Raw genomic sequence first — 66,714 nt, forward strand, 5'->3', positions numbered from 1 at the left:
TATTATAGAACAATTTTTAATGAGTTTAACTATATTATTATTATTATTGTGTAGGAGTTGTTAATGTATTATCTGTTGATTTTAATATCCAAATTGAATATAATTCTTCTTCTACACAGCCATCGGTAATGGTTTTTATCATCTCTGAAAATAATTAAAATTGTAAAATTTAAGCTGATATTTCCAAAGATACATATATTAGTTAGCCGGGTAAGTCGGTGAACATATGGTTTATAACATTGTTCAAACAATATAAACTTGTTTATATGAGATCATTNATAACATTGTTCAAACAATATAAACATGTTTATATGAGATCATTAAAAAAAAATGATAACTTAATGTTAAACAACAAATTATCTATAGAAAATTAGTAAAAAATTATTAAATTTTATCATGCAATTACAAAAAAAAAGTTCATCGAATAAAAAACATCGTAGAAATAATAATTGCTTAATTTTTTTTACAATCACATCATTAAACTAAACAAATGGCTTTTGATTAAAGAAATTTAACTTTTAGATTTTTTAACTATGAATAGATAAAAAAAATATTTTACTACATATTACTTTCGAATTTTTTAAATTTAACAATTTTTTCCCTTACAAAAATTTGTAATTATCAATAGTTTTCATGGAAATGAGTGTCTTCTCCCAAAGTGTCTCACCCTATATAATGATAATGATTCATATTTATTATAATCCTTAAACAAATTAATGATATTTTTAATGTGCACAATAAAAATTACCGTATGAAATTCTAATATGATTATCAAAAAAATAAAATAGTTTATTTGAGAATTTCAATTGTATTTTATCAAACAGTGTCTAAAATTAAATAAATATATTGTATAGAGTAACATCACCAATTAATGAACATTACAAGTGAACAAATACCTCCAATATTTTACCTAAACTTTTTCTAAAGTGGTTGGAACAAATTTCAGGTAGTAATTTTTATAGCAAAAAATATCTAAATTAAGTTCTGACAAGTTTTCATAATTTTTGATACAATAACATTAACTATTCATTCGCTAGAAAATTCCAACATAAAATAATAAATTAAAAATTTTATCTTGATTAATTATAAATAATTTTACATTTAATTTTAGATAATTTTTCAGAGAACAAACATTTATTAAATAAATGAATGTAGAATCAAAATGAAAAGTAATTAAGATCTTTATCCAATGAAAAACTCGTAATTGATCATTCACTGATGAAGTCACTCTACTTATTGTACTTAAAAAAAAATAATCTAACGGTATAGAAAAAAGGCGAATTTTGACCCTTGTAATTGTTGCATAATGTAGAAATAATTTTATACTTTTAAAGAAGTTATGGTGAATACCTTTGTAACTGATGTTATCATTCTCAACTTTACATTTTTTGATTATTTTATCTAAGGCCTCCTCAGTTAATTTACCACGAAACAAATTGCTCTTTGAAAACTCGTCTTTTGCATATTGTAATTTGACGATGCCATCATTATTATTATCATTATTAATATTATCATTATTATTATCATTATTAATATCATTATTATTATTATCATTATTATTAATATTATTATTATTATCATTATTATTATTATCATTATTATTATCATTATTATTATTATCATTCTTATTATCATTATTATTTGTAATTTTTCGTGAAAGATTTTCTTTAAGAATATCTTCATCTTTTTTCAATAACATATACTGATCATTAAAAAGTCCATTTACCGATAATTCGTCATCATCTAAAGAAATACCAAAAAATAATTATAGAGCATAAAAACATTTTCTTTTATGTAATTTCGCATCTCAGCAAATCTAAAAATAAATATACTAAAAAATCAAAACTTGATTTTTTAATCATCTTGTTGAGAGCGAACTAATTTCTGAATTATTTTTCTAATTTTAATCTAATTCACGGAGTAACACAATTTTTTTTTAAAAATAACATAATCATTAATAAAATATATTATATTATAACTAGACGACTTATTTAGAAATTGATACAGTTAAACATTTTTCTGCTTAATATTCATCGAATATCTGAAAATAATTCTAAGATTTTTCTTAATCTACAAATGACTTCCTAAAAACCATCCTATAAAAAAATTTTCACACACTTTAATTGATATTATCATGTTGCATCAAAATAAAGACAACTTTCTTTGTATATTTAATAATATACATGTATTAAATATACAAGAACGTTATAATTATAATCATTTATAATGATTATAACATTCCAGTATTATTAGCATGAATTGATATTATTTATTACGTGTTATTTATAATTTGAAACGTTTTCAAAAATTATCACTTTAATACCCTCTGTAAACAGGTAAAGGGTTGGATAATCAAAAATATTTACCAAAAAAAAGGAAACACCTATTTATAAAAAAAAAATGTTTTGATTGAATTTTGGAAATTTATTATATTTTATTATTTTGCTCAAAGTATAATTGATATATGAAAAATTTTATTAATACCTCTTTTATAATAATAATTTCTATATATTTTAATGTTAAGTGTAATACTTATCTAGTTAAACTCAAATAAGAAAAAATTAAACTCAATTGTCATATTTCAACTCCAATANAGTTAAACTCAAATAAGAAAAAATTAAACTCAATTGTCATATTTCAACTCCGCATCAAAATGAGGTTGAGTAAACCATATTTATTATACAAAAACAAAAAAAAATTACAGCGAGATGTTAACTGTATCATATTTTATAATAATAATTGCCAATTAGATCTGTTGTACCTTGTACAGATGCAAAATGAAAATAATTAAATCTTAATTACTTTCATAGAAATTCTCAATTTGGACGTAATTAAAAAGATGAGAATCCATATGTTCCGTTTCTATAACATGTTTCATTGCGCCAAATGTCAATGCTCCAGTAAAATTTCTAAATTTACTTCTTGCTATATCTACAATATAATTTGCTATGGGATATTTTTCCTAAAAAAATCAATGGTATGTAATTTATTGGTCTATGAGAATTATTAAAATAAATAATAAATACAAAAATTTATAAAATTAAAAATGAATATAAAACATTTATGTACCTATATAGTTCAATGATCTACTTTTAAATATAATGATATAGGGGTTTCAACATTAATTTTTTAAATGGTAACGTACATAACTAATTAGCTTTAAAAAAAACGGTAGCATAGTGATGTCGCAGCACATTATGGATGTAGCATAGTTAGAACATGTATAAATGATAATTGACAGTGAAAAATCACTATCATAAGAACTGGTTTAATGCAAATCTGTATAAGTATAATATATGTGTATATAATTATTATAAAAATTAAATTTAGTATAAATGTAATAATACATCGGACTACAAGGATTTGTCATCAGACAGGAAAATATTTTTTCACGCTGATTTCAAATTTGCAATTTGATTTAATCTATCACCTCTAATTTTTGATATTATTACCAGTTAATTAAAAACGAGTATTAACATACAAGAAAATAATTTAGGTTAAAATAAAATTTGACAACACGTCAACTGACGAAATCATAAATGAAACTAGTGAAAATATTTCTGAATATTAGTATATTATAGAATATTTAAAGATAAAATTATAAAAAATATAGATTTGAATATTTCAATTTTAGAATCTAATTAAACACCAAGAGTTACATTGAAATGATTATTATGATTTTTATTGAAATCATTTATTTCGATGTACAAAAAAAAATAGTAAAAAATTATTTTAACGAAATTTTAAGCTTTTCTAATAAATTTACTGTTAATAGTAATTATATAAGTTCCTGAAAACGTATCAATCTCTACAATACGAATTTTTAAATTCTCATAAATAATTCTTTTTAATGATATCAATTTCATACTTGCAAGTTGAACTAAAAAAAAGTTATGAAATTTCATAAAAGTAAACTTAAAAGGACCACAAAAATAGCTTTAGTTTTGAAAAATATATTATATGGTCTATGATTAGTAAAAAATGTTTCATTTTAGTGATATGATTTTTCTGCGTAATTTAGTATGAAATTGAATTCTATACCACCATTATTTGAGAAGTTATTTAATTTAAAAAATACTTATTTTAAATCGTTTAATTTTATTAAAAACAATTGTGAATTTGTTTGCTTAGACTAATTTTTCATCGCCAAACATTTTTTTGTGATTTTGACACTTCTTGCACATGAATATAGCTATTTTAATTAACAAAAAAGGGATGTAAAAGGGACCAAAACAGGTTAAAATAAGGCTCATTCTTCATAGATCCATGAATGATCTCAGTTCTATCAATTTGACCCAGTCCATTAATCTCAATTGTTTAATTCATGTGTAAGAAAAGAACAGACACGTTTAGATTTATTTAAAGTAAACGAGACGACTTGAGTCATTCTCTAGACATCCTCCGGAGACATCAAAGTAGATACTAGTTAATTAAATTAATAAGGTTTAAAAATTTACTTCTTTAAAGTTCATAGTTAACGTAGGAATAAAAAAAGAATGAGTGATCACTAAAAAAATCACTGTGTCTTTCTATTACCTATTCGTTATTCTTATAAACCCTCGAACTCAAACCCGAAAACTTTTATTATTAAAAACAAATAGTAACTCCTCTTCCACTATTATAATCTTACTTATTTCTTTTATTTTTGAGTTACCATAGAAATTTATAAATAATAAAGTAAAATTATTTAACTGGGTAATTGAAATATCATATCAAACCTATTTCGAAGTGTTAAATATATATTTAAAACTTCATTTTATACTTAAAAAAAATTAAGATTAAAGTGAGAAAAGAGTCATTGTGGCGGGCGGGTTCGAACCTCGTACCACAAACGTGTTAGACTGACGCGGTTATTGTACATCGCGCATTTGTAGGCAGATAAAACCCTTTAGCAGGCGCGTACCTATTTTTAACGTTCATAGTCGCGTGGGGGTCTATCAGACCCCATTTCTAAAAAACTATAAGATATGTATAAAAAGTTCATTTTTTTTCAATTCAAAGACATTATTTGTTATCATATGATATATAAATATGGAGGAATATTCAAAAATTCAAATTAAAAAATTAATAAATTACAAAATTATGCGCATTACTAAAAATTATATTACAAAAAAAAACTTCAAAATTTCATTAAAAAATTTTTGTTTGTAAAAAAATTATTTTACCTGCAAAATCTTATTTTTAAGACTGTAAACAAGAGCTTTTACTATTACAAAATGTATTTTAATTAATTTTTCTTGTATTTCTTTGAGCTCAAACATGACTTATATTTTTATGTGTATTTACATTTATATAATAATTTTTCTAAATTGAATTTTTTTATTATTAATATTACAATACATTTAATTATTATGATACGAGTAGGGTCAGGAGGGGTAATTGAGAATAGTGATAATTGTAAATGAGGCACCGATAATCAATGTGTCCACATTGCGACGCGATGTATTTATTACATGTTTAGTTCGTATTTGTTCCGTATCGTCGAGTAGTGGAAATTCCAATTAGATTATTTATTTTTAAAACTTAATTGCACAGTCTGTGGCAGATTCACATAATTCCAATTCCACAATATTATATCGATTATAACATTGCATTTACGATAAAACGATATTTGGAAAAAATACAAGTCCAGAAAAAAATTTTAACGTTACAAGTCGTGTGGGGATAAATATGATCAATTTCAATCTTAATGGATATTTTAAGTCATACATTTTTTTTTTGAAGGTATTTATTTATGTAAATCAATTCAATATTACAATAAAAACCATCTTCTAAATTTATATCTATGTACACCTTTTATGCAATATAATACATACGTTTTTATTTATGTGGGGATATGCTAGACCCCCACGCGACTGTTAAAGGGTTAAGCTAGTTCAAAATTTCAAAGTCGTTTTTCTTAACTTAAAAAAAGCAAACAAATTAAAATAAGTATAACGTTTTTTAAAAATAATAATGCTGACCAAATATCATTTTAGCTTTGTTATTCCAACTGTGTTTCATTCCCCCTATGCTGGTTATTTTTTTTATAAAAAAAATTTCATAAAATTAAATAAAAATTGGAAATTTTTTTTTTGTTTTCCAGTGACTTAAAATTACTATTAGCTTTTTCAAAGACATTGTATCAATTTGATATAGTGAATACTATGAACATTCAATGTTTTATAGATACACTATCTTTGAAAATCTAACAAAAAACTGATCTATAAATGGGTTATGAATACAACTAATTTTTTTTTCCTTTTCAATTAAAAAAAATAATAAAATCAAACATATGTCCTTATAATTTAAATTTTGAAAAAGTGAAATTTCAGTATTATTAAAAATATTTGCCATTTTTAATGGTACAAAATATACAAGTCATTTTCATAGTACAGATCTGTTTAAAACATGTTTTATAAGTAAATTATCAATAGTTATCATGGTATAAAAGAAGGCACCCGAGCCAATAAATAATAATAAATACGTATAATATAATAATAGTGATTATAATTACTCTTTCAAGGGCATTGTCTTTGTAATAACTACTGAAGACGACGCTGGACGCAATTTGTACACACGTCAAACATAATATTACACAAAAAAAAACATAGAAACTCATTTTAATGTTGATTATAGTTGCAACAGTAATAGAAGTCCTGTACTGAAAATATAATTTCAATAGTAACAACTAAAAGTGTATTATAATTTTTATTATAAAATTAATTTCATTTATATAGTCAATTCAGTCTATTTTGAATAATCTAAAATATGGTAAAACAAAAAATATATTTAGTATGTAAACATTTCAAATAACATTTGTATTAATCAAATTTATTTCACATGTTTTCCAAAAAAAGTGCGTCAATAAAATTTATTCACATATTGTGGCAGGTTAATTTTATTTATTCATTATTAAATAAAATAAAGTATAATATAAAAATATCAATTGTTATTAATAGATAACAGAAAATAATTTAACAAAACGTACAATTTATCATTAAAATGTTTTTCAATTTTTATTAGCTTTGATGCGAAGCTGAGAAGGTATTAGTTTTACTATGATGTGTTTTTTTTTTTTTGTATGTGACTGTTAACACTTTTTCTCAGCTCTCACCGAATAGATTTCTTTCAACGATACATCAAAAGATCACAAAAAAACATTACCCTCAAATATTAAAAAAATTTCCCTCGTTCCCCGTAAATGGGGGAACCTCCAAAAAAATTACAAATTTAATAATCGCTAATTTTCGACATTTTTAAAATTTTTTTTGCTTAAAACTACCATAACTTTTTTAAAAATGACCAAATCAATATAAATTTTTTTAAAGATGCTTGATGTCTTTACCTATCATTTGATATATTTTTTTTTACAAATCTGACCCTTTACACCTGCTCACAGGGAGGATTTAAAATGACAACTTTTTCACAAAAAATTAACTTTTTCAACTTAACTTTTGAAAGTGTTCCGGAAGGTCTGACAATTATATATATATATATATATATTAAATTAAAGCTAATGTAATGTACTTTATTATGAAAAAAANTATATATATATATATATTGATATTTATTATATTGGATAAAAATAAAGAAAATTTTCATCTGTATATTTTTACGAAAAAATCATTATTTGTGAAATAATTTAGAATTTATTTAAATGTCTATAAAGTACATTAAATTATACAGAGTAATTACTTAACTATGCCTAGTAACTATGTTTAAAAATATTAGAGCTACCATTATTATTATTTATTTTATTATATATTATTCAATCATAATTATTTAAATTATTTTAATCATATTTTTTTTTAATAATAATAGATTTTTGTTGATCAATTTTACATGAAAATTTAATTTACATCTGTCATCCCTATATCAAAACTTTTATCAGCTCTTAATTTTCAAACGGGAAATCCAATTTTTTATTTTATCAACAGATTTATTCAATTGGAAAATTTTTTTTATTTTTATTTGATTTTTATTTATTTGATTAATATTTGATTTTCAATGAGTTACATCTGTTTAAACTTTAAGGTGCTATCAGAAAAAATGTACTTATTTTAAAATGCCGTACTTTAAAGTTTCTTATATAGATAAGCGTTACTGGTTTATAAAAATGCAATTAAATATAAATGTCACTTAGGTGAAAAAAACTATTAGGATTGAGCTTAGGACTAGGTATAAATATAAATTAAATAAATGTATGTATATATGTTTAATTATGATCTAACTAAGAAAATAACTGATTGATGATAATTTATTGATTAGTCCTTTGGGAGTTATGAGCATTTTAAAATATATACTGGTGATAAAACGTAAATACTGCTATTCATATTTTTATAATCTATAAAATAAAATCTAATTAAATGGCCTATTACAACTTTTAATCCATTATTTTAAAAGTTATTACCATTTTAAAATATAGACTGGAGCTGAATGCAGCTACTTTAATCATTAGACATTTTTCGATCTCACCTAACCTGCTGCCTAGGTATAAATATGTTAATAACTTTTGAAATATTGGTCTAAAAGTTGTTATCAACCGGTTATTTTCTTAATTACTTAATTATGTGTGTTGTCATTTGAAAAATTAAAGTTGACACACTTATAAGGCAGAAGGGACGAACTTAAAAATACTTCATAGTTTATAAATTGTGAAAAAACATGGAACTAAAAAAAAACAAAAAATAAAATTATCTATATTATTTATATTTTTCAATTAATTTAATGTTTCGTGATTAATGAATCCACCTGTATCAGTGACGCAACTACTTAAGGTGCTTAGGTGTACCTTCCCTAAATTTTAATATCTATAGTTTCAACTAGAGTGCTAGATAATATAATTATCTATGCTCTCTAGTTTGAACGAAGTAATTTTATTTGTAAAAATTTATTATAGTTTTTTCTTATCTTGCATTATGTTTACATTGTACTATTATTGTAGCAAACAGTATCGTTCTTTTATGAAAGGACCTAAATAATAAGATAAAGGCAATTTGATTTGATAGCAGTCAAATTTCGTCCAAACTTTTCCCGTTTTTTATATAATTCAAATATTTTATAAAAGAGGACATTTATGAATTTATTTATTTATTATTCGATGTCGAAAACTACAAGAATCAATTTTTTCATATGACGTTTTTAGTTTCTTGTTCTATCTATTATGTAAAATTAAATTTTGGTATGTTTGTTTGTTTCATTGCGTTTCTATTAAATACATCCGATAACGATGATACTTTAGTGGGGTTATGTATGCACGTTTGCTAAGGTTTCTGAATTACTATATTAATGAACTTTACATAAATTTATAAAAGGGTGAATGAGTGAAATATAAATATATATTTTACATTTCTATACAAAATGTTCACTAAATTGACTACTCTCTTATTATTTAGGCTCTCTAATTTTGAGTATACTTGGTCATCTCATTATTAAGCTACTGATCAGAGACAAACGTAGTTCGATTGTATAGCCATTTATAAACCGCTATCATTAATACAGCCATTATGCATTATATCATTATATAGCCATCTATACTCATTGTGTTGAACTTGGTAGTGTGAGGAGTAAGCCCTCAGTGTTTTGAGAGCCGTTACACAAATTTAGCACCACTTAAATTTTTTGTTCTAGCTGCGCCATTGTCCTGAATGATTATAAAGTTTTATGTAAAAGAAGAAAATTGTTTAAAAGTAACAAAATAGAAGAATAATTTATGACAAAATACATTTAAAACATTATAACGCATGATTCATTGTTATTTATTTATTGAAAATAATGCGCAATAAATTAATCAGATATATTTTTCAAATTGAAATTTATTTTAAAATCAATAAAACGTAAAATATAATAAGTTTGAATCTAGTAAATTATCAAAATAAAATATTAATTTCGCTAAAAATTAGAAAAAACATTTATAACAAATAAAAATACTTACTAAATTTTAACATGAAAATAAATGTACATATTGAATAAAAATGCAAATCAAAGAAATTTAATAATTGTTTAAATCGTTAAAATTATTTTAACGTAAAAATCTTAATATCTCTGCTATGTTAAAATGTTTAACTAAACTTATTAACTCGTTTACGCCTCAGCTATATGTCTTGTACATAAAATATATATTTCCGGTTCATGTCATATCTTATAATATTACATTGGGTGTAGTCAATTTTATATTTTTCAGAAGAATAAAATAAAATATTAAGAATATAATATAAGAATGAAAAATTCAAAAATAAAAAATTATTAACATTTTTAATTATATTTTAACAAATTAGTATTTCTATAATAACAGAATTTGTCAATAATTTATTTAAGGAAAAAATGTAATTGAAAAAAATAGTCTGTAAATAATATTTATAGATGTCACAAACATATTATTATGTTGATCCAATCAACCGTTTGTTTCAGAGACGTTTTTAGATGAAATTTCTATTGATATACTACTGTCTTATCTTTAACGAATCACCTGAATACATTTTTCAATTGATATCATTTAAATAAGTTTTTACTTCATAAAGTCATCGTGGCATTAGTGGCATCGGGTTGGTATTTTACTCAACCCAACCATCGGGTAAAATACCAACCAAACCCAACTAGTGTCCACCAATATAATTCAGAAGAGGGACATAGTTTTTTCCTCCTCATTAATGTTAGCGATAAAAAAACAATTTTGCTCGTTTATCTTATGAATTTAATATGTAATTCACTAATTTCTAGTATAGCAATACAAATTTTAAAAATTTAACTTTTTTAGCATTAAAAATAACAATATATTCCTAAAAATTATAAAAACTGATACATGATATTTCGCTCACTAAACTTGAAATATTTTTTATATCAAATTATTAGGTAAATAGTAAGAGAGACTGGGACACATACAAATGTGCCTCAGACTCCAACTTTGGTAAACGACTCGTCTTTTTTGATTTGCATGTCAATGAATCAACTAAGAATTTGTTCATTTAATAAAAATCATATTTTGAATATAATCAAACTTGATATATCGTGTTGTTTGTTTACACTAAATTTGAAACAACTCTTAATTTTTGCATTAAGTCAAAAAATTTGATTTTAGTAGCAAAAAACAATATTTTTTGGTAAAAATATTTATTTATTATTTTACTCATAAATTAAAAATGTAAACAAAAACCAGTAGTTAAAAATTTCTAGTATTTCTTATAAAAATTGATTTTAAAGAAATACGTTCTCTAAAACTTTCAAAATCAATCATAACATTATTAAAGAAGTGCTCTTTAAACATTTATTAATATTACTATAAATATACATCATAAAAAACCCAGCACAGGGGGGTCGCGGCACAGTGGTGACGTGGCATAGTTGGATCAAGTATAATGATATCTGACAGTGATTATAATCACTATCAAAAATAAACGCTTGGATGCAAATCTTTAAATAGTGTTTAATTTAAAAAAATTGGTGGATTATTCCAAAAGCTACATGATCTGCTAGTTCCTTATTAATATCCTGATTAAGATAAAGTATGTCGAATGAAAAAGGGATTATTAAAAAATATTATTTCTCATAAAAAAATTATGTTGATCCATACACTTTTAAATAAGTTATAGCATTATAATGTTAAAAATGTAAAAAATAAAATCGAGAATTTTCACACAAAAATAGCATTCGGTAGTCATATTCACCATGAAGAAAAGTCCAGAGGTCAATTTTTTTTTTTCATAATAAAGTACATTACATTAGCTTTAATTTAAGATGTATATAAAAGTGTCAGACCTTCTGGAACATTTTCAAAAGTTAAGTTGAAAAAGTTAATTTTTTGTAAAAAAGTTTTCATTTTAAATCCCCCCTTGTGGGGGCAGATAAAGGGTTAGATTTACAAAAAATATATACCAAATGATAAAGACATCAAGCATCTATAAAAAAAAAAAATTTTATTGATATGTTCATTTTTGAAAANAAAAAAAAAATTATATTGATATGTTCATTTTTGAAAAATTTCCGGCAGTTTATAGTAAAAAAAATTGAAAAAATTTCGAAAATTAGCGATTTTTAAATTTGTAATTTTTTTGGAGGTTTCCCCCATTAACGGGGAAAGAGTTAAATTTTTTCAATTTTTGAGGGTAATGTCTTTGACTAGATACAATTTGTGATCTGTTGACGTATCGTTGAAAGAAATCCGTTCAGTGAGAGCTGAAAAAAAGTGGTAACAGACACAAAAAAAAAAAATAAATAAATAAACACATATTAGTAAAACCAATACCTTCTCAGGTTCGCATCGAAGCTAAAAATGGTATATTTAATAACAAAAAAATATCAAGTTAGTATTTAGGCAGGTTTTTGAAGTATTAAATTCAAAACGAATATAATAAGTAAACTATCATTTGGTGTATATCTAAATAGTACTGCTAGATTTTGCACTTATGAACCGTTGATAAAATATACTACCGGAATAATAAATAAATTAAAGTATAAACTAAATATACTGGTAAATTGAAAGAATATCTTCAAAAATTAAAATTTATTATTACAATTAATTACTATGACATTTTAGAAGCCAAATTAAATACAGTGTAGAAAGTACTGAAGATATTTTTTTTATCTATTTTCTGAAATATTTGCCAATTCATTTCTCAAAGCTATCAACATACAATTTTACCTAACTACTCTATGTAAAATATGAATGATAAAGAAGACGTTATGAATATTATGTCAATTTTGGATGTTATATATTGTTAATATTAGAGCAAATGGAACAGCTTAGTTTTTTTAGTTGAGTAAAAAATAAATTAGCTGTTTAACATATTTATTTTAATTATATTAAATTTTTCATTACTATATTTGAGTTTTTAACTAATAATAATTAATAAAATTCTACTCTGTAATAAATTTTTCAACACTTTCTTTTAAATTATAATTATTCTGCAATTTAAAATTTACATTTAGAATTGTTCAATCATCAAGCAGTTTATTTCAATAAATAATAATATAGTGGGAGTCTGGGGAATTCCGGACACCTAGGCGGTATTTGTTATAATTTAAAGGCTTTTTTTCTTAATATTTTGTAATAATTTAAAATGATGCATTGACATACACAACTTGAAAATTATTCGGATAATAATGTTTATTAAAAATTTATTTTGGACAAATAATAATGATCCACTTGGTTGATTGTCGCGTGATAACAAAAATTCTCAAAAAAACATTTCAGTCAAAACTAACTCCATGGCTTCTTGAATTTTCTGTATTCCCATGGTTTCTCAATTTTTTTACATTTCTACGGTTTCATAATGTTTTATTTGTTGTTCAAAGACTAAAAATATTAACCCTTCAAAAAAAAATGTCAACTATATCTCTAGCTTCATCGTACTTGATCGTTTATCTGAAGTTAAATAGTTATACTTGAAAGTAACCGATTTTTACTTGTTAATTATTTTGGACCATTTTACAATAATGTAAAATATAAAACAAGTTAAAAAGAATATTTTCAAAAACATTCTAGAAAAATATTATTTTGGTAATTTTACATCACTAATTATGGCCGATATTACCCCTTGACATTGATTTGTATTATTTCTTTAGTATACTCAATTTACTCCATTTCAGTAAAATAATTTATCATTATTTTTAAAACAATTCATTTCAAAGTTTAGAACTATTTATAGTTATTTGCACATTTGTAAAAAAGGTGAAAATGATAGCAGCCGAAAAAAAATATACCAATATTTTGCTCTCATGGAAAGTTGGAAACGGTGAGATAAAAGGTGTTGCATCTCAAGCAACGATATAACTATTATTAGGTTTTTATATTACTAAATAATTTGTTATATAATTTTGTATTGTATCATTGATTAAGTTAAGAATGGATTATATTACTAAATAATTTGTTATATAATTTTGTATTGTATCATTGATTAAGTTAAGAATGGATTATTTAAATCATAAATTGATGATATAAAAAAACTATATTTCAAGTTTGCAATTTTAAGCAGGACTAGGAACCGAAATGATTTGAGTTTTTTTGAAATTTTTTACCAATATATCGAATTTTTTTAAGAATTTGTAAGAGTAATAATAGAAATCGCAAGTATTGTAAAAGCGCATTTAAAACCTTAACAAAACCTCAAATTTAAAATGATGTCATCATTTTTTCAAAATAACTAAATGTCAAAAAAAAAAAACATTTATCAAATATGTTTACAATTATATTTTAGTAATATTTAATTTATATCTTTTGTCAATGTTTTGCAGCACATTGTGACAATTTTTTAGTAATGTTTAGAAATTATGATGACAAATGGTTTTTAATATTTTTTAACATTAACATTAGGTCCAAAAATAATGTTTCAATAATAATATCCTATTATAATTTAGTGTGTTTCATATACATTGTTCTGGCCGATATTAATGTATTTTTTTTTGTTGTTTGTTATCTTTGTGATTGCGCTGCTTGGCCCTATCGCCGTTAGCAGTAGTTAGTTCACTGCAATCCGTCGTTATGGTCAGTGCGATACTTAGTGTTTTATGTTTTATAGTATAGCGTTGTTATCTTAAAATATAATTATAATTAATAAACAAATACTATTATTAATAAAAAAAAACGTAAATTATACAGTCCATTCAAACCAAGAACATGGTCCAATCGGCCCGGATCGTACTTAGTAAAATATAATCGTTTACGTATAGTGTATAGTGTTAAATTATTTAAGTGCTAAATTTAACTGGAGTTAAAAAAAAAATTTCCCGTCCGAAGAGAGGCGTATAACAAACGCAATGGCTGATAACATTGTTTCGCTAAAGGCAGCGCGTGGAGCACTTAAAGGTCAGCTCACAAGAACGTTAAATATACTCAAAACAACACCGGAGAGTTTAGACGCTAATCAGCTGTCGGTGAGAGTAGAGAGAGCTGAAGGAGTATTGTGTGAATTTAACAAGATTCAATTAGAGATAGAAATTGCACTCCCAGAAGAGGATAACGAAAAATATCGTTCTGATTTCGAAGATCTGTATTATGAGACGATAGCTGAGTGCAGAAATATTATTAATAAGCTAAATAAAAATGTAACTACGGATAATATGGAGATTAGAGTTTCTGATATCAATCTAAATAGTTCTAGTCCGAGTAACTTATCGGGTGTTTCAAACGGCAACAACAATGGAATTTATTCGTTTGCAAAACTAGCTCCGATAAATTTACCACAATTTTCGGGCGAGTACTCAGAATGGGCAGCGTTCCATGACATGTACATAGCGCTTATACATTCAAATTCAGCTCTTTCAAAAGTACAAAAATTCTTTTATTTAAAATCGTCATTAAACGGTATAGCAGCTAATGTGGTGAAATCAGTCGAATTAACTGAGGTCAATTACGACTATGCGTGGTCAGCCTTAATAAATAGATATAACAATAAAAAAATGCTCGTTCAAGCCCATACGAAGGCGCTGTATGACATTCAACCAATAACGAAAGAATCTTCGTCTAAATTAAGATGTTTAATAGATAAAATTATTAATAACATGAATGCTTTAGAGACCCTCGGGCAAGACCCTAAAGCTTGGGGTTCTTTACTCGTGCATTTGATAACGTCTAAGTTAGATCAAAAAACTTTAAAGGAGTGGGAAACTGAGGCGCCGAAAACAGTGGTACCCTCCGTATCAACATTAATGGATTTCTTGGAAACTAGATTTAAAATACTTGAGGCTGTAGAAAGTTCGTGCAGTTCAAATGACAAGTCTGAGAAAAGATCCTACGAAAATTATGGAAAAGGAAAGGCGCAAGAAAAAAAATGGCAAAATAAAACAGTTATGCACGTAGCGACAACGAAATTTAAATGTTACGTGTGTAATGAAGGTCATCCGATATACAGATGTACTAAATTTTTGTCGTTATCGGCGAACGAACGAAAAGAGCAAACAATCAAATTAAATTTATGTGAAAACTGTTTAACACGGCATACGAGTCCGTGTAAAGCGAAAGGTTGCCGTATATGCAATGATAAACACAATACATTACTACACCAAGATAAGGAAACAGTTCATAATTCTGCTACTGCATTGCACTCGTCAGGTCGTTACGAAAATCAAGTATTATTATCTACAGCTATTGTAAAGATAAAAGATAGAGCAAACAAAACATGGTACGTGCGAGCGTTATTAGACTCAGGGTCGCAAAGTAATTTTATTACAACTGATTTAGCGAACGGTTTGGGTCTATCTAAGCGCAAAGTCAAGGTAACCATAGAGGGTGTAAATAAATCAATCACACAGTCTCAATATTCAATAGTAGCCACTATAGAGGCTAACTGCACCAGTTACAATAAAACAATTGAGTTATTAACTTTGCCAAAAATAACCACTTTACTTCCAAGTGAAAACATTAATGTGATCCAGGAAGAATTGCCAGACAATATTAAACTTGCTGATCCATCATATGCTGTGCCTGGCAAAATAGATATTTTAATTGGAGCTGCATGTTTCTATGAAATATTGTTACCCGGTAAATACACCACTAATAATAGCAGTATTATTTATCAAGAAACTGAACTTGGGTGGATAGTAGCGGGATCATTATGCAAATTATCTACACCAATTACAAATTCATTTTTTGCTCAGTCGTTATCAATCGAGGATAAAATAGACAAGCAATTAACCAAATTTTGGGAAATCGAAGAAATAGGTGATAAAAGATCGTTAAGCGAAGAAGAAAAATTATGTGTTGATCATTTTAATCGGACAGTAAGAAGAAATGAAGCGGACGGTCGTTTCATAATTGAATTGCCTTTCCGAGAAAAAAGCATTCAGCTAGGTTGCTCCCGAGGAACGGCTTTTCGTCGTTTTTTGTCGACTGAAAAACGTCTAACTAACAATGCAGACTTAAAAAAGAGGTACGTGGAATTTATGAATGAATATGAGCAGTTAAATCATATGTCCATAATTAGTTCTGATCAGGATAAAATTGAAGAAAAGAATTCCTATTTTATGCCTCACCATGCTATATTGCGAGACGATAAATGCACAACAAAAACACGTATCGTGTTTGATGCATCCTGCATAACCACTAATGGTAAAAGCTTAAATGATATTTTGTTAAAAGGACCGGTGATACAGGACGATTTGATGTGCATTTTGGCGCGGTTTCGAACTTATAAGTACGCGTTTTCGTCGGACATTACAAAAATGTATCGACAAATAATCGTAGCCGAACAGGATCGTAAATGGCAAAAAATACTATGGCGATCTAAACCATCTGAAAAAATAGAGGAGTATCATCTCAACACATTAACGTATGGTACATCACATGCGTCTTACGTTGCAACAGCTTGTTTAGAAAAATTGGCCAACGAAAATGAAAATAAATACCCATTAGCAAGCCTAGCAATTAAAGAAGACTTTTACATGGACGACTACCTTGGTGGCGGTAATTCAATAGCTGAAGCTCTTATGTTGCGAAATGATATAATAAAAATAATGAATAGCGCTGGTTTTCAACTAAGAAAATGGATGTCAAATGAGCCGCTATTGCTATCAAATATTCCTAACGCCGATAATGACCCACTTATAGTTCTAAATCTAGACGGCAGTACTACAAAAACATTGGGCCTATGCTGGAACCCGGTAAATGATGTTTATCTATATAAAGTAAACATTGAACGCAACGATAATGAAGAGGCTAGTACAAAAAGAAACGTGTTGTCAACTATAGCCACTATCTTTGATCCACTCGGTTTAATAGGACCAGTTATTATTGCTGCTAAAATAATAATGCAAGAATTATGGAAACTCAATGTTAAGTGGGACGAAGTGTTGCCATCAGCGATAAAGGCGGAGTGGGAATTGTACAGAGCCAGTTTATCAAGTATTGAACACATGACAATACCTAGACTTGTAGTTGATTGTGATAATGTCGAGGCGATTCAAATTCATGGTTTTTCAGACGCTTCAGTTCGTGCTTACGGTGCGTGTTTGTATTTACGTGTTTATGACCGCTCCGGTTCGTGTGCGACGCGTTTAGTGACGGCTAAATCGCGCGTGGCTCCGCTAAAAGTTTTGTCTTTAGCACGTTTAGAATTATGCGCCGCCGTTTTATTAGTTCGTCTATTCAAAAAAATTGTTCCTCGTTTACGATTAAGTATAAATAAAAAATATTTTTGGACGGACTCGACCATAGTTTTATCATGGATAAATGCACCGTCTTCCAGATGGAAAACTTTCGTTGCTAACCGCGTAGGGGAAATACACGAAGCTACTTCTAAATCTGAATGGTATCACGTGAAATCAGAAGACAATCCAGCAGATATAATATCTCGTGGTTGCAATCCAGAGGATTTGAGAAAAAATCAATTGTGGTGGAACGGCCCACCCTGGATAAACTTAGAAGAAAATCAATGGCCGCTCGCTGAAGTTCCTAAACAGGACGAAGTTATTGAAGAAAGAAAGACATTTTTTACAAAAATCAATGACACCGAATTTTTTCTTTTTAAAAAATTTTCGTGTTTTTTAAAGTTATTGCGTGTTACCGCTTTTATATTGCGGTGGAAAATTAGAGTAATAAACAAGCAAAAACAGTTTGGTAACATTGATGTGGAAGAATTGAATAATTCAAAAACAACTCTAGTCAAAATGGTTCAAAATGTTTATTTTGGAGAGGAACTTAAAATCTTAAGACGAGGTGAAAATGTGAAGCCTAGCAGCCGTCTGTATATTTTAAGTCCACATTTAGATAACGATGGAGCGATCCGTGTAGGCGGCAGATTACTCAATTCTGTTTTTTCAAATGATAAAAAACATCCAATAGTGTTGCCCGAAAAATCCAACTTTACTCGTTTAATATTTCAATACGAACACAACCGTTTATTGCATGCTGGACCGCAGGCTCTATTAGCGTCGATAAGGGAAAAGTATTGGCCGCTTAATGGCAGAAATTTAGCAAGAAAAATAGTTCACAGTTGCGTAGTATGTTTTCGTCGGAAACCTGCTTTTCTTAGNAAAAAAAAAAAAAAAAAAGGGGGGGAGGATTAGGATGAATTTTTATAATTTAATTATATAATTATTTATTTATAAAAGATAATTGTGTAGTTTAAATTTGATGTTGACTAGATTAATTTGCTGTAATGTTAGTCATTTATTATTTATTATTTAATGAAAATTTTTATTATTTTGTTAATTTATTATAACTATTTAAAGTGTTTAATATTAATCTACTGGTTGTTTGTAATAATTTTTATATTTTTGTTTAAGTTGAATTTTATTGTATTGCATAAATTTTAGCAAAGCTCAAAATTGCCGGGCGGTATGTTCTGGCCGATATTAATGTATTTTTTTTTGTTGTTTGTTATCTTTGTGATTGCGCTGCTTGGCCCTATCGCCGTTAGCAGTAGTTAGTTCACTGCAATCCGTCGTTATGGTCAGTGCGATACTTAGTGTTTTATGTTTTATAGTATAGCGTTGTTATCTTAAAATATAATTATAATTAATAAACAAATACTATTATTAATAAAAAAAAACGTAAATTATACAGTCCATTCAAACCAAGAACATACATTGTCACACATTATAACAGCATTTTTAGAAACCTTCAAAGATATTTTTACATTAAAATTTGAATAATATAATTGTTGCGGCGTACGTTATTATATAGTTTTTTTCATTAGTATTATTGTAATAAGCTGACGATCGGTTTTACTAAGCGGAGAAAAACCAGTCTCCTAATAAAATTTCGTTTGTATTACTTTATAGTTAAGCGGCCTAAGTAGCCTTTNTATTACTTTATAGTTAAGCGGCCTAAGTAGCCTTTTTCTCGTAAAAAGAAAAATACAGTCCACATTCGTAACAATAATAATGTATGAAAATTATTCACATATTATCTTAATTGTATTAAACAACGATATTATATAACTAATATAGTTATTTGGATATTTAGTATCTTACTAAATTAAATTTATTTTTATTGATAACAAACGAAGTATTTTAGATTGAATTTTACTTTTTATTTTACATAAATACTGGCATAATTAAATAAATAGACACATCGACGTTTATAGGAGAAAAGAGCGTAAACGAAATTTTGGTCGATAATGAGTTACAAATATTTTGGCATAGACCACACAATTGTCTATCGATAGAGCCGATTATTTTATTGATATGATTTTTTTCATAAATAACTATCCATGATTGAATATTAAGCGTAAACGCCATTCATTATCAGGATTATAAAAACTTCGGCTCTCTTGTAAAATTACGTTGTAAAATGACATTTACAACTTTTTTTCATATAAGCGTCGATATTGTAACTTGCAATAACTAATTATGAAAAACAAAAATGGTCTATAATATATAATGATTTTTAGAACGTGAACAATAAACACTATATGAACGAATTATTTATTTTTATTTAAATAAAATATCAAATTTATAATAACCATTCTCTGTTTTTCAAAAATCAATAATTCAACAAATTTAATTCTTATATTAGAAAAAAATTAACATAATACTAAATTTATAAAAAAAATTAATAAAAAAGAGTAAAATTTAAACAAAACATAAATAAATATGAAAAAAAAATTATTTTATTATTCTTTAGATACGTTTTATTTATTTTCGATTTTGTTATTATTACTAAGTTATCCGTGCTAGCCATCGAGATAAAGAAAATAATTTTACCCTTAGCAGAAAATTAGAATGATAAAAATATAATTATTATCTAAATTTAAGACTAAAGTAAATAGGGAGCTAAATGCCATTTTCAAAGAAATTGAGTTTTTACCGGAAATAAAATCTATGTATGTTTGAAAAATTTTAATAATGGCACTCAATTAACTAAATAATCAATAACAGCATAGAAACAAAGCTTTCATGGGTTCTTGTATTATTAAAAATATTTACAAATATATACACATCTTCAGTTTTATTACAAAGCATAAATTCAATAGAAAAAGTTAATATGAAATCAAATCTCAACTTTAAAATAATATAAATTTTACAATAATGTAACTACAAGTTAGGTTTTCTTAAAATTAAAAAATTAACTTAGATTTAGACTAATTTCAATAAATTTTACCCTATTTGTCAAAATAACTCTTGTAATTATTGATATTTACACATTATTACTTTTAATTGTTATAGTTAGATGTTATTTATTAATTATATTTTTATAATATAAATCAATGAAATTAATATTTATGTAGAGTAGACATAGATCATACTAAATAATAATTTAATGTTAATTATATTCCCTCTAAATTCTACAATTGAATTAAAAATTGCTATAGAAATTCTGTTTGTCTTAGAAATATTAGACCAGCAGATCTTCATAACATAATAGAGTGAAATAAATTAATAAATAATACTTGGTACATGAACTCAATTTATACTTGAACCTTACTTGATCATTTCAAATTGATTGGTGAATGATTTTTTAACTATTTATAACCAGGATTAGGAACCGAAATCATTTTTTGAGTATGTTTATTCACTTATTTACGCCCTGTAGGCAATGTACAGTTAAATAGATTTATAACATAATTGTATATAAATGCAAAAACCAAATTAACAATTTTATTACTTACTCATAACTATTACAAAACGAAAAAACAAAAAAAATATATGATAGTAAAAATAATAATAATTCAAAATTTTAAGTCCTGTCGACAAATATCAATCTATTGATTTATCATAAACTTAATATTTCCTAAACCATGAAAAAAGAAATCAGTGTAACAATCTTTACAAGTTCTTAAAATTGGGTTTTGGTAGCGTTTCGAATTTTTTTTTATATTTATCGGTTTTAAATTTATTGGTATTTTCGTTTCGGTTAAAAACGAGATTTTAAAACAATTTTCAATTAATGAAAATGTTCCTTTGTTTTTTGTAAAATAGGATTCCTGAGCGAGTTATACAATTATAACACAGAATAGACAAATGAAATGCAATTAAACGACGTTTACATAACTAATAAATGGGGTAGCCCCTGGATACACCCAATGCTTGATTTGTCGGTGGACGCGAGGGGGAGCGGAGCTTCTCTTTTTTTTATTGTTTTTTTTAGCGTACCCTTTTTATTTTATTGAAATAAAATTGATAGGAACGCAATCATCAAACTGGTGAAACTATTAAATAAGTAAATCGTCAGTTCTTCTGGAGCAAATTAGTAATATGTAAATGCCAAAATATTAGTAGAACCTTAAACAAAAAAAACTAATTTTTTTTTAAATTCTCTATAATAAAATACGTGATTAGGGATTTCAGTTTTTACAACAATTAGTAACATGTATCCATTATAGTTCCGTAATAAAAACCGCGATCTACCGGCTAGATTTTAGCCAATTTATTTTATCTGTGGATAAAACTAATATTCTCTCACTATCAGCTATCTCAATGTTGCCCGTCGGGAGTTAATGTTGACTATCTAATTTATATCAGTTTTACAACGCTTATAACTTCAACTGGAGTTGGAAATGGATCTATAAATAACTATTAATAGGTCTATGAAGTTGACCACAATCAATATTTTCTATATTCTTAGTACCGTGAGTTTAAAGATTCCTCAAAAATTAACTATCGACATCCTCTTTTAATTGCTGTCAGAACAATAGCAATTTCTTCCTCAGAATGTTGGAGATCGTTTAGTGTAATGTACAGTATATTTACCTCAAAAAGAAATGCTTTGACTACTGGGCATATATCTTCATTAGTTTTTATTAATTGTAATGGACCTCCTGTCCCGCTACTTAAACCGGACAAATATGTTGAAAGTTGGATTACAAGCGGTAAAAGCAGTGCACATGAACCAAACTGTCCAAAAACATCTCCTCAAAACAAAAATAGTCCATATCAATATTTATTTAATGACTAATGTATGAAGTATAATTTAATTATTAACTAATAAATTTATATGTGAAAAAAATTAGTGTTTTTTCTATTATTATTTGTTTGTAAAATAAAATTATTATTTTTTTGATGTAGTTATGGCGGAGGTGGGGGGGTGAAGCCCCCCATGGTAATATTACAGTTAATTTTTGTAAGGAACGCTCGTTTATCCAATATCTGCCGAGTTCCCTTTCTAATTTTTTTCTAAATCAATCACTGGATACACCAGTAATTGTGATAACAGTCTTTTTTTTTTTATAATTTCGGCTGCCAAGCCATTAGTCACATACAGTTTACATTTACTGTTTAAATGTAACAAAAATTTTTTTTTTTAATTAATTTATAACGATCAGTTATATTGTAGTAGTACATGTTTAATTATTACGTAATTACTCTAAATTGAACAATTTATTATATTTTAGTGTAAGAAATAAAATGTATATGTATATATAAGTTTAAACATTTAATTTATAATAATGGTTGCACTCATACAACTTAAGAGTTATTTGAAACATTGAGTTCTTAGTTTTTTAGAAAATCTAATTTTTTCCCTTAAATACTTTAAATATTATGAACTAATCGATAATATTAATTATACGTTTAAAGTAATCAAAGAAAAAAAATGAAATTTTCGAAATCCATAATTTTCAAAAATTAGTATTAATTTTTAGTTTCGTGATTATTTGTCATGTAAATTCGAAAAAAATAAAATCTGTTTACTCAACACATTTTCATAATAAAAAAAAAAATTATACAGTTGATTATCAAGTTGCCAAAGTTCAAATGTTTTATTTGCATTACGACATCTGATATTAATAAATTATATTTTAACTAATAACTTCACTTAGTTATCATTTTATGAAACTTATTATAATATGAAATTTATTCTAAATACTGTACCAATAAATGAGCCTACGTAAAATGTTCTATGAGTTATTACAATATTACTTAAAGTTGCATTAATACAACTATATTCATTTAAGGGTTAAAAAATAAAACAAATAAATTTATGTTTTATTAATTATTTTAAATAATTATAGAATGTCAAATCATTTTTTTAAATTATACATTTTTTAACACAATATTAATGCGATTTAAAATATATATTATGATTCATGTATCATGACTAATCAGTAAATAAATTAATATTGAATTTATCGCTAATACATTGAAGCCAAATAACATTAAATGTTCTTTTTAATTTTGTAAAATCAAAGATTTATTTATGAAATTTTCGTATATACATGTTTTTGTCTTATCTATAAAATTAAACAATGACGAATTATAAATGTATATGTCTTATGTTAGTGAAATAATTATATAATTATAATATATAATTATATATAAATGTAACAATTCAAAATTAAAAATATGTTTTATTTTTACATATTATTTGGAAATATAGTTTTTATGTTATATAGGTTGATTTATTAAGAATAAGACAATCAATTTCTTGGAAACAATTGAAAATTTTAAATTTTTGTAGAGGAAAATATTGTTTGATTTAAAAAACTCTACATTAATATGTAGTTTAATCATTATTATTTCATTTCTTTACAGAGAAAAACTTAACTAATTTAATTTTTTCAATTTAATGAGTAATAAGAAGTCCTATTTTTAGTTTGTAACGAAACAAAGAGGCGCCTCTTCATTTTTCGTATATTTGAAAATTTATTTTGGTTGGGCCGAGTACGTGCTACGCGTAGCTAAGACGGCGTTTATCATCTAAATAATCACCAGATAAGGTGATGTGATTTGTTTGCAGGCGTACGAGATAGTGTGCTACTTCGGACCGGTTCATGGACAGCATTTGTGTATACACTGGCCCCGCTTCTTTCTTATGTTGAACCTCATTTGCGATGCTCACCAACTGCAATGTTACCTTATGTTACCTTATTAAACAGAATATTCTTGTCGGCTTCCGACACTGTTTAATAATTTCGTACAGCCCTACCTCCAAAGACTAGCCGAAGTGTCGCCATCGGACCGACGGGCCGAGCGTCCGGCATTTTATCGGAAATTAACCATGTTGTTGGTTTTCGTCTGTAACGGCAAATTTTAGTTGCGTGTGCTGCAACTTTTATTTTGTCTATTTATTATATATTTTTTTAACGAGTGTCTGCTACATTGTAGCTATGTAAATTGTTTAGTTTTTCGTGGCGTTGGTCTAACCAGTCTTCTGTTCTTAGCCCTTCGGTAATGAGTATATTTATAATGTTTTGGGCCAGCGTTGATTAAAATGCGCCGTGCCATAAGCGCCTATGGCAAATTGTATATATTTTTTTTAGGTCCTTTATTTATTATTTTTTTTTAGATATCTCACAATATGGCAATTGTGTTCATGTACATACATTTTTTGTACGTTTGTATTCATTTATCAATACAAATTTATGAATATAATGATAGCATGCTCAAACAAATTTTGTTTTTTCATAGTAATATTAAAAAATAGATTTTGATTAATGTGAATTTATCTCTAAGACCCAATAATATGTATTAAAAATAACACTTAATTTTGTAAAATATATATAAATTCAAATTCAAATTAACAAATCGGTATATTTTTAATTGTATTTATTTACTCGAAAATGCCACTAAAAACTAAATAAACTATGTTCAGAAAACAAAACTGTAACTGAGATTTATGAAAAAAAAATTGGTAGATGAAAAATATATCAATGATTAAAATTAAATTCACAAATAGTTCAATATTAAAAAAAAAATAAAAAGTACATAAGTACATATAGTAAAAAATGATTTAGTACGATATATTACTATTAAATTTATTAAAATTCACAAAATAAGAATGTAAGGAATAACACCTTAAACATATACGTGCGTAATTATTATAATAAAACATAAAATAAATACATGTGTGTTGATTTAAAAAAAAAAGATTTTTCTACCTTCCTCGTACATGTAAATTGTAAGACCATTAAGATAGTATTGTAAAAAAATCGTTTTCATGGCTTAAAATACAGATGACGTGGCCTGATGTCTTAAGCGATTAAAAAAATAAAAGCTCACAGAACGTTAAAAAATTTTTTTATATCATAACTCAGATGTGTCTGAGCGGATTTGATGAAAATTTCAGACCTCAAGTCGCAAAATGTCGACGTCAGCGAGCGTTTTTATCGAAAGTGGCCAACATTTCTGACACATGCAATAATTTTTGCAAAATCACGTGACCAAGTGGTTTAATTGAAAAAAAAATTACAAATTAGAGCATATTAAGTAATTTTACCAGGAAAGCGTTATTCTTACTTGTTCTATTATATAATAAAATACTTAAATATTCAACACAAGTTTTCTATCGTATATTGTTAAATGACCGATATGGAAAATTTTTCTTGATAATTACTATATAAAACATTTATGGTTCATATTATATTGAATTATTATGCATTCTGTGTAATGAAAACTAAATTAATGATAAGTTTTTATTTTAATTCCAATTAAGCAATTTTAAAACACTAATGATTGATCGGATAAAAGAAGTTATAAGAATACAATTTTTTAATATTTTTTTTTCTATTAAACTAAAAAAAAGGGTTTAAATATTAATGAAATTTTAATTTTGAATTTCTTATTCCTGAATGGATGATAAAAAATTATAATTATATTTACTATTACAGAGTTTTTTGAATAAAACAATGATTTCCTTAAAAAAATTTTCAATGTTTTCCAAAAAAATTGTTATTTTTTTATCTTAACTAATGGCCTTGTATATAGTATAATTCTTTTAACGTTAAAAAGAATAAAATTTCTTTCATCATTTTTATTCTTATATATATTTTAATTTATCACTTATTAGTTACTTTTAAATATTAAATTAAATTAATTATTCACCCCTCATACTTGATAAGGATATTAACTTTTATTATTAAACGGAAACATACATAATTAAGTTATTTATTAGATAATAATCTAATTCAAAAAATTACTGATTGATAACAACTTTTAGACCAATATTTCAGAAGTTACTTATTAAAACTTTTATACCTAGGCAGCAGGTTAGGTGAGATCGAAAAATGTTTTATGATAAAAGTAGCTGCATTCAGCTCCAGTCTATATTTTAAAATGGTAATAACTTCTAAAATAATGGGTCAACGTTGTAATAGGCCATTTAATTAGATTTTATTTTATAAACTAGTTCAATATGTATTTTTTAATTAAAAAAACTACACTTATTAAGTATATAGGAAGTAATAAAATCGTATTAATAACTGATAAATTAAGAAATATATAACATAAATAATTATATTTTTAAGAAAAATCAAATGTCTATCGTTAAAAGAAACACCTTCTTAAATGATGATACAAGGAGTACCTTGAATTTGTGCTTTAGCAGTCCTTTAAAAATTACTTATATTGAGAAGAGTGTTATTTAATAGAATACTGTTTAAATAATGCTCAATAGTGAAGAGTTAGTATTAATTTTTAATTGTAATTAATTGAGTATACTGGAATATACGACACAACCAAGTTTGTACTATTGGAAAGTTATATAGTTCCTAATTTCATAGTACTGTTTAATAGCGTCCAAACAATTGACAAAATAAAAGTCTACTCTTAACACGAGTAACAAAAGAAGATTTTTCTTAAAGTTATTAGATATTTTTACTTCTTGTGAAGTAACTAAATTTTTTCATTACATCTGATGCTATTAGAAAAATATTGAACTGTTTTTAGTACTCTTTCCAATTTTGTGTTGTTTTTGCTAATGTATAATTATATGGCTTACGATAGTCCATCATGAAAATTTTTATCTATTTTAATCATAGCTTTAGTATTTTGTTATGAGCCCGATATTTATTTGTTGTTATTTAAAAAACAAAAGTTTAAGATATCTGTTGAAGTGGTAAGAAGAGAACTAATTTTTTTTTCTTTAATTAGTAATAGGTAAAGTTTAATAAATCTTTAAAATGAAAAAACAGTATAATATTTTGTATTTTTCAAGATATTGCGTGAATCATTGTTGGACAATCACCTTATATAATTCTCAATTTATAAATTATCGAAAAAATGTTTGGTATATTCCTTAATGACAACATACAAGTTAAATTGACTTATATTAATTTTTTATTATCTAAAGACTTCGACTTGACGCTGCAACCAATTTTCAAGTGTATATTGAATGTTGGGAATAGTAATGCAGTGGCTTCTTTTTGCCGTCTGTATCGCATTGTCACTTTTCATTTCTAAGAAATACTATTCAAACATAGATAAATTTACATTTTATATAAACAATGCTGCTATTCATTGTTGTCATTCCATTTTAGTGGTCTATTGCAACGAGCATGGACTACCACGGGTATATTCAATCACCTCATAAATTTTAAATTACAGAAAATGGTAAATTTAAGAAAATAAGGGATTCATAACAAATTTTGGATCAGTACTAAGTTATTAAAATTTTTAAATCAAAACTGAGGTGAAATGCAGGTACAAATATTTTTATCATGAGAATTTTTTGGCAACGTGCGCCCTTCCTTAGTATAAATACGTTTATCATTTACATATTACTCGTTCAAATTTTGATTTCAACAAGTTATTTTATAACTTGATAATTTCCTATTTTAGACGCTAATTAAAAATGAACGTTATCATTTAACAAAATAAAGTTGATACTTGTTATCAGTCTGAGAGACTTCATTTTAGCTTCGATGCGAAGCTGAGAAGGTAATAATTTTACTATGATGTGTTTTTTTTTTATTTATTTTTTTTTTTGTGTCTGTTACCACTTTTTCTCAGCTCTCACCGAACCGATTTCTTTCAACAATATGTCAAAAGATCACAAATCGTATCTAGTCGAAGACATTACCCTCAAAAATTGAAAAAATTTCCCTCGTTCCCCGTAAACGGGGGGAAATCTTCAAAAAATTACAAATTTAAAAATCGCTAATTTTCGAAATTTTTTTTTACTTAAAACTGCCATAACTTTTTCAAAAATGAACAAATCAATATATATATTTTTTATAGATGCTTGATGTCTTTACCTATCATTTGGAATATTTTTTTTTATAAATGTAACCCTTTACCAGCCTACAGAGGGGGATTCAAAATGACAACTTTTTCACGAAAAATTAACTTTTTCAACTTGACTTTTGAAAGTGTTCCGGAAATACTGACACTTTTTTACATATCTTAAATTAAAGCTTATGTAATATACTTAATTATGAAAAAAAAATATTTCGGACTTTATTTTGTCTTCACGGTGAAAATAGCTACCGTATGCTCTTTTTATGTAAAAATTCTCGATTTTATATTTTACATTTTTAACTTTAAAATGTTATAACTTTTTGAAAAATGTATGGATTAGTACAATTTTTTGATATGAAATAATATTTATATACTTCTTTCATTCGACATACTTTTTTGATTTTTAAAAACGTACTACGGCGTACTGGAAAGCAAGCGCTCCCCGCACCCCCCACAGTATAGATCGGCCAAACATCGATATAGCAGGCGGTCCACATTCGCGCGAATTAACATCTCACATAGTGAAACAATACGCTGCGGTTTTTAATAACATGGTGGGACGCACAAAGTTAATCAAACACGATATCGTTCTAAAGGACTCGAAACCCATTGCATTGTAACCATACCCGTACCCTCTACACAAACAAGAGGTGATAGACGAAATGGTAGATGATATGGAATCACAGGGACTTCTAGAACCCAGAACTTCGCTTTGGTTGGCGCCAGTCGTCCTGGCCAAGAAAAAAGACGGCTCCTCTCGTTTGTGCATCGACTATAGGCGACTCAACGAAGTGGCCGTTTCAGACGCGTACCCCACGCCCAATCTAAACGATATGATTAGAAGTATGCGGAGGGCGAAAGTATTCACGACACTCGTTTTATGTTTTACCAATATGTAAAACCCTGAAGACAAAATAAAGTACGAAATTTTTTTTTACCATAATAAAGAACATTACATTAGCTTCAATTTAAGATATATATAAAAGTGTCAGACCTTCCGGAACATTTTCAAAATTTAAGTTAAAAAAATTAATTTTTTGTGAAAAAGTTGTCATTTTAAATCCCCCCTTGTGGGCAGGTTAAGGGTTAAATTTATAAAAAAAATATACCAAATGAAAGGTAATGATATTATGCATCTATATAAAAAAGAATTATATTGATGTGTTTATTTTTANATAAAAAAGAATTATATTGATATGTTTATTTTTGAAAAAGTTATGGCACTTTTAAGTAAAAAAAATTGAAAAAAATTCGAAAATTAGCGATTTTTAAATTTGTAATTTTTTTGGAGGTTTCCCCCATTTACGGGGAACGAGAGAATTTTTTTCAATGTTTTAGGGTAATGTCTTCGACTAGATACGATTTGTGATCTTTTGACGTATCATTGAAAGAAATCGGTTCGGTGAGAGCTGAGAAAAAGTGGTAACAGACACAAAAAAAAACACATCTTAGTAAAACCAATACCTTCTCAGCTTCGCATCGAAGCTAATATATATGATGTTTTATTAACTGACTTTTGATATGGTTTATTTATTAATCTAACAAATGAATTATGTAATTTAAATATATATTCTTTTTGTATTTTTTTGTATTTTATCTTTTAATATTTTTTCATATGTATTTTAAAAATAATGTGTTATTTTGGTTTTTTTAAACTCCAATAAGCAACAGATTTTTTATGATATGTATTTGAAAAAAATTGGTAAATTAATGCATAATATTTGTAATTATTATTATGAATAAAAATATCAATTAAAAAAAAATTTCATTTGATCCTCTTTAATTAAGTTTTTTTATATTATAGGATGATAATCATTGTTCATTGTATAAGTAACTTTTTAAATATATTTTAAAATGTTATCAATATATTGAAAAATATACAATTGAAATTTTCTATTGTATATTTTTCTTAAACATCTTATTAACAAATTCTGTTTTGATAGAAATACTAATTTCTTATTATGCAATTAAAAATGTCGAGAAATTTGTTTATTTCTTAAATTGATGAACCGTGCATTCTACTGAAAATATAAAATTAAATAAACCCATCGTAATATAATAAGACATTACATGTAACTGCACAATGTTCCATCACAACAGAATAGTAGTTGAATTATTAAGTAGTGAATTATCCAATGGAAAGATAGAGCTTATGGCACAGTAAAATGATCATAATATTCTTCTGACCAGTGTCATATACATGCAGATTTTTTATGGATTAATCTTAAAAATACATATTTTAAATTAATAGATGCAATGAGCAACAAAAAAATAAACACAAAATTAAAGCACACGTGCTAAAATTAATATTATTTTAGTGAATCATTAGAAAATAAAATTAGAAATAAAGTGTAAATTATTTTTAAAATATTAATCATCAAAACAAAAATAAATATGAATAATAAAAGAGTACAAAATGTTGCTTACAGAGCAATAAGATTCTATAATAAGATTATTGATTTTAGATAGGACATTTAAATAAATAAATATTGCATGCTTAGTAACTTTGAAGTAATAATATCAATATTCTAAGTCAAATTAATTACATAATGAATTATTTATGTAGAAAAGTAGGGGTTAATCCAGTAACTTACTTCCGATGTCAGGAAGAGTATGTGGTATTATTCCTTTCATAAAAACCTCATAATATTATGTTTGTTAAAAAAAATTTAAACCTTAGGAATTAAAAACTCTCCATAAAAAATGTAGCACAACATGACAATAGTACAATAGATATTATAAATAATAATTTCTCAAATTGATTAATTTTTTAAATTAAAAATTAATTATCCCGTTCAATTCGTGCGACATCACGGCATCGAAGTACATATCTGGGTGTTAAATAGGAGGCCAAGACACCACACACTACAAGAATACCTCAGCGTTTAATACCTCTAAGAGAGGAACTTTATTCATTTATTTTTATGTCTGTTTGTCTTTACTGATCTAAATCCTCGGACTCTATAACCCCAATAGAACCTCGTTGCTCACGAATTGACCAAATCTCCAAAATATCCAAACCTTGATCAAAACACCACGTTTAAACACTCTTATTATTGTATTACTACACACAGAAGACTTATATATAATGAGAGAATCGACGGCATGACCTAATATATCATCACTATAATATGAACTTAGTCCCGTGCATTCATTATACATCGACCTTAAATCAAGTTAAAGTGTTATGAAATTTATTTTATTTTATTTAGCTGAAACGTTTCGTTTCTAGATTCTATGGATGATGATAGAATACTTATAATTATGTCATCTAATAAATAAGCTGTGGCCATTGATTACAGTTCGAACTGGTGTATATGTGTTTCATCCACGCTTTATGCCAATATATTATCTAAAAATAATGCAACGAATTGGATAAAAAAATGCAAGTACCTAACTGTTAGTATTTTATTTTCTATTATATTATCAAAAAAAAAAAAAAGGAATAAAATAAATTTATGAAAATTAAATTAAACATTTTTTACTAATGAATAGCTTGATCTATCATTTTTTTCTAAAAATTTTGCCATGTCAGTCATAGCTTTTGATATAAACAATAAAAACTGAAAAACTAACATTATCATTAAATTTTTCAACCCTGTTACTACACATGTTAACTTAGATTAATCAATATCAAGTTTTGCTTGGTTTATTTTTGCATAAACTAAAACAATTTAGGAAGGTGAGAATGATGGATTTCAAAACTATGTTTTTAAGGACCATTCTAATACCCAAGGATGAAATACTAAAGACGATATATACCTCCACCCCCACATTACCCAACTATAATTTTAAAAGTATATAATTTTTGCGCTAATAAAAATATTTAAAAATTAAACAAGTGTTTAGCCCCCTTTTTAAAAATACCTGCGCACGTTACTACTCTAATACATAAGTAATATATATCAAATTAGATTTCAACTATTGTTGATGATATAATATTTTTATTTTAATTATTATTGTTTTTATCTTAAGATATCATTTATTAAAATTAAATAAGCAAGCCGTATCTGTTTTTCAAATAAAAATATATTAACTTTTTGAAAAATTTTATAAAATTTAATAATTTACATTAATGACGTATAACATGAAAATAAGTTACTATATTAAGTATATAAGTACATAATTTTTTAATGATGCAACAAAATATTTATAATTATTCATCTATTTAACTCTTAACAACAATTTCTTTCAAAAATAATTTTTTCTTAATCATAATAATCTTCCTTCAATTTTTTATTTAAATCCAAATGCAGAGTATAGTAAATCGATATTCTGCAAAATTGAATCCGTGGATGGTGACAATAACATACACTGAGTACCCGTCTCTGTATACAGGACACTTTTAGTTAAATCATTTAATTCAGATCCAGAATTTTTCTGAGTATATCTCTCAACACGTGTAGCTGGTTTATATAATAAATTTTAATAAAAATTACTTGTATATAATTCATATAAGTAAAATTATACATGAATTAAGTTAGTCGTCTAATTAACTTATAGAAAAATTTGTTATGAAAAAAAAAACGAATATTCATATAAATACCTGTCATAACTGGAGGTGACTCTAAATTTGGTTGCATTACATTTTGACGCATTTTCATTAATTCTATAACCAAATCTGCGACTTCATCAGGTAATTCTGCAGACTTCATAAATGATTCCGTAGGTTCTTTATGCACCTCATTTAAAGAGCTAGTCTCGGTAATTCCAAAAACATAGTATAATGACTCTATATACTGCAAAATCGAATCCGTGATAGGTGTCAATAAAGAACACTGAGTGGACGTATCTATATACATTATAAAATATATAATAAATTATAGGTAAATACAAGACACTTTTAGTTAAATCTAATTAGTTGTCATTTTAAATCCACTCGGAGGGCAGGTAAATGGTCAGATTTATAAAAATAAATATAATAAGTGATTTTTTGGAGGTTTCCCCATTTACGGGGAACGAGGGAATTTTTTTCAATGTTTTAGGGTAATGTCTTCGACTAGATACGATTTGTGATCTTTTGACGTATCATTGAAGGAGATCGGTTCGGTGAGAGCTAAGAAAAAGTGGTAACAGACTCAAAAAAAAAACACATCATAATAAAACCAATAACTTTTCAGCTTCTCATCGAAGCTAAAAAAACGAATTTTCATATAAATACCTGAAAAAGCTGTAGGTGGCTCAATAATATAATCCATGCTCATAGATAGGCTATCTAGAACTTTGCCCGGGTCAGGTAAATCTTCAGACACCAAATTTGATTCATAAATTGGTGACAATGAAGCAGACTGAATGGCCGTATCTGTATACAAGACACTTTTAGTTAAATCTAATTAGTTGTCATTTTAAATCCACTCTGAGGGCAGGTAAATGGTCAGATTTATAAAAATAAATATAATAAGTGATAGGTAAATACATTAACAAAAAAAAAAATTATATTGATTTGTTCATTTTAAAGAAAGTTATGGCAGTTTTAAGTAAACAAAATTGAAAAAACATAGAAAATTAGCGATTTTTAAATTTGTAATTTTTTTGGAGGTTTCCCCCATTTACGGGGAACGAGGGAATTTTTTTCAATGTTTGAGGGTTATATCTTCGACTAGATACGATTTGTAATCTTTTGACGTATCATTGAAGGAAATCGGTTCGGTGAGAGCTAAGAAAAAGTGGTAACAGACTCAAAAAAAAAACACATCATAATAAAACAAATAACTTTTCAGCTTCTCATCGAAGCATCAACTCATATTTCTTTAATTATATCCTGATTAGTAGTTCTTTGATTTTTAAATATAATATATGAATAAATACTAATTATAGTTTTTAAATTTACTATGAAATTGTGAGGCCAGCTATGATGTATGGTTCATAGTGTTGGGCGTTGATAAGAAAGTAGAGCAGAGAATAAGTGTAATAAAGATGAGAATGCTTAGTTGGATGAGTGGAGTGACTAGAAAATATAGGATAAGGAACGAGCATATAAGAGGAATTATAGGTGTTGCGTCAATCGTGGATAAGCTGACAAAAAATAGACTTAGATTAACAATCTAGTCATGTTATGAGGAGAGAAGAATCGGAAGCTGTAAGAACAGTTATAGAAATGAATGTTGAAAGAAGAATTAATAATAATATTATTAATAAGTTAAAAATAAGGAAAATGACATATTTAACCTATTTTTTTAATCGTTTAAAGTTGATTGTTGTAAATGTTTATAATAAAAAAAAAATATATTTTACCATAACTTTTAGCTCAATTGGTAAGTTTGACATTGACATCATTCAATAGAAAATTTTATGGCAATTAAAAAAATTGTATCTTTAAGATCAATATGCAGTCAGAAAGTNAATTAAATAGAAAATTTTATGACAATTAAAAAAATTGTATCGTTAAGATCAATATGCAGTCAGAAAGTTTTATAATTACTATTTATTGTAAATTTATCAGAAAAGCTCAATATTTTTTTGCATTTTTATGGTAATAGATAACTTAAATAGAAGTAATAGTAATAATTTCCTAGTAACTTTTGTTGTTTGTAGAAAAGATTCTACAATTGAAATATTAAGAACTTAATTAATTTTAATGATTTACTTTAAATAAATGTACCAATCAAAACAAAGTTGTCAAAAAGATTTACTCAATTGAGCGTATTATAAAATTTGATTATATTTGAAAAAATCAATTGTTAATTCAGGAGAAAAAACAATCATTTTTTTTAGAAATGATTTATATAGCAACACGTTAGAAAAAAATTTGAATATTATAGTCTAATAGTAGCACACACAAACAGAGTAATAAAATTATTAAATTACAAAGTAAAATGATTTAATTTTGTAGTTGAAACCTATCATATCAAACTTCATTCGTTAATAAATATTTTGAAAACATTAGAAATTAATGATTTTAATTGTCTTTATGGAGACGATGTAATAACTAACTGTTTAATTGATAAATTAGAATTTTTTTTTCAATTTTTGAGAGTAATATCTTCAACTAGATACGAATTGTAGTCATTGGACGTATCGTTGAAAAAAGTAGGTCAAGTTAGAGCAGAGAAAATAAATGATATTCACAAAAAAACATCTTCTCGGCTTTGCATCGAAGCTAAAACTTAAAATATAGTAAAATAATTTTAATACGAATAAGAAATTTCTTCTTGCAAGGGGCGACTAAAGTGATGGGATCATTGATCTTTATTGAAGTTATTGAATCTAAATGAGTTAAAAATTTATACTAACTTAAAAAGAATTAAGAAAAAATGCAAAAAATTCATTGCCATACGCGGGTTGGAACCTCGTACCCCAAGCGTGTAAAACATAAATTTTACCAACTCGGCAACCGTACGTCGCTACCGTCGGGTGAAAAAATAGGCTATTTAAGCTAGTTCAAATTTCAAAGTTATTTTTCTCGACTTAAAAGAAGCAAACAAATTTAAATAAGTTTAACTTTCTATGCTATATTAATTTTTTATTTATATAATATTTATGAAAATCTGTAGTCCCCTTGTCAGGTATTTTAAAATAAAATAAAATACAAAACCCAGAATTTTAACACAAAAATAGCAAATTTTTGAATACGGTAGTCATTTTTACCGTGAAGACAAATCCAGAGGTCACATTTTTTTTTTTAAATTAAAGTATATTATATAAGCTTTAATTTAAGATATATATAAAAGTGTCAGACTTTTCGGAACATTTTCAAAAGTTATGTTGAAAAAGTTAATTTTTTGTGAAAAAGTTGTCATTTTGAATCTTCTTCTGTGGCCAGGGAAAGGGTCAAATTTATAAAAAAAATATATAAAATGATAGGTAAATATCTAAGGTATCTATAAAAAAAATAATTATATTGATTTGGTTATTTTTNAGGTATCTATAAAAAAAAAAATTATATTGATTCGATCATTTTTAAAAAAGTTATGGCAATTTTAAGTAAAAAAAAATGAAAAAATATCGAAAATTAGCGATTTTTAAATTTGTAATTTTTTGGGATATTTCCCCCGTTTACGNCGATTTTTAAATTTGTAATTTTTTGGGGGATTTCCCCCGTTTACGAGGAACGAGGGATTTTTTTTCAATTTTTGAGGGTAATGTCTTCAACTAGATACGATTTGTGATCTTTTGACATATTTTTCATCAAAATCGGTTCAGTGAGAGCTGAGATTGAGCGTATTCAGACACACAAAAAAAAAAAACACATCATAGTAAAATTAATACCTTCTCAGCTTCGTATCGAAGCTAATAAGTTAATGTCAATTAAAGTAAAGTTTTCTATCATTTTTAGAAAACAAATCAATCATTAAACATATTCAATTCATCAATAATAANCAAATAAATCATTAAACATATTCAATTCAACAATAATAAAAATGTACGAGAAATAAATAAATAGAGTTACCTATTTTCTTATTTTTGAAGCCAAGCTTCTTCTTTAAATTTCTGTAATAGCGCTTTAAAAAATTAGCCATTTAACTAAAGTATAATTATTGTTTTTGAACTTTAAATTGAATCTTTATTTTATTTATAAAACACAATATATAATATTTTATTCGATCTATTAGTCAATAAAACTGTTATTGATTTTAAAGTGTAGCAATATTAAGATCATTGTTAAAAATGTACAAAGTTGCTATATACATTTCTTATAAACCAGCCAATAAGTGTAAAGCAATATGTTTATATAGTTCTTAAACGGTTTTTAATGATGTATACTTATGTAGTATTTAATTATAATGTATAATAATAATATAGCAGTAAATAAAATGGGAAATGGCCGATTTTTTTTTAAAACTATAGGGGCACATTGTTATTCTATTTTTTCTTTTAGTTGAAATTCCTGTTTGCAATTATATTACTAATAATCAAAATTCAAAAATCACTTGAAGCAAATCTTGCTGTAACTATTTCCTCTGGCGCCTTCTTCGATGAAATACCGGATACAATTTTATACGACAAAAGTATTCCTTTAATTTATACCCAAAAGATAAGTAAAACGAATTAAAATGAACAAAATAATTATTTAATCGAAAATTACTGCGAAAGTAAAGATTCTAATTACTGTAATATTGTGGACGAGTCTCTAAAAATATTACAACTAGTAGGCAAAAACATTAAGGAAATCAGTTTAGATATTTTTGAAAAATTTAATAAAATTACTAATAATATTAACAAAAGGAAAATAAGAGGTATACAAGTTTTTGGAAATTTCTTTCATTTTTGTTATAATGTGGCTACTGACAAACAACTTAAACAATTTTATACTAATGAAGTAGCACTAAAAGAGCAAATTAATAAATTTAAAGACACTTTTATCTCCGACCATTCTGACTTAACAAACATAACCTCAGAACTAAATTCTTACGCAAAGAGTACTATTTCAAAATATAATATGTTAAGAGATTCATTTAAGGAATTGATTAAACATGAAATAATAACAACTTAATAGAAACCACCAAAAATGAAAATAAATTTTTAGGTATTCAGGAGGTTGTCCATGATATATTAATAGCCTTACTAAGTTTAACTAACAACGAAAGGGACTCAAGCACTCATCTGCACTGTAAATTACACAAAATTCCACTTAGAATAATCAACTCTGAAATCCTCTATACTGATCTCATAAAACTCGAAAAAGTTATTAAAAAAGAAGGATATGCGTTAGTAATTCCTATAAGTAACTTATCAGTGTATTACAATTTACCTATTACAGAATGCCAATTTTCAGAAAATCAAATATTAGTAAAAATAAAAATTCCTATACAAGAGAGCTTTGCATATTGGAAATTATTTCAATATATACCTGCTCATTTCATCAAATTTAACGATTATATGTGTCTCATCTATTCAGGAAAAACTTATATCGCAGTCAATTCAGTTAACAACGAACACTGTTTGATATCAGGTCTATCCTTAAGAGACTGCGATCTGCCCATAACAGTACTTTGTTTCATTCCAAAATTTTCAACTGATATTACTTTAACACCAAAATGCGTAGAAGCTATTTTCAAAAATTTACCGCTTAATAAACTTAATAAATATTGTTATTTCCAGTGTGTTAATCAACAAGAAACGTGTAATTTCGATATCATAGACTAATATACAGTCACTTAAAATACAGCATGAGGAACAGAGTGAAAAAATATATTTTGCAAACTTAACAGAAATCTTAGACAGAGACTGGGTAAATAAAATACCAAATTTTCACATTACAAAACAAATGCCAAATCCAGAAAAGTTCTTTAATGACATCATTTTAAAACAAATATCACACCTTTTATGGATGATTTTCTTGGGGATATAATATATCTATCATGGCTGACAATATTATAATTGGTCATAATTTTATTGTGTTGCAAAATATATCCTATAATAAAAATGGATATGATTTTAGTGCCACCTCCAGTTCCAAGGAGACAATTCTAAATACTTATCATATATTAACTTATTGCTCATATGAAACATACAAACTACTCTAACATTAATTTAAGCTAATAAATTTTATTTTTCACAGGTAAAACTCGTTAAACTAACTTATAACTTTCTACTGACTCTTTTATTCTTTTACTACAACTTTTTACAAAATGGACAATAATTACAAATTTTATATTATAGATTTTAAATTCGGAATGTTAAGAAGATATGACATTGTCTTAGTAAGTGGGGCCATATCAGGTAGTTTAAACCAAGATCAAATAATAAAATTAGAAGGGACACCATTAATACTGGGTAAAAAGTACACACAACTATTAACGAAAAGTGTCTGGTCACCTTTTGTTAAAGGGGTAATGAAAATATTCAAAGGAAAAAAGAGTAAAGGGCCTACCCTCTCTTAGCAGAACTACATGACAGCCAATTCGCAAGGACTGACACACTTAACCACGATTTTATTTACAGGACAATTTTGAATAATTCAGAAATTCCAGTAATAGTAGTTTTCGAGGGAAATACGAACGGTAAAATCTTAAAAAGACTTAAAATATATGTTACTATTCTTAACATTTCTGCAACGGAGGATAAAGATAAAAGAATAACATTTTATCTAACATTAACAAATCTAAAATCAAGGGAACTTTATTTTAAGCAGATGTTAGGGATATGTTACAAAAATGGTAACATGTTAAGTCTGGGGGAAATGCATTTCTTTATTTGTGAAAACAAACATGGGGTACAAAACTATCACGATCCAAGGTATGACGTCAGAATAACTAAGTGCGTTTTTGACCATATTGCGAAAAGATTGAAAATTAACAACCTCATAGGTTTACTAGAATTATACACTCAAACACTTAACAGAAAATGGCACAGCCCGCTAATGTGAGATATTTGTCAACTGAACAAAAACAAAAAATTGAAAAAAGCTTATACAAATCAACAAAACCCAAAAGGAAATGGCCCACTCACAAACAAAGAAATCAGACAAAAAATTAGCAAAATAAGTGGAAAGACTATTGTGTGACCTAGAAATTAATCGTAAAGAACAAGAAGCCATTCAACAAAGTATAAAGCAATAACAGTAATCAACAACATAGAACATATGTAAAAAAAAATAATAAAAAAATGTATAATAATTATGTATTTTAGAATAAGGGAGAAATTAGATTAAGAAAATTTGAGGGCTATATGAATCATAAGTAGAGTTAAAAATACTGTGATATAAACTTTATTATTATTTTTTTATTTCTTTTGGAAAAAAAAAATATTAACTCTGGTACAATACACAAAATAATACTCATTCCATTATAAAGGAAAAAAAGGGAAAATCCTTATAAAATAGTATGCTACTAAGTACCACCCAAAAAAAAAAAAAAACATACATAAGAGGTACGATAAAAAAAAAGAAGAAAAAAAAACTTTTATTACCTTGTCTTTCTAGACACACAGACATTTGAATAAAAGAAAAATGAAAAAAAATATATATTATAATAATTATAATTAATTATTAATAAGTTGGATAAAAAAAAAAAAATATTGAAATGATGTGATCACTTCTAAAAGGAAAATGACACAAAATATATTAACCTTTTTTTTCCCTTCCATTAATTTAGTGTTATAAACAACCAAAGTTAATTTTCCAAAAATATGAGGGCATATTTTTTTTGTAACATAGGGGAGTAAACAGGTGTTTAGCCTCCTTTTTAAAAATACCTGCACACTAGGGTGACAATTAAAAAAAATTTTCACTATTTTGAACACATTTAAATTATGTGTTTTTACAATATAAAGGTCCATAAAAAAATTAAACGATAAATAAAAATAATTACTGGTCGCACAATATGATTTTATTTTAAATTTTTTACATCACAAAGATTAAAAAAATAAAAAAACTATTTTTTTTTTTAAATGGTATATAATTATTTAAAAAACTCAAAACATTTAATTATTTTTTTATTTGGGTTAGGATATTGTTTTCGATGTTGTTCAACTACTTGCAAGAGATACTGTTTTTGTTCTTCTTGATTAGTAAGTATCCCATTAAATGATTGAATCAAAGATATCCCACGTTCGGCAGCGTCGTTTACTACTTTTAAACTTTGTATCCTTTTACGCCCATCAATATAATTAGCGTTTTCTTCCCAAGTACTTGGATGTTGACTAAAAAAATCTTGTAGTACATTTAGCGCTGTAGATAATTTTAAGGTATTATTAGTTACAAAATCGCACAACTGCATTGTTTTAACTGCATTCAACTCGATTTTAATACGTCATTGTGGGTTGACGGCCCCCTTGTTTTCCAATGATTTCACCATTTTTATTTTCATTTCAGTTGGCACTTTTCTGTCAAAAAAAGCCAGTCCCACGAGAGTGTCACTTAAATACCATAAATGCCTAGAGAAACTTTTAATAGCAGCATCAGCTATAATTTCATGAGTATTTTTATATAAATTAAGCTCTTTCAATAGATTTAAATCGTTGAAAGGAGCTGATTCCCCACAAGGAGCAGTGTACCAAAGTTTTATGTAAACTTGTAGTACAAAAATATTAAAAGCTTGTAGTGACGATAGTTCTTGTGTGGTTAATTTGATTTGTGATCTAAATAAGTAGATTTTCATACTATAGATAATCTTCGCCTTTTGAGTAGGAATTATATATTGTAAAACCAATATTACATTTTACCATCAGGTTATTGGCAATGCTCACTTGAACAAAACCCGCGCAAATACACAGCGTTTAGAACGAGGAGGGTCTTGTTTCAATTTCGTGTACTTCCGTTTGGACTTAAAAATGCACCCATGACCTTCGTACGACTTATGAGCGAAGTACTTAGGGGGTATATAAATGACTTTGTGCAAGTCTATCTGGACGACATCTTGATATTTTCGGACAACGTGGAAAACCATTTAGACCACCTTAGTAAAATTTTGGAGCGCCTACAACGACATGGTCTCACGTGCCACACTAAAAAGTGTAAAATCGGGTTTTCAGAAATTTCTTTTTTGGGACACCTGATGCATGGAGAGGGCATCGATAAGGAACCAGAAAAACTTGAGTCCATACGCGCCATACCAGTCCCACGTAATGTCAGGGACTTACGCAGATTTTTAGGGGTATGCAATTGGTATAGCCAGTTCGTCGATAACTACGCGGACAGCACAGACCGCCTTACTAAACTGCTCAAAAAAGGGGAAAAGTGGTCGTGGTCTTGCACACAGCAAAGCGCTTTTGAACACATTAAAACAGCGATATGCCTCTCTCCCCCAGATTACACAAAAACGTTTTGCCTACAGACCGACGCTAGCGAACTAGGCGTGGGAGCGGTATTGTTTCAGCACGGCATCGGGCCGGGCGAAAGGAATATTGTCGCGTACGCTAGTAGAAAGTTATCGGACGTGCAAAAACGTTACGCCGCTGTTGAACGCGAGTGTTTAGGGATCATTTGGGCCACATACAAATTCAGGTCATTTTTACAATATGCCCCTTTTGAATTGTANGACAAATTCAGGTCATTTTTAGAATATGCCCCTTTTGAATTGTATACGGACAACGCCGCGTTAACGTATTTACACAAATCGAAGGGCACCAACAGCAAATTAACCAGGTGGGCACTACACTTGGGTAACCTGAATTTCACCACAACACACGTACCGGGCAAACACAATGAAGCGCCGGACATGTTGTCATGCTACCCGACGGAGGGGCCCGCTGTCGACGAAGACGCCCTCGACGACAATTTAATAGGGGCGCCCACATTACAACCGTCCCCACGTTCTGCCACTCTTGATAATATTTACGCCGTTATCGAAGAAAACGACGCGTTCTGCAGTCGTCCGTTTACGGCGGGAAGTACAAGAGTGGCAAGATAACGAGTCGTCTCTTTTATCCATTAAACGACATTTAATCACACGCACCCCGTTTCGAACGAGTTAAAGTGCGCCAGTAACAAAGAGAATTTATTTTTATTAAACGGACTTTTGCGGGCGCGTATAGGCGCGGACACACCGATCGTCATACCCGGTAACTAATTACATCAACTAATTCGGTATTACTATGACGACCCATTAGCGTGTCACCCTGGATGAAAAGAGACCTACCGGACAATAAAGTAACGATTCTACGGTAAGGGGCTAAAGAGTTTCGTGCGCATGTACTAAGCCCCTAAACAGACGTCCAGAGGATCCAATAGTCAGTCGTCAACCGAGACAGCCATAGGAAGTAATTAGTATAGACCTAATGGGCCCGTACCTCAGGACACAAAGGGGCAAGACAAACTTGTTAGTGGCGACTGACTGTTTCAGTAGGTGGACAGAAGCGTACGCGATCGGCGCAGCAATGACAAAAACAATTGTTGATACGCTATAGCGCAAATTTTCCTCACGCTTCGGATACGCGCGCGTAATCTTAAGCGACAACGGCAAATCGCTGGTGTCGAAGGAAATGATCGACGCGATGAACCGGTGGGGGACTGAAGCCTGGACCACACCGATATACCACCCACGCGCCAACCCGGTAGAATGTAGGAACCAGGAATTAAAGAAGGGACTTCGTGCGTTATTAATTGAGTCCAGTCACTCTTCTTGGGACTTAAAACTACCCCCGCTATTGTTCGCGTTACGCAATCGCTGTAATGAACAAACCGGCTACCCCCCGTTCGTACTCGTACTGGGAAGGGAAGGGAAACGGCCGGGCGACTGGGCCATACAACAGATAGAGCCGGTAGCCCCTGCAGCTGTTAACAACGATCGATTGACGCGCGAACAGCGAGCCACAAAAATTATAACCACGCCTCCGACCGGCCACGTCAAAACAAAATATACAGTCGGGGACGTCATTTATTATAAAGCGCATCACCTATCAAAAGCAAGCGAAAAATTTTGCGCGGGTTTTGCGCCAAAGTGGTGGGGTGTCGTCAGATTAGCAGAACGCCTAGGGAAAGGGGCGTTTTTGACAGACCAGAACCCCCCGCGAAAAATTCATGTCTCATGTATGAAAAAGTGAAAAAAACCACAGACTGACTGACGGACTACGATATTTATGTTTTTTTTATATCTGTTTCAGCATGAACAACAACAACAACGACCCCAACCCAACAAACAATTCCCTACAGGAATTACACCGGCTCGCTCGCCATCTGGCGGATGAGATCGGCCGGACCATCTAACCACTCCCGCGAGTCCTCCGATCAGCTGAGGACGCTGCCCGAGCCCCATTCCCTGAAGTCCTTCGCGACCCCGTCACACGGGCCCACTACGACCGGGGTGTCCGCATGGGCCGTAAAGACGCATTTCGCGATGTGCGCAGTGCACTCGTTGCGGTCCCCCGTGCAACCCAGCCCACACTGGGGGTACGGGCCCCGAGCACCCTGACCAGGAGGGTGATAAATGTTGCGGCCCAACATTTTGGGACCCGGCAACCCACCCCCAGCACGACAGGTATACGGCCCCCAACAGTCCTGTTATTGCGATACGCGAATGGATAGCACCCGACCACGGCCGCTGATGTCATTTCGCGCTGCGCGACCTGACATCACCGCCCTCAACCTTTGTCCCCCACGACGACCGCGCGTCCTCAAAGGCGCAGGTCCGCCGTCGGCGCCCCCCCCCCCACGTACCCTCGGTGAGACGGTACTCACCGTCTGAACAAAAGCGCCGCGAGCAGCGGTACAAGGACTATATGCTAAAGCGTTGGGGGGTGGTCGTCGGTGAAACGACACCCGTCGACCCAACAACAACAACAATCACAGCAACAACAACAACAACAACAACCGCTGCAATAACGACAACAGCCACGACAACAATTTCGGCAGTGCACAGCTAGAGGAGGGCATATTGGAAGACGCGATCGACCACCACCCAGCCCACAAAGCGCGATAACGCGTGAAAAACCAGCTCGTCAGAACAAACAACGTAAGTATTTGCGGCCTTCACCGTGATGGGCGGTATAATTAGCTATTTGTGGTATGGTAATCGCGCCACGCGTTATTCGATTCACTGAGTAGACCGGCGGCTTGGCGGGGGGGTATTTGACACGTTCCCGCGGCGTTCTCAATACACGGAGCCCTGCGACCCATGACACCTTTATCAGCCGTCGCCCTACTACGTGCATATGGTAGTTTGACTGACTAACACTGCGTGTGATACGCCACGGTACAAAGTCCAGCAAGATGGACCCGCCGCAAATATACGTTAAGTAATCTCCGTGACACCGCACGTTACGGATATCGAGATATCGCACTGTATCAACCAGCAGCGGCTACGACTTCACCGGCGGTTTCTCGTACATATTGTGTATTGTACATTTTTTTGTTTTTTTTTTCTGTTATTTCTGTTCTAGTTTATAATTGACTATTCTTGTTCCCGAACAATTAATATACGGCTTCGTGCCACTTGTAGTAAGCAACCGTGTTATTTTATTAGTATCCTACGACGATAGTCATAACAATTACATCATTTTATTTTTGACAGGTTTTTAATTCTATTAGTTTTGCTAAGATGTTTTTACTTTTTGAACATGTTTTTAATGGCAGTTTTTTTTTATTATTAATATCAGTATTATGATTCATGTAGTTTGAATTACAATTTATATAACATATTTTAATTTATCAAAATAATAACCTAATAAAAAATTCTTTTTTTTTTTTAATTGTGTTAATTAATTTTTGGAATGACTCAACATTTGACATACTTTTATAAAATTAAGCTTTTAAACATTTCGGGGGGATTTTTATTTTGTTATTATTATGCGATGTATACTTATTATTTAAACAAATTAAAATTTGACATCCTTCATTTATAAATTATGTTAAGAAAAAAAGTTAATTAAAAAAAAAATTTTACTTATTTGATGAGAGATAACAGAAAATTATTTATAAAAATAATTAAAATAATTTTATTACAGGAGAAGTCTAATTAAATTAAAAATATAGTAATTAAGCTAAAAGTAAATAATAACAGTAAAATTATATACCTTGAAGATTCGTATTTGTCGATATTTTTTTTTATAAGGATTTGTTTTCTGATGTAATTTTTTTATAGAACTATAATTTAATTAATGTATATTACAACATACATTGAATCTCAAATAAAACGTAAATAGAAAATTTTAAACTTCAATCAAACAACAATTTCTGCTAAAAGTAGAACAATACATGTAGTTAAAAAAAACTAAAAAACACACTTTTAAAGCACATCGAACTAAAAAGTTAAAAATAATTTATAAATTAAGCTTAAAATAATAATGAACAAAAAATACTAGTATTATTGTGATAAAAGCGTCAGGCGCTCAATATACAAAAAATATGGCATAAAGCATCCACGCTTTTTCTCACAATAATACTAGTATTTTTTGTTCATTATTGTTTTTAGTTAATTTTAAAAATTATTTTTAACTTTTTAGTTCGATGTGCTTTAAAAACGTGTTTTTTAGTTTTTTTAAACTATATTTATTTTTCACTTTTTAGTTTCATGTTATGATAGTAGTTAATATCAATATCATGGTTGTAACGGGTAACGGGAAATAAGGGTTCGATTCCGGAGAGGGAGTCTAAGAAACGGCTACCACATCCAAGAAAAGCAGCAGGCGCGCAACGTGGAGATAGTGACGATACGAGAATCATCCCCCGTAATCGGAATGAATATACTACATATCTCTTAATGAGAATATAGTGTATTAATATATAAGTTTTAATAGTAATTAATATACAGGGTGTTCAGTAAGTCAGGAAACGGGTTTCTATTGTTCTCATTGTTTGTAACAATGAGAACAATAGAAACCCGTTTCCTGACTTACTGAACACCCTGTATATTAATTACTATTAAAACTTATATATTAATACACTATATTCTCATTAAGAGATATGTAGTATATTCATTCCGATTACGGGGGATGATTCTCGTATCGTCACTATCTCCACGTTGCGCGCCTGCTGCTTTTCTTGGATGTGGTAGCCGTTTCTTAGACTCCCTCTCCGGAATCGAACCCTTATTTCCCGTTACCCGTTACAACCATGATATTGATATTAACTACTATCATAACATGAAACTAAAAAGTGAAAAATAAATATAGTTTAAAAAAACTAAAAAACACGTTTTTAAAGCACATCGAACTAAAAAGTTAAAAATAATTTTTAAAATTAACTTAAAACAATAATGAACGAAAAATACTAGTATTATTGTGAAAAAAAGCGTGGATGCTTTATGCCATATTTTTTGTATATTGAGCGCCTGACGCTTTTTTTCACAATAATACTAGTATTTTTCGTTCATTATTGTTTTAAGTTAATTTTAAAAATTATTTTTAACTTTTTAGTTCGATGTGCTTTAAAAGCGTGTTTTTTAGTTTTTTTAAACTATATTTATTTTTCACTTTTTAGTTTCATGTTATGATAGTAGTTAATATCAATATCATGGTTGTAACGGGTAACGGGAAATAAGGGTTCGATTCCGGAGAGGGAGTCTAAGAAACGGCTACCACATCCAAGAAAAGCAGCAGGCGCGCAACGTGGAGATAGTGACGATACGAGAATCATCCCCCGTAATCGGAATGAATATACTACATATCTCTTAATGAGAATATAGTGTATTAATATATAAGTTTTAATAGTAATTAATATACAGGGTGTTCAGTAAGTCAGGAAACGGGTTTCTATTGTTCTCATTGTTTGTAACAATGAGAACAATAGAAACCCGTTTCCTGACTTACTGAACACCCTGTATATTAGCGGTGGCGGTAGGAATATATGATCTTCGCATAATATCGCGGCACTGTCGCTGACGTCGACGACGCGATGTCCGTCGTCATCCTCGGGCGTCAAAAGGTTAGCAGCGTAAATGAGGACAGTGTGCGAGTGCGGATCGGTTTTTTGACGTTGTCAATCTGACAACGAGTAGAAGACTACGGTATCATTAACGGCGGGACGTAGTCGGCCGTGCGGCACTTGCTGGACTTTGCACTGCGGCGTAAAACGACGCGGGGCCGTGTCAATCACAATAAAAATTTGTTATAAATATAATTGATGATACGCGCGCGTCTACGGGTTGGAAAATATTGTTTTCTACGAGTGGTGAGCGGGGTGGGGTGAATGCGTTACGACCGTCTAGTCTCAAGGCCTTAGACACGTGCCGCGTGGAAAGTAACAAACATCCCACAACATACAAGTGAAACTAATATAAGCGTGTTAAAAAGAAAACAACAATGATATAGAAAAACTATTTAATAGAAATAGTTTACTATACATCATTAAACGGTGCAAATCGCTCGAATATTGGGCAATAAATTCAATCAACTGTTAGATGGAAAATATATTTTAGAGCGGCCACAAATTCATTGATTATTTTTAATTCGATGGACAGATATTTGAGAAAATTAATACTGAAGTCAATCGAGCCAACAAGAATAAGAGCAACAAATTCAAATAAAAGATTAGTTTATAAGCAAACAGGCTAAGTGGTGTTAATAGCATGTCACAGCGTTAAAAATGTGTTTTAACGCTCTGCCACTTATAATTATACAGACTTTTGAAAAAATTCGCCTAAATATAAATATATAATAGTAATAATTTCTGAAGTACTGATTCAAAAATTATATTTAAAATATAAGAATTACATTTTTATTTTATAAGTAAGCTAATAATATATGTTGCCATCTAAAAAAATAAAGTGTACCCATAATAAGTGATAGAGGATGAACTAAAAAGTATTTAACCATTTATAAATTAAGAGATAAGTAGTACACAACAATACCGAAAAAAATATTTCCAAAATTATTACTTAAGGAGAAATGTAGTAGTCAATGATAAATCAATTACTGTTTAAAGCTAATTAAACAACATTTTAAAAATAATTTTAGTTTTGTACATTTATTAAGTTGTAAACAATTTTGTAAAAATCATTTATATATTTAAATTTTAATTTAATAGTTATTGAAGTGCGTACCTGTTAAATTAATATAAATTATAATATATTTTTAGTCTTAAATAAAATGTAATAAGAAAATTTATATTTCTATCAAACATTATATTTTTGCTAAAAAAAAAAGAATAACATACTGTAGTTAAACTGATGCTTGAATAATTTATACCGAAAATTGACTTGGCCGATATAATAAACAACATACATTTTATAAAAGTAATTTATCTACTACACTAACGGACGACCAATAACAAATAGTAAAATAACCCAACCGGACGGTCTATTAATATAAATCTTTTTAGAAAATTTGAGCGACCTATTCATACAACCTTTTTCAGCAGACGGAACAAATATTTTCATAACGGCCACAGATTCAAATTAAGTGTAAGTTTATAAACTGGCGGCAACGTTGTCAGATTGCATATGAACTAACTTTTACACCGCGGGCCCAAGAAGCACAACGAGTGACTGTTAGATACTGTAGGATCTTTTTTTTCTATATTACCATTTGACCGCTTAGTCACGTCTTCTCTCATACAATATATTTGTTATACTACACATTAATGACATTTCAATTTTGTTTGTCCGATTATTTGAATAAGTCGCCTTATTACTTAGCTCGATTGACTTCAGTATTTCAGTATATATTTCCTTAAATACCTGTCCATCGAATTGATAGTAATCAATAAATTTTTCCACAATTTATTGTTTAGTTTTCAATTTATTACTCTACAATTGCTGTCTTTTAGTTTACTAATAATTGAATTTTATAATATCACTTTTACGGTCGCAACTTCTACTCGCCTAAAAATAAATATATTAATAAGTTACGAAGTACTGGTTCACAAATTATTTTTTAATATATAAGTTTTAAGTTTTTGTTTTTGTTTTATAAGTAAATTAAATATGTATGTTGCTATTTAATTTACTATTAATTTATTATTAATTAATAAAGTTGTGTCCTTATAAGGAATTGAAGACGATCCTAAAAAGAATTTAACCTTATATAAAGTGAGAAATAAATAGTACTCAACAAAGACAAAAAAATATTTCAAAAATTATTATTACTTTAGGAAAAGTTTGTGATCAATGATAAATCAATAACTCTTTAAAGCTAATGAAACAACATAAAAAAAAATTTTTAGTAATATTTCATGCAATTTTTATGTAGCAGTTTTATAAGTTTATTAAATTCATAATTTTGTAAACAATTATTTATATTTTTAAATTATAGATTAAAAGTTATTACAGTACATATCTGATTAAATTATCAATAATTACATTATATAAATAATTTCAAATAAAATATAAAAATAAAATTTAAAACTTTTATCAAACATCAAATATATCTTTTAAAAAAAGAATATCTATAATGTAGTAAAAGTGATTTTTGGATAATTTGTACCGAAAATTGACTAGGTTGACATAATAAACAACATACATTTTATAAATGCAATTTATTTACAATACTAATGGGCGATAAATAACAAATAGAGAAGTAACTCAATCGGACGGTCTATTAATATAAATCTTTTTAGAAAATTTGAGCGACCTATTCATACAACCTTTTTCAGCAGACGGAACAAATATTTTCAACGCAGCGACAAATTCAAATAATATATGAGTTAATAGGAAAACTGGCAATGTGTTGAATTCATAAGCTTTAAGAATGATTTCAATGCTTTGTCCCTTTTAATTATACGCACTTATGAAAGCAGCGTTGTCAGATTGCTTCTAAACTTATATCTAACCCGCGGGACACGAAATAACACAACTGAATAAGTATTGTTATATAATAGTTTCTTTCTATCTTAACATTTGGCAGCCGAGTCACGTTCTCTCATGCAATTTATATTCTGTACTATACATTTATGACACTTCAATTTTGTTTGTCCGATTATTTCAATAAGTCTCTCTTATTACTTAGCTCGATTGACTTTAGTATTAATTTCCTTAAATTTAGAGAAATTTAGTGGTCAATGATAAATCAATCGCTCTGTAAATCTATTTAAATGACATATTTAATTTTTTTTTGTATTATTTCAAGCAATTTTTAATCAACAATTTTATATATTTATGAATAATTAATATTTTTTAATCTTTTTCTCCAATCTTCTGATTGGAATGCACAAACAATTTTAAACAGCCCTCTCCAAATATAAAGTGCTTAGGCAATAGGTTCCCATAAATTATCAAATGCGGATTTTAATAGTAAAGAGCAAAACCTACAACATTTTAGGTTGGGTTTAATATTTAATATTGTCAACATACGATCGAGGAACTTAGTGTATTGTAAGACGATTATATGTTACTGAGGATGTGTTGCTATAAATTATTGATTTCGATAAATACTGGATTTGTCATCTTACTTCGCTTACCCAACATATTATTCAAAAGGCCAACCTTTTTATATACATTTTTTTCAAAATAATATTTTTATATATTATTTCTACTTTTGGAGTCTTTTCGTAAAGAAAAAATTATTTAATTAAATAAACATTACAACAATAATATATTTTTTTTACGAAAATTAAAAATTGTCAATAGATTCTAATAAAACGAGTGTCTTATTCTTAATCGTTAATTATGTATTAAATATAGTTGAGCAAGTATAAAATTTGTAATTACTTATCACAAAGTAAATAAAAAATAAAAAAAAAATTAATTATGCCATATGAGTACTCAAGATATGCACACATGGAAATATTACAATAATACATAAGAGTACTGAAGTAATAATAGTTTGATTTGTGGTGGTTGCACTATCGTACGGCAATCTTGTCGGCTTATCGTCTTTAAAATGTGTAAACCCAACACCCCTCCTAACAGAGCCGTAGTGTTTTAGTGTATTGTTGTATAAATATATCTAGTCATTACCGAGTAATGGATCAAATAAGTTGTGCTGTATTCTACTATAATATTTTAAAAACGGCGTCAAATTCATTGATTATTTTCAATTTGATGGACAGACATTTGAGTAATTATGTACTGAAGTCGATCAAACTAAGCAGAAAAAACGACAAATACAAATAATAGAAAAAGCAAAGACAATGAGCAAACTGGCAACGTGGTATTGTAAGCATAAAGCACTATTTTAATGATTTCCCCTTTGCAATAACACAGATTTATAGAAGCAACGTTGTCAGTTTGTTGGCCTCCAAGTCATGTTTTCTCATGCAATATATTTATTGTGCTATACATTAATGTCACTTTAATTTTGTTGATCCGATTATTTGAATTTGTCGCTCTTACTACTTGCCTCGATTGACTTCAGTATTTATTTCATCAAATATCTGTCCATCGAATTAATTAAATAATAAATGAATTTGTCGCCAATTTGATGTGTTTTTTCAATTTATTGCTCTAATATATTTATGACTATTTTTATCATTAGACGTTTCACGACCGCGCATTTCCATCTGCCTAAATTAAAAATAGTAATAATTTTCGAAGTACTGGTCCAATAGTAATTACCGACTAGTCATTATTTTAATTATAATTTTTTTTATTTTACAAGTAAATTAAAAATATGTGTTGCCATCTAAAAAAATAAAGTATACCCTTATAAGTGATTAAGGTCGAAATAAAAAGTATTTAACCATTTATAAATTCAGAGATAAGTAGTTCTCAACAAAGCCAAAAAAAATATTTCTAAGATAATTACTATAGGAGAAATTTAGTGGTCAATGATAAACCAATAAATCTTTAAAGCTAATTAAACATTATTTTAAAAAATATTCACACAATTTATATGTAATAGTTTAATAAATTAATTAAATTAACAGTTTTATGAACAATTATTTATATTTTTAAATTTTAAATTATAAGGTATTTAGTGCGTAACCGATTAAATTAATATAAATAACAACATATTTTTAATCTTAAACAAAATGTAGTAAGAAAATTTTAAACTTCTATCAAATATAACAATCATTACTGCTAAAAAAGAATAACTTTAATGTAGTTAAAATGATGCTTGAATAATTTGTACTAATAATTTTCAAAACCATCATAATATATATTTTATAAATTTAATTTATTTACAATACTAATATGCGATAAATAACGAATAGCAAAATAACCTAACAGGATGGTCTATTAATAATAATTTTGGTTTATGTGAAGGACAAACTCAAACAACCGTTTTCAGTAGATGGAAAAAATATTTTAAAAGCGGCGACAAATTCATTGATTATTATCAATTGGATAGACAGACATTTGCGAAAATTAATACTGGATCGAGCCACAAGTAGTATAAGCAATAAATTCAAATAAAAGATTAGTTCATAAGCCAACTGGCAACGTGGTGTTCATAAACATTATACACGTTTTTAACGCACTGTCCCTTTAGACTTCTCAAAACAACATTGCCAGTTTGCTTTAAACTTATACCGCGACCACGCAACGAGTGACCATTGAATAAGACTGGATCATTTTATTTTACAATTTGCCCGCCATTTGCGTTCTCTTATACAGTATATTAACTGTACATTGTTCGACAGGTTATTTTAGTTTTTCGCTCTTACTTGACTTTCTTAACTTATCGAATTAAAAATAATCAATAAATTTGTTGCCAATTTATTGTATACTTTTCAATTTATTTCTCTAGTGTATTAGTAATGGGTAAAATTAAAACTATATTAAAAATATTATTAATTTAAAAAAACTAAAAAATATTAAAAATATTAAACTCAAAAGCCACAAAAAAATTAATGAAAAGTCGCCGACTTTTCATTAATTTTTTTGTGGCTTTTGAGTTTAATATTTTTAATATTTTTTAGTTTTTTTAAATTAATAATATTTTTAATATAGTTTTAATTTTACTTAATTAATTAGCCACAAGTGATCAATTTTTATTATATATTAGTAATGGGGTTTGACAATTTTTAACATTTAACATTATTTAATAACTGGACTCTTTCACCCGTCAGCTATAATTTGCTAATTTCCAAAGTACTGTTCTAAAAGTTGTTATCGACCAGTCATATTCTTAATTAGATTATTTTCTATTTTATAAACTAGTTCAATAAATGTCGCCATTAAAAAAAAATAAAGTGAAAGGGATAAGGGTGAAGCTAAAAAGTATTTAACCACTACTAAAAAAAACATTTTCACGATTATTATTTTAGGATAAATTTAGTGAACGGTGATAGATCCATTACTCTACAAATACTAATACAATATTCTAAAGCTATTTAAAAATAATTCAGTATAATTTTACACTATTTTTATGTAGAATTTTTGTAATTTTATTAGGTATATAAACTTTGTAAAAAATAATTAGTATTTTTTAAATTTCAATTTAAAAGTTAAACAACATTTATTATAATAGCTAGAGTGTATGACCGATTTTAAGCAGCTTCTGCAAATTAAAGGTGTATACACGAGTATATGACAATTTATGTGAAACATAAACCCTCTTCCTAATATTTTAAATTTAATTTGATTCTGTTACGAACAGATTATTCGTCCTTTACCAACATTAACAACTATACTAATGTCTGATCAGCACTAGTGTTTATACAGTTCAACTATGAATATGCGGCGTGCGGGTGTAAACAAACCGTTTACACTCTTCTTGAATTAATCAAAAACGTAAAGAAAACAGTCGACATTCTATCACTCTTGCGACAACTCAACTCTATTGTTCCGATAACTCGTACAGTATAATCGTGAGTACTAAAATAAATACTATTATTGTTTTACTTATTTTTATTATTATTTTGGGTTGTGTACACTCGTCGCCGTCGCTCATCTAACTTTGATACCATCAACATCTCTAGAGATCCAGTCAGGTTAAATTTAAATAATATTAAATAGAAATAAATGCTTGTTATCGTTGTTAGTTTAGAGTCTATATTTATTTGATCACGAAACCGCTAACTGCCCTTTTAATGGGCTATAAATTATACATGGCCAGCGTTATCCTGTTTAAGTACAGCTTAGCCAAGTGTTAGGACTCTAGCGGAAAGCACGTTACAATTCCATAAAAAAATATAAACAAAGAATAAAATAAGTTAGATTAGAATTAGAATAAAGTCAATTTATTAGGATAATAATTTACAATTGTTATTTTTGAAGTCAATGCCAGTCCAGGTTCACAAACGTGTATCAAAGAAGTAGCTTAGTACGAATGTGTATACTATTCATATTATAATCGATAACAAGACAGCAAACGCGGTACAAGAATATAACATTGAGGAGCGCAGCAATCTATTTTAGTAGTGGTAAGGAATAGTAGTAGTAGTGATTTCAAAATAGTATTTTCCAATAGCAATAAACAGCTGCTAATCAAAAAAACGATTAATATCAGTGACTGCTAGTTTTATTTATCAATATTATTACTTTTCTTACTACATTAACTGTCAGAAATTACTATGTCAGATTTAACGTCTTGTTTAATTAAATTGAATATTAGAAATACTATTATTATTTATTAACAACGTCAAACAATAATAATATATAAGCGTCATTCTGACACAAATATTATTATGCATTTTCAAATATTTTCCTAGAATACTAGATAACTCCCAGAAATCGAATTTTCGGATAGTTTTTCTTTTATCATTTCAAAGTATATTGTACTAACTTTAATTTAATGTAGGTTTAAAGAAGACAGGTTTTTTGAAACATCAAAAATTGCAAAGAAAACAATTTTTATGATGATTTTATCCCATCTCAATACTTTTGTTAATGATAGGATTTTTAAAAAAATGTATGTTAAAATGTAGAAAAACATTTTATATAACTGACATTTTTTTTAGATTCATGTATCATTCAAGTAAATAATCTTTTGACGTGTAGTTGAGCAAAATTGGTCCAATAGGAGCAGAGTAATTTCGGACACAAAAAAATTAATAGCAGAGTATAACCTATAGCCTCTTAGCTACCCGCACCGAAGCTAATAGTTATAAAAATTAGCAGTTTCATCAATTTTCTTTTTAAATATCAATAACTGCTGTTTTTTACTTCTACTTCATATTTCAAAACAACAATAGCATAAGAAGATGCTACTAAGACAAATAACATTTTATCACTTTTTAACCAGTTAATTTTAAATAATTTATTTATAAATAAATTCAACAATTTTGATATCAATAGTCAACGACGTCTGGCCTCCACTTTTACGAGCGTTTGGTTCGCTACTCAAATTTGTAAACCTTCCGCCATTACACTATATTCCCGCCATTATGCGCCGTGCTGTTCAACATCAAAAGTTTGCTGTCTTGTTTATGATAATGAAACGGGTTGATACACGTTTGTTTACCTTGGCTGGTACCGACCTCAACAATATCAAAAATTTATATTATTATTTTTATAAATTAATTTTATTCTTATTCTAGTCTGATTTATTTTATTATTTTTAGTAAATTTTTCATAGCAGATATTTTGGTCGTTATTTTTACTTTGTACAAATTTTTTTTTATTTTTTATTTTCAGTGCATATTTTTAGCTGGAAGATAGGTAATTCATTTACCTATCTTCTAGGTCTATTTTAGTGACCATAAATGCCACTGGTCACAGGAAAGTAATTTAATACACAATTTCGTTTAATTGGATGACATGTTTTTTCAGTTCTTTTGATTAAAAAATTACTGAACCGATTTTGATAAAATTTCTATAGAACTAATTTAAAAGCATAAAAAACCTTTTAAAGAAAAAAAGAATTTTCGAAATCTATTTATAAATGTCGGAGCAATGAGGTAACAAACATAAAAAATACATCGAATGTACAACCCCCTCCTTCTTTTGGAGTCGGTTAAAAATAAATAAAAAAAATTATGCCATATGAGTACTATAGTATTTAATCCGGATTAAATACTGCCCAAGTAACTTTATATTGGTTAACGGTCAGTTCAAGCGACCCACGAGTGCTGGTAAATTCAGCGGTCAATAAGTAACCCAGTTTTTTTAGCTTCGATAAGAAGCTGAGAAGGTATTAATTTTACTGTGATGACTTTTTTTTTTTTTGTGTGTATGTTGCCATTTTCTCAGCTTCATTATTTATTTTGACAATACGTCAACAGGTTACAAATCATATCTAGTTAAAGACATTGCCCTTAAAAATTGAAAAATTATTCCTTCGTTCCTCGTAAACGGGGAAAATCTCCAAAAAAATTATAATTTTAAAAATCAGTAATTTTCGACATTTTTTTCTTACAACTATCATAACTTTTTTAAAAATTAACAAATCATAATAATTTTTTTTGTATATCGAAACTTAAGATATTTACCTTGCTTCAGTTGAAAGAATACCAAAACTACAAATTTATAATATAGAAAATAAATAAGTTATTTGTCAATTTTATAGCTTAAATCAAAAAACTTTTATCATACGTTTTTGTAAAAACTACTATTTTTTTTTATCAATATTATACAATTTTGATTTCAGAAACTCTAAATCAACTACTGAAACAATTTATTATGAGTGTTAATTTATCATTTAGAATAATTGAAAATTCTGTTTTAAATGAAATAATTGAATGAAGTTTCCACAACAGAAAACTGTCTCGGCCTACTTTAATTAAAAGTGTGATGGTGTCACGTTTTCATAATCTTTAGAATTATTTTAATAAAATACAGACAGCACATCCGCTGCCTGAGACTGATGAATTAACAAATAATACTTATTGCCAAATCGTCAATAGTTCTAATTATTATAAAAACCCAATAGACCTGACCATCGTGGTCAGTCGACTCCAGTGCCTTGTGTCATTCATCAGTCTCAGTACTCGGTTGTCGCTGTCCGGCTTACTGCTTAAAGTAGATCTTTGTTTATTCCTTTTTAAAACCTATCTACTCTCTTCCACAACATTTCAGAGTACTTGTGTCTTGCACTTCGTCTGCACCTTATACTCGGCTACCCCGTTCTCTCTTTGAAGTACTTGTGTATTGCACTTCCTCTGCACCTCGTACTTGGTTATACTCCTTATCTGGTACGCCCAGTATTTGTGTCTTGCACTTCGTCTGCACCTCATACCTAGGTGTCACCCTTATTCCCTTCCTATAACAACAGCCTTTCGACACCCACAGCTAATCCGGAGTGTCAGCCGATCACGGTGACTGTTGTACGAGAACACGCACGTGAATACCTAGACAACAGGCACCACATCCTCATCCTCTCTCCAGTATATGTTTTTACATTTTACTGTGTTACGACAAAAGTATTGAGAATACTTTCTTAAATTATCCTTTAAAATAAAGTCTTAGATGTTTAAGTGTGATCATATTGCTACGACTATAAAGGGTAGGTCAATTTTTAAAAAGTAAATAATAGATTTATTTTTATTTGTATAGGTACCTAATCAACAGATTTTATAGGTAGTATATTTATATATTTCATTTATTTATTTTATAGGTAATATATTATTTTAGATCATATATTTGAATAATAGTCACATGGATCAATGAGTATTTATTAAGAACTACTCGTCTTTTAATTTTGAGAACACTAGAAGGGTCACATCAATAGTTTTAAAAACTATTCGAATATATTGTGTAACTATCGAATATTTTTACTATTCGAATATTTTTTGAATGACTATCGAATAATTCGATAGTTTCTATTCGATATTTCCCATCACTAATAAATAGGTAACCATCCATTGTATATTTAAAAAGTAACATTTTAGATCAAATATTTTATTTGTTTAATTAACATTTTCTGTATAGGTCTTTTAAAAAGCTTTGTCTAATACAGCTTTTAAAAAACTGCCCAGAATCACTCTAGCCTAGTCAACTTCTTGCGGTACAAACAAGGACACTCGACCAAATTAGCTGATATAATTAAATAAAATCTTGGCGTCTATTTAATAACACCCAACGAGACATGTTGGAATTCATTGTATGATGCAGTGTTGTTGCTTAATAAATTAAATAAAAATAATGAACTTAAATTTAGAATTATTATGAATTAATTGTCTATTATGAGGTTAATACTAAAATAAAATAAATGATTTATTGTTACTTTTTTGTATATGTATATATTTGCAGATTTAATAAATATGACATTGAATTTTTGAATCAATATCAAAAAATAATGGGACCTTGATTTACTTTAAATTATGATATTAACTTATGTTTTTGTAAACTTTTACCTACTTTTAAAGAGGTAATTTATAAATTTGGGCCAATGATACATGATCACACATTTCCTCATTATATGCAAGGTCTGGTAACTCCTATACTAAATGGTTTGTAACAATAACTATAAAGCAATATAACTTTATGAGAATTTATCTCAATACAATATTTGTTGTTTATGTTGTGCGAAATAATACACAAAAATACACTATCAGCTAAGTAAATTTATTATCTTACCCATTTAATCATTTTTATTTTATTTTATTAGTGAGTATCTTATGTTCCTGCATATTTCAATTTATTATTTATTCATTGTTTTATTCTGAATATTTATATTTTTGTACACTGATTAATGTAATAAAAACAAACTTTGTTGATATTAATATTTAAGTCTTATTCTCTTCTTTTAGGTACAGAAACGAGGTTTTCAGATTCTTTGATGAACACATTTTTAATTACTTCTACTGTCTGCATTCCACAATTGAAAACTGTCTGGATTAAAAATTAAGTAAAAAAACAAATGGGCACGGAGTATTATAAATGAGTTGCACCAAAAATATTAATAAAAATAATGATTTTACAGATTATGACCAAATTCATGATTTATCTAACTTCTTTACCGGGACACAAAATGTCCATGAGGAAAAGTCATCAGTTTGTGATGAAATTGACAGAATATTGGTTGATTATACAGCCAAAATATAAGAATGTTTACATAATTTATGCATAATTAAAAAAGTAAGATTAATTGTATACTTAAAATAAATATTAGTAGTATAATTTTACTAAAAAATTTTTATTTTGTTTTCAGTTTTTCATTAAATACAACACTCCTTTACCAATCAGTGCATCAGTTGAGAGAGTTTTTAGTGTGGGTGGTGCTACAATTACTAATGTACAATTATTAGCACTTAGGTTTTAACTAATATATTTTGTTACACAAGTTGATTTTTTCTTACTAGAATTTATAAGTTAAAAATTTTATTAGAATTCAGATTTGTGTAAGATCTATATTTGTTTTTAAATAATATATTTTTTTAATTTGTTTATAAAATGCACTTATTGGCACCATTATTGCGTATTCGCATTGCTGTCCGACTTTCTCGAAATTTCTACTTGGAGCAGTGGAGTATTTAGGAATTTTCCATGGGAGGGGTCCAATTTTTTTTTTGGTGATGACCTTCTTTTTTTGCTCACCAAAGACTAGTATTTTATTTTTGATACCCAAATAATTAAATTAAATCAAAAAGCTTTATATTATATTCAAAGTAAGTACAAATTGTAAGATGATTTACAAAGAAAAATTAAATCGGCGCTTTGTAGACGATAATATGTCAATGACTTCATCTTCTGTAACAGAAACATGTTTGTGTATGTTGAGAACCGATAAACCATTTAATCTGATTGCAGAAGTTGTGTTCCTCAAATATGTTTTAATTCTCTTCACTGAAGAAAATTATCTCTCTGACTCACATGATGTAACAGGGAGTACAACTAGGATGTGCAATAAGTTATAAATATTTGGATAGAAGTCCTGATTACATTTTAGTAAAGCGTTTATTGCATTCTGAGGTTTTATATTATTTATATTTAAATATCTGTGCCATAATTCAACTTCTGATACAACTTTTTCATAACTTTCAACATCTTCTTGATAAAATTTTACAAGATGACGTAGATTACTTTTAACACATGGATTTATCAATACTTGAAAACTAGAAATTATTTTTTTGTGATTATTGAAACGGTCATTCAATTGTTGTATTATAGAGTCAATGAATGGAATAAAAAGAGTTACTCTAAAATAGTCTTCTGGATTTCCTGTTGAAAAATTATTCCGATGTTTTTGTCTTTTAGCAAGTCTTGGCATTTTAATTTCAATATCCATTTCATTTGATCTTTTCATGGCATTTTTAAACAATTCATTAAAGACAGTTTTAGCATTTTCACGAATATTCATTAGTTCATTTAAAACGGTGTTGATGTGATTAATTGCTTCAACCAAGTCAATGTTTTGCTTTTGTAGGTAAGTGCTAAGAGGTTTAGTATACTGAAATAATTTAACAATTACAGATAGATTAACATTAAATTCTGTAGTTCGCACTGTTAAAAGTATTTGATTAGCTTTTGTTGGTGTATCATTATCAGACCATGTGATAATTTCTTCCAAACTATTAATAATGACAGGTAAAAAATTATAAAGTGTGTTCAACAGAACTATGGCGTTCTACCCAACGGGTAGGGCAGAGGCGTTTTAGTTTTTCATTTTTTGAATGACAACCATCTTCTTTCATACTTTCTTCTTTTTTAAATATTTCTAATTGTTCAGTGAAAAACTTTTGTCTTTTAGGAGTATTAAAAAATAGATATACACTTTCAACGGCCCCATTGTATTTCTAATTTGAGGTATATTACAACAATATGATATAGTAAGATTGAGATTATGAGAGCTGCAATGAATGTACAGGGCAGTGGGGTAATTGTTTTTGATTAATGTAGCAACTCCATTAAATTTGCCGCTCATAGTGGCAGCGCCATCATACCTTTGACCTCTTAAATTTTTAATATCTATGTTCAAACTTTTTAGTTCATCAATTATGATGTTTGCTAGAGTTCTACCACTCACATCATGAACGGGTACAAACTTTAAAAAGTCCTCATGAATTGTATTATCAATAGAATTACATCAGCAGTCTCATCAGAAATTATGGAAAAATATTTAAATTCATTAATTTTTTTTACAATTTTTTTTGACACTACTATATAACAAGCATCAACAATCTGATTTTGTATTTGCGGACTTATATACTGAGCATTCTTTTTACAGTTTTCTCGTGCTAATACATGACTATTATTTTCTGATATTCTAGTTGCATTTATAATATCTTAATAACGCCCGAAAATTACCATCATTTTCTGTTGGTTCATTTAATTCCAAAGGGCCATAATCTCGATTACCTCTAATTGCTATTCCCTGACGACCACAGAATATCACAGACTTAATAACAGGCAAAATGATTTTTCTATTATCTTCTTTTTGATGTTTTGAAGCTATATCTAGTTGATCGTACACAGAAGTTGTTTGCCCTGAAACAACTTTTGACAAGGATTGATACATCAATATACAGTTGATATGATAATTAGTGCTTTCATGTGATTTAAATTTTTCAGTAGCGTGCTTCCAATTCTTTAATGGTTGATTGCAAAGCTGCCCAAGCAATTAACTTCCTTTTCCACCATATTTTATAGTAAATAGTACACAATACTTACAATAAGCACCAACAACTAAACTACTATAAGCAATCTAATTCCACTTCTCAAACCAAGAAAGTTGAAATTTAAAATTTTTATTGCCATTAAACGTAATAGGATAATTATAATTTTTATCTGGGATCCAAAGTGTATTAAGCGCTTAAAGTTTTTCATTATTTGACATATGTTTACCAATATATTTTGTTATATCAAACGCGCTGTGAATGTTGTCTTCCGTTTCCCTTGAAACATTGGTACTTATAGAACACTTGACTAAAGTAGGTAAGGGAGCACTTTGATCGGGATTACTAGCTTTAAAATAATCGTTTATAAAACGTTTCATTTTTAATTTTCAATACTTTAAACTGTAAAAACCAACAGTACTAAAAAACAAAAAACTACAATTGTAACAAATAATATTAATTTGTTGTTATTTCAAAACTGTTACGATAACAATAAATGATTTGATAACAGATCAAAGACTAAATGTATTTTAAACATAGTTGCTGATATAGGTGTTCTAGAACAATGGTTATGATAATAATTATTAAGGCAATAGATAACATGAAAATTTGATAGTATTAATCACATTGTGGTATGAATTACTTTACTGTAGCTACAACGTTACTTGTCGTAATCCAAAAAATATAATATCATACATGCCAAGGGGGTGGATCGGACCCGGAGTCCAACCCCTTCGCTACGCCACTGACTTGGAGTACCCGTGTAGTCATTTCACTTCCCCACCACCACCTGTTATTTCAAAATTAAAAATAATAACTTATACCGATCATATGATTACCGATTCATGAGTCTTACCTGTCAGTCAAATTCCTTCTGCAGCTTTACTACCCATGTAGAAATATTTATTCTATTTTTCCCCTCACAAAGTCTGTTAATTTTCTATCTACAAATTTTTATTATTGTCTTTTTACACACGTAGTATGTATGAATCGTTCTATGTGAGCGCCTGTTAATTGATTAATTAAAAGAAGTTCTAACAGCGTGCTATATTCACTGCCGATACGTATTTTTACGGTAATTTAATTGAGCATTTAGCCTCCTCTATAAATAAACTTATACTACTTCTTCTTTTTCCTCACGATTATCCCAACTACCTTATCCACTCTTATCCTAAACTTCTACTTGACACGATCCCCCACATCATCTATGCTCACATCAGCCGTCCTCATATCGCATTCAATAACATCCTTTCATCTCTTTTTTGGTCTTCTTCTACCTCTTTTAACATTCATCTTCATAACTGTTCTTACAGCTTTCGATTCCTCATAACATGACCAAAACTATCTAAGTTTAACTCACTTTTTCTTACTTTTCAGAATCAGTGAAAACTTNGTGTTTTTCAGAAGAAATATTACTTCAGAATCAGTGAAAACTATAGAAAACTATATCTAAAAATGTTATTATTAAAATCAGGAAAATTCAAAAAGAGAATATAGTAAAATGTATTGGGTATAAGGTTGAAGCCTCTTAATGAGGTATTCTCTTTGNAGCCTCTTAATGAGGTATTCCCTTTGGGCCTATTCAAAAATTATTTTAGGAGGAAATTTAATATTTTTTACTTTGTTAAACATGTTATAGAAATTTTTTTGCTAAAATTAAATTAATGATGAAAAAAAGGACATTAGGTCCTTATATATTAGAAGTTGCCTAAAAAAATAATGATAGCGCTTGTTCAAGGAGGGGCCAATCTCTCTTAAATACACCCCTGTTATACACACAAATTATTAATAATCTAATTATAATAATTGTGTTTATATTATAGAATAATTAAAAAAAAATTTAGCAGGTTATTATAAGTGGCACACTGTAAATTTAAATTAAAATTAATATTAAAATAAAATTAATATTAAAAATAAAAATAAAAATTTAATTTTGATAAATATATTGGTAACTGCGATTTAACGATGAACATCATAGTTATCATAGATGAACTTCAATTCAAAAGATAAACTCATAGTCTCATACGTCATATATGAGAAAAAAGAAAATTATTAACTCTGTACTTAGGTAAAATTAAAACTATATTAAAAATATTAATATAGTTTTAATTTTACTTAATTAACTAGCCACAAGTGATCAATTTTTATTATATCTGTACTTAGTACTGTTCTTATAATGAAAGTACAAACTTAAATAAATATAACGTCATGAAATTTATATANTTAAAATTAATATTAAAATAAAATTAATATTAAAAATAAAAATAAAAATTTAATTTTGATAAATATATTGGTAACTGCGATTTAACGATGAACATCATAGTTATCATAGATGAACTCCAATTCAAAAGATAAACTCATAGTCTCATACGTCATATATGAGAAAAAAGAAAATTATTAACTCTGTACTTAGTACTGTTCTTATAATGAAAGTACAAACTTAAATAATTATAACGTCATGAAATTTATATATAACATATAACATTCCTTGATAAAAATAGGGCAAATGCAAAATAGTGTCCTAATAATAATACATAATACACCATATAATTAAGGTTCATAATACGTATCAGCAGAAATGAATCACTGCGCATAATACAACCATGCGCGTGGACTTATAAAAAAAAGATCGTAAAACGATAAAAAATGAACGGATTGAATAGATTTTTTTATCATATCTCAGAAATGTCATTGGGCGGGTCTGATGAAAATTTCAAACCTTAAGTCGTAAAACGCTGGCGTCAGCGAGCGTTTTTCTCGAAAACGGTCGAAATTTTAAAACGCTCGCGGGCGAGCGGCAAAAATTTTCCGACCTTCGCCAATAATTTTCCCGGAGTCTGGTGACCGAGTACTTTCGTTGAAAAAAAAGATGTTGAAAATCCGAGCACGCTAAGTAATTTTCCCAGAAAAGCGTTTTTTTCCTTGTTCTATTATATAATAAGAAGATCTACATATTAAACTTAATTTTTGTCCAGTAAATATTAAAATAAATCTAATAGAGAAAAAACATACTACTGGTAATTGTTAATTGTAATTTTATTTAGCTCTTTTGTTATCAATAAACAATAAAATCTTCAAACTAAAAACGTGGAAGAAGACTAATACGATAGCAGTGCTATTATTTAACAATTTACGTATTTAGTAAAACATAAGTTAAGTCTAAAATAGTATAAAACGCTACCGGTAATTAACAATGCAATGAGCGGTTATAAATAAATGCTTATTTCTTCATCTTTCTTAAAATTAAATTTTTTTATTCGATTATATTAGATAAAAAAAAATTCGGTACCATTTAAACAAAAAATTTAATGACATAAGTTTCAGGCATAAGGGATAATAACAGAAATTAAATTTTTCTTATAGAATTATTTTTGTTACAAAAAAAATAATTATCTACTAAATAATCGAAAATATTTAGGGAATGTATTCCTTACCCATTCTGTACAGAGTAATTGATTAACTATACTTCACAAATTAATACTAATAGTTCTTATCTGTATACTAAATTTTAATGTCACTGTATTTACCCGATTACTGTTTTATTTGTTAAATCCCTTAAACTTTAAATAATTATATCTCGTTTAGGATTTATTGATTCTTTTTTTTTATGCTTGATAAAAATTCTTATTAATAAAGATTAATAAAAAAAAAAAAAAACTGGGTTGCTATTTGAAAAACTAAAATTGATATTGATTTGAGGGTTAAGGGATGAAGATCTTTATTTTTTTTGTCAAGTAGCTCAACAATATCAAAGTCAAATCCCGGAAAGATACATTAATATAATAGGAGATATGTATGATGGCACTTGTACTAGGGTAAAAAGTGTGGGAGGAGTAACAGAAGGTTTTCGGGTAAGAATAGAAGTGCATTGGGGTTCTGCTATAAACCCTTACTTATTTTCTATAGTGATGGATGAAATTACTAGAGAAATTCAAGGAGAGGTGCCGTTGTGCATGTTGTTTGTTGACGATATAGTGTTAATAGGAGAAAATAAGGAGGAAATTAATCAAAGGCAAGAGGTGTGGAGATCAGCTCTTGAAGAAAAGTGTTTAAGAATAAGTAGGAGTAAGACAGAGTATATAGAGTACGACTTTGATAAAGGAGAACACGAAGTAGGGAATATAAGAAGATCAGTGATAATAGGCGAGGATGTGATTGGAGAGGTGGAAAGTTTTAAGTATTTAGGATCAGTTGTGCAAAAGAGCGGTGGAATTGACGAGGATGTAAGACACAGGTTTCAGTGCGGGAGGTTGAAGTGGAGAGAAGCGTCTGGTGTC

At 28.0% G+C, this 66,714-nt stretch overlaps 3 protein-coding genes and 1 long non-coding RNA gene across 16 annotated transcripts in view; 2 read left to right on the forward strand and 2 right to left on the reverse strand.

Moving 5' to 3' along the window:
• LOC126901034 (glycosyltransferase-like protein gnt13) overlaps nucleotides 1-6,690 on the reverse strand; it is a 6,852-nt gene extending 162 nt beyond the window's left edge. The window contains exons 1-5 of one of the 3 annotated variants that reach the window (XM_050677162.1): nucleotides 6,497-6,690; nucleotides 2,803-2,962; nucleotides 1,610-1,743; nucleotides 1,351-1,579; nucleotides 1-144 (exon numbers count right to left, since the gene is read on the reverse strand). The exon at nucleotides 1-144 is cut by the window's left edge and continues 162 nt beyond it. In XM_050677162.1, coding sequence (XP_050533119.1) covers nucleotides 44-144; nucleotides 1,351-1,579; nucleotides 1,610-1,743; nucleotides 2,803-2,962; nucleotides 6,497-6,601 — 729 coding nt within the window. In that variant the 5' untranslated portion in view covers nucleotides 6,602-6,690 and the 3' untranslated portion in view covers nucleotides 1-43. Of the gene's footprint in view, nucleotides 145-1,350; nucleotides 1,744-2,802; nucleotides 2,963-6,496 lie in introns of all 3 variants that reach the window. The other 2 variants (XM_050677163.1, XM_050677161.1) reach the window with 2 other exon arrangements.
• An 8,043-nt stretch (nucleotides 6,691-14,733) lies between these two features.
• Nucleotides 14,734-19,035, forward strand: LOC126902183 (uncharacterized). Its single transcript, XM_050679209.1, has 3 exons — nucleotides 14,734-18,378; nucleotides 18,463-18,912; nucleotides 19,024-19,035. The coding sequence occupies exons 1-3, from the start codon at nucleotides 14,734-14,736 to the stop codon at nucleotides 19,033-19,035; spliced, it is 4,107 nt and encodes a 1,368-aa protein (XP_050535166.1).
• A 3,163-nt stretch (nucleotides 19,036-22,198) lies between these two features.
• Nucleotides 22,199-49,923, reverse strand: LOC126901035 (uncharacterized). 2 transcript variants are annotated; one of them, XM_050677164.1, is made up of 4 exons: nucleotides 49,277-49,923; nucleotides 33,968-34,108; nucleotides 33,353-33,598; nucleotides 22,199-22,763 (listed from the first exon to the last, which is right to left on the reverse strand). In XM_050677164.1, exons 1-4 carry the CDS (start codon nucleotides 49,344-49,346, stop codon nucleotides 22,513-22,515), a joined length of 708 nt encoding a protein of 235 aa, XP_050533121.1. In that variant the 5' UTR covers nucleotides 49,347-49,923; the 3' UTR covers nucleotides 22,199-22,512. The 2 variants fall into 2 exon arrangements, with proteins under 2 accessions (XP_050533121.1, XP_050533122.1); XM_050677165.1 differs by lacking the exon at nucleotides 22,199-22,763 and adding an exon at nucleotides 32,896-33,212.
• Nucleotides 49,924-51,718: 1,795 nt separating this feature from the next.
• Nucleotides 51,719-60,544, forward strand: LOC126901042 (uncharacterized). 10 transcript variants are annotated; one of them, XR_007702955.1, is made up of 8 exons: nucleotides 51,719-52,214; nucleotides 53,265-53,641; nucleotides 54,601-54,934; nucleotides 58,498-58,733; nucleotides 58,812-59,489; nucleotides 59,633-59,730; nucleotides 59,806-59,960; nucleotides 60,034-60,544. It is a non-coding gene; the product is annotated as an uncharacterized LOC126901042 (long non-coding RNA). The 10 variants fall into 10 exon arrangements; XR_007702958.1 differs by lacking the exons at nucleotides 51,719-52,214; nucleotides 53,265-53,641 and having other exon boundaries at nucleotides 54,408-54,811; nucleotides 54,923-54,934; nucleotides 60,034-60,540; XR_007702952.1 differs by lacking the exons at nucleotides 51,719-52,214; nucleotides 53,265-53,641 and having other exon boundaries at nucleotides 54,408-54,934; nucleotides 58,812-59,070; nucleotides 59,133-59,489; nucleotides 60,034-60,539.
• The last annotated feature ends 6,170 nt before the right edge of the window (nucleotides 60,545-66,714 follow it).

This window comes from Daktulosphaira vitifoliae, unplaced genomic scaffold (genome assembly GCF_025091365.1).
Source record: "Daktulosphaira vitifoliae isolate Bord-2020 unplaced genomic scaffold, ASM2509136v1 Scaffold_3, whole genome shotgun sequence".
In the NCBI taxonomy this organism is placed as follows: Eukaryota; Metazoa; Arthropoda; class Insecta; order Hemiptera; family Phylloxeridae; genus Daktulosphaira; species Daktulosphaira vitifoliae.

Bases quoted from the DNA above. Each gene is read 5' to 3' on its own strand.
- LOC126902183 (XM_050679209.1), top strand. From the start codon at position 14,734: ATGGCTGATAACATTGTTTCGCTAAAGGCAGCGCGTGGAGCACTTAAA. The intron at 18,379-18,462 runs GTTATTGAAGAA...TGTTTTTTAAAG, and splicing joins AAGTTCCTAAACAGGACGAA to TTATTGCGTGTTACCGCTTT.
- LOC126901035 (XM_050677164.1), bottom strand. From the start codon at position 49,346: ATGTATGTTGTTTATTATATCGGCCAAGTCAATTTTCGGTATAAATTA. The intron at 34,109-49,276 runs GTATGTTATTCT...TCTTGTATACAG, and splicing joins CAAGCATCAGTTTAACTACA to ATACGGCCATTCAGTCTGCT. The intron at 22,764-33,352 runs GTATTTATATGA...TGTTTTGAGGAG, and splicing joins GTCACCTCCAGTTATGACAG to ATGTTTTTGGACAGTTTGGT.